This window comes from Camelina sativa, chromosome 18, assembly GCF_030686135.1.
Source record: "Camelina sativa cultivar CO46 ecotype springtype chromosome 18, ASM3068613v1".
Taxonomy (NCBI): domain Eukaryota; kingdom Viridiplantae; phylum Streptophyta; class Magnoliopsida; order Brassicales; family Brassicaceae; genus Camelina; species Camelina sativa.
In genome coordinates, this window is record NC_141897.1 from 6312168 (window position 1) to 6377602 (window position 65435).

The 65435-nt window shown below is 36.2% G+C and overlaps 5 protein-coding genes and 2 long non-coding RNA genes across 24 annotated transcripts; 5 read left to right on the forward strand and 2 right to left on the reverse strand.

Annotated features, from left to right (window-relative positions):
• Positions 1 to 5390: 5390 nt before the first annotated feature.
• On the forward strand, positions 5391 to 12891 carry LOC104760732 (histone-lysine N-methyltransferase ATXR7). 16 transcript variants are annotated; one of them, XM_019240453.2, is made up of 20 exons: positions 5391 to 5645; positions 5939 to 6140; positions 6228 to 6837; positions 6939 to 7055; positions 7338 to 7634; positions 7761 to 8111; positions 8210 to 8488; positions 8620 to 9370; positions 9455 to 9589; positions 9686 to 9844; positions 9945 to 10124; positions 10199 to 10318; positions 10410 to 10559; positions 10664 to 11061; positions 11151 to 11273; positions 11403 to 11483; positions 11582 to 11635; positions 11718 to 11869; positions 12000 to 12539; positions 12651 to 12891. In XM_019240453.2, exons 2-19 carry the CDS (start codon positions 5971 to 5973, stop codon positions 12019 to 12021), a joined length of 4149 nt encoding a protein of 1382 aa, XP_019095998.1. In that variant the 5' UTR covers positions 5391 to 5645; positions 5939 to 5970; the 3' UTR covers positions 12022 to 12539; positions 12651 to 12891. The 16 variants fall into 16 exon arrangements, with proteins under 16 accessions (XP_019095998.1, XP_087355306.1, XP_087355312.1 ...); XM_087499180.1 differs by having other exon boundaries at positions 5395 to 5645; positions 6228 to 6854; XM_087499186.1 differs by having other exon boundaries at positions 5395 to 5645; positions 6228 to 6854; positions 10199 to 10312.
• Positions 12892 to 15798: 2907 nt separating this feature from the next.
• Positions 15799 to 16781, reverse strand: LOC147921605 (uncharacterized). The gene is made up of 2 exons (XR_015588825.1): positions 16421 to 16781; positions 15799 to 16169 (listed from the first exon to the last, which is right to left on the reverse strand). It is a non-coding gene; the product is annotated as an uncharacterized LOC147921605 (long non-coding RNA).
• A 6254-nt stretch (positions 16782 to 23035) lies between these two features.
• Positions 23036 to 31339, reverse strand: LOC104763196 (stromal processing peptidase, chloroplastic). Its single transcript, XM_087500295.1, has 24 exons — positions 30959 to 31339; positions 30393 to 30615; positions 30042 to 30286; positions 29593 to 29791; positions 29128 to 29175; positions 28879 to 28986; positions 28586 to 28774; positions 28182 to 28478; positions 27960 to 28061; positions 27474 to 27608; positions 27067 to 27291; positions 26662 to 26865; positions 26364 to 26531; positions 25946 to 26095; positions 25721 to 25858; positions 25341 to 25568; positions 25100 to 25252; positions 24872 to 24998; positions 24544 to 24670; positions 24132 to 24252; positions 23963 to 24043; positions 23773 to 23874; positions 23545 to 23695; positions 23036 to 23467 (listed from the first exon to the last, which is right to left on the reverse strand). The coding sequence occupies exons 1-24, from the start codon at positions 31144 to 31146 to the stop codon at positions 23376 to 23378; spliced, it is 3801 nt and encodes a 1266-aa protein (XP_087356421.1). The 5' UTR covers positions 31147 to 31339; the 3' UTR covers positions 23036 to 23375.
• A 6330-nt stretch (positions 31340 to 37669) lies between these two features.
• Positions 37670 to 39569, forward strand: LOC109130422 (uncharacterized). 3 transcript variants are annotated; one of them, XR_015589514.1, is made up of 2 exons: positions 37670 to 39105; positions 39205 to 39569. It is a non-coding gene; the product is annotated as an uncharacterized LOC109130422 (long non-coding RNA). The 3 variants fall into 3 exon arrangements; XR_015589512.1 differs by having other exon boundaries at positions 37685 to 39105; positions 39226 to 39569; XR_015589513.1 differs by having other exon boundaries at positions 37764 to 39105; positions 39196 to 39569.
• Positions 39570 to 43276: 3707 nt separating this feature from the next.
• On the forward strand, positions 43277 to 44345 carry LOC104760733 (calcium-binding protein CML37). Its single transcript, XM_010483690.3, has one exon. It carries the CDS (start codon positions 43631 to 43633, stop codon positions 44189 to 44191), a length of 561 nt encoding a protein of 186 aa, XP_010481992.1. The 5' UTR covers positions 43277 to 43630; the 3' UTR covers positions 44192 to 44345.
• Positions 44346 to 45075: 730 nt separating this feature from the next.
• On the forward strand, positions 45076 to 48089 carry LOC104760734 (uncharacterized). The gene is made up of 7 exons (XM_010483692.2): positions 45076 to 45620; positions 45747 to 46157; positions 46236 to 46376; positions 46471 to 46578; positions 46670 to 46898; positions 47370 to 47624; positions 47723 to 48089. The coding sequence occupies exons 1-7, from the start codon at positions 45459 to 45461 to the stop codon at positions 47803 to 47805; spliced, it is 1389 nt and encodes a 462-aa protein (XP_010481994.2). The 5' UTR covers positions 45076 to 45458; the 3' UTR covers positions 47806 to 48089.
• Positions 48090 to 52889: 4800 nt separating this feature from the next.
• LOC104760735 (F-box/kelch-repeat protein At5g42350) lies at positions 52890 to 55421 on the forward strand. Its single transcript, XM_010483693.2, has 2 exons — positions 52890 to 53290; positions 53528 to 55421. The coding sequence occupies exon 2, from the start codon at positions 53600 to 53602 to the stop codon at positions 55295 to 55297; it is 1698 nt and encodes a 565-aa protein (XP_010481995.2). The 5' UTR covers positions 52890 to 53290; positions 53528 to 53599; the 3' UTR covers positions 55298 to 55421.
• The last annotated feature ends 10014 nt before the right edge of the window (positions 55422 to 65435 follow it).

Below are 65435 nucleotides of genomic sequence, written 5' to 3' on the forward strand. Positions count from 1 at the left end.
AAGTATAATGCACTTGATTTTATCCTTAAGTGTCAAGCAAGATACAGGTACCATAGACGTGTATAATGGCGAGCGAGAGACCACATCCAAAAGGGTCTTAAATGTGGAGCAAACAGAGAAACTCAAAAGGCATGATAACATGGAAGCAAATCCAGAGCTTAAGTTGAGCAAGCTAGCCACTAAAGAAGATGAGGTTAAAACCAACATCTTGTTGCAAGAAGAACCACCAGATCGATCATTAAATCAACCAACGTTGTTGTTTTTGAATGATACACTCATCGATGAACTATGTCAAGTAAGTATCCCATTATTTCAATTAGTTTGAATGATGTGATTATAAACTTGTTATGACCTAAAGAGTGTGAGAAAAAACATAGGTTATTTAAATAAACCTATGAAACCAATTTCTTGTACAGTAATTGATACACTTTGCAATATACTTAGTACTAAACTTTCGTAGAAAAGAAATGGTTCAAACCAAAAATATTTTACATGTTTATATTGATCCCATGACTGTAATAACGCACTTGTTCTTCGCCAAACGTGTCAACAACATTGCAGGTACAAAAGAGGATCATAAAGTCGATTTACCGGAGATGAAGAGACCCATGAATATTTTAAATCAAAACCAGGGTAAACCAGAGCCATTGGTGGTCACACCATTCCTTAAGGAGACTAGAAGAGCCCCGAAATCTTTCTAAATTAAAGAGGAACCACCAGATCTCAAAGCTCAAGCGCAGATCCAAGGAGGAGCTAAGCACGCTACACAATCAACCATGATATCGGATCAAAACCAAGGCGTGATCCTATCTTTCCTGCTCAAAGGAGAGCAACTTGATGCACCACGCATTACAAAACAAAAACCATACCGAGGTAAGACCCTAAACTCCCAAAATCGAATGAAAGCTAACTTGCTTTCTCTTGGAGCAGATTGTATAGTTTCAAGGACGAAACTTTTTCAAGGGAGAGGGTATGATGCGGACATCAGAACTAAACCAAACCGGGAGCATGGCGAACCAACCGGGCCACACACCAAACCGGTCCACAAAGAGCATCTTGGAGAATCTTTTCCCAAATGGAGTTCTGATCAAGCACAAAGAGTAGGGTTGATTAATCATCATCAAATTAACCCTAAGGAGTCCAATGGTTCAAGAGGGATCAAGCATCATCAAGTCAAATCACCTCCTTGTTGGGATATGACTGTTGCACTCTTTTTCCCTTGTCTAGGGTTTTTCCCACTGGGTTTACCTAGAAAGGTTTTTAATGAGGAAACACCAAGTCATCAAGGAATCACTTACCATCCATCTGATTCAAAGATGACACAAAAAGTCATAGCTGAAGTACTTGTTGGACTACTCGCTGGAGATGCTGAACTACTCGCTGACAAACATGCTGAACTACTCGCTGACAGACATGTTGAACTACTCGCAGATGAATCAGACCTCATTGCACGCTATGAAGAGTTTCAGCCTTTTGACACTTGGACCAGCCCTAGAGGAAGCCCACACACCTATTTGATTCACCACAAGTCACCAGCCCATGGAGAACAACCTAAGAGAAGACCCAAGTCCAAACCACCCTTTGAATCATGTTCGTTGATTTATTTGGAGCCAGATATGGAAACTTCCATTTGCCTTCACTTGGACGTGCCCCAAATCTACATATGGAAACCAGGAGAGCCTCTACAACCACTAGAGAATATTTTGAGGATATTCACACACAATAATAGCCATTGGATCAGGCGGATTCAATTATATTATTACTTGCCTTTTTTGGACCCGATTGTCATCAAAGCACCACGACTACTTCCTATTTTATTTTTGTGCATATTCGAGATTTCACAAGTGCCTAAAAAGCTTCCAAGACGTCACCACTTCCTCCCCAAGTTAACGAGATACAAGGCACATCTTCTTGCCTTATTTGGACTGATTCTACACTTAATGGTCCAATGATCATATTTTCATTTATTGTTGCGATTTCTTTCTTGTTTTAGAACACTAGAACGTGTAGTTGAGCCTATATATGCTCTTTAGTTTGTTCATTGTAAATCACCCTTGATCATTTTTAAAGTAATAGAAACGTTTTCTTCTTTACAAAGTTTGAGTCTTTGTATTGCTTGTTCTTTAGTTCTTTGTGAGTGATTCACTTAGTGCTTTAGAATCATGCGGATTTAGTGTGTTGAGTGATTCAACATTCTTCCTTCGTTCATTGATCGAGTGAGTCGATTATCCCACCGATTGAGAGAGTCAATCATCCATCTATCCATTGTATCACCCCTTGATTCACGAGAGAGTGCTTCAGAGCCAGCTCGTGAATTCCACCTTCCGCAAGTTAAGCTTGGAATCTCTTGATCCTTGTGTGATCTTAAGTTGGAGTGATGCATCGATTGACACTATCATCTGCATCGACCGATGCATATCTCTGAACTCGTCTCCAAACTTCACATCTCTGCCGCATCCAAATCCTCATATTTAGCTTCATTATGCTCTCATCCATGATAGATCCTATAAAACCTGTAAAGACTCTCAAAGACTCTAAAAACACCAAAAAGACTCTATAAATAAGACTTATATCATGGTTAAAAACACCTAAAACCATGATATATCAATATTAAACGAGTTTATATGTCGGTTTGGGCTTAAAATGAGAATTAGGGTTTAGATTTTATAATATTAAACGAGTTTATATGTCGGTTTGAGTTTACAAATGAGAATTAGAATTTAAGTTTTTTAATAATACACGAGTTTATATATTGCTTTGGGCATACAAAGGAGAATTAAAGTTTGAATTTTATAATATTAAACGAGTTTATATGTCGGTTTAGGTTTAAAAATGATAATTAAGTTTTAGATTTTATAATAAACGAGATTTTGTGACGGTTTAGGTTCAACTAAATTAATATTATTAAATGATTTTCGTTTCAATATGTTTATTTATCTAATTTTTAATTTTTATTTAAATATAATATGACATAAATATTTATTTTGTTTAATGATTTTATTTTTTCTAATTTATCTTGTTTTATTATGATTTCGTTTGAAGTAAATATTTTGTTAATATTTAGTATTACTTGACATATTTTTATAAGTTTATGAAAGAGAAGGTGTATAAAAGGGTGAACCCAAGTATTGTCATTTTTTAATTTAACCAAAAATATGTCATTTGATAATATATTTGTAAACGTGTTTTAGAGATTGCTAAACTGATATACGTGAATACTATATGTTACGGCAGATTTGTTTACGTTACGACAGTTTTCTTTTGGCTTCCAAAAATCTGATGTTTGATAACTGATTTATTAAATGTAAATACAAAAACAAAAGATTTTTCTTATGTTATGATAGTTTTTTTTTGCTTCCAAAAATACCCTTTTAACTGTACCATTTTGCAAAAATGCCCTCTTTTGCTGTTTATATTCAAATATACCCTCTATTATGTATAAAATAATTAAATTATCCTCCTTTTAGTGATAGTCCATAACAAGAAAGTTAATTTTCTAGTCAAAAAATTTCCCACAAAAAAATTTCTTGTCAAAATTTTTTCCACCAAAATTTCCCGCTATTCCTTAAAAAAATCTTGGAATCCTTAAAAAATATTTTGTAAGTCCTTTAAAACTCTCTTAAGTCTTTTTCAATTATTGTAAATCATTTTAAAACCCTTTAAAAACTCTTGTAATCTTTTATAACCCTTGTAAATCCTTTTAAAACCTTTAAACCCCCTTATAAATCCTTTAAACACCATTTTAAATATTTTAAAATCATTTGTCAAATCCTGTAAAAGTCTTTGTAAATCTTTTAAAAACCCTTTAAAACACATAGTAAATCCTATTGAAACATTAAAAAGTCCTTGTAATTTTTCTTAAAACCCTTTAAAAAACGTTTGTAAATTTTTAAAATTTTGGGATCACAGTTTTCGTAAAAAAAAATTGGCGAAATAATTTTTGGCGGAAATTTTTTTTTCAAAGGAATTTTTTTCAATTTTTTTGGCGGTAAAAATTCAAATTTTTATCTAGTAGACTCAATATTTTCAAACTGTGGTCAAATGATAATTAAAAATTAAAAGAGAGTCAAATTGAAAATACCAAAAAAAGTATCTACAAAAGGGTATTTCTAACAATTTCTCTATTTTAGAAAAATAATAAGTATTCGTATCTATTTGTTGTATGTAAATTTCTATGGGTAAATTTTATAGATTGGTTATAATATTAACATATATCCGAAATAAGATCTCTTTTTGTAGATATAGTAATACCTTTCTAAATGCTATTACATTGAATGCTATTTAATGCTTATATTCATATCCAAACAAGTTTAGTTCATATATACATATATAGTAAATTTACTGTATATAGTAAATTATAAAATTTTAAAAAGTTTATAATTTATAACTAATATATCTAAACTTAATAAAAAGTTTAAAATTATTAATATTTAAACATATTAAATTTTTAAAATTACACAAACAAGTTTTATTACATGACTGGTTGTATGACATTACATGATTGAATTAATAATACTAAAAAATAAACTATCAGTAATATGATATTTCAATACGAGTTAAATCCTCATTTTAATGTTTTAACCACACCAATATAAAATATGTCGAATCAAACCGATTTAATTAAGATTGTAGTAAAGAAAAATTATTGTGTTGTATACCACAGTTTATATATTAAATCACTAAAATTAACAAAAAAATATATTAGCAAAACTAATATTAAAATAGTATATTAACAAAAAAAATTAAAAAAAAACTTACTCCACGGTGTACAGCGATAATCTATTACATAAGTTAAAAATTTCATAATAAAACGTTTTAAATACAAACAATATATATATATATATATATATATGCTGATTTTTAAAAGTAACTATAAATATAAAAAATTTGAAATATGTATGATTTGTCTTTTTAATAATGTGTCAGCTTTTTATAACATAAACGGAAAATGTGTCACAATTAATTGTGTAACGGATTATTTTGGTTTTATTGTATAAATTGATTCGGTAGACACTCAAATTAACTTTTTTACCCATAAAATAATCCGACCGTTTAACATTGTGTTCGCCAAAAAAAAACATAACATTAAATAATTGTAGTATATTGATGCTCGTAGTTTTTAATCACATTCTTAAATTAGTTTTCTATGTAAAACTTTTACACACAAGAATTTAATCATCCATATTGGTAAAAGAATAAGTGGCATTTGCAAAAAAAAAAAAAAAGAATTAGCAATAGTAAAATAAACTGAGAAATAAATTAGTAATTATATAAAATACTAGTTAGTAATTAATAAAAATAATAATCTATATGAAAATAAATTAGTAATTCAGAAAAAAAAAAAAGAATAATCATCAATTGTCATATAGGTTTTTTTTTGTCATAGAAATAAATAAATTAGTAATGAAATATAAAAATTAAAAAAAAAAAACTATAGAGATCATCCCAGCTTGTTTCAACGAACCCTAATTGTCATTTTTTTCTTATTTCCTATCTTTTTTTTTTTTTTTTTTTTGATAAATTATAGAGATAGATTCTCTGTCTTCGTGTTTTTTTTTCCTCTTCTCATCAAATTCACTTCAATTTGGTGACAGTCTCATCATCGCTGCCTTGATCTTGCTTCACTTTTCTACAACTTTTTAAAGGTTGGTGGCTCTTTTTTCCTAACCGTACTGTTTCTCGGGTTTGATGATTCTTCGTTCGATTCAATGTTGCAGCTTATGGGTATTATTCAAAGTTGTGTTTTTTAAGAACCTTTGCGATCGTTTTGTTTCTGCCTGTAGTCTGGTTTTTAGATTTCAGAAATTTGCTTTATAAATTTGTAGTCTTTGATAGCGTTTCTCTCTGTACTAATTTGGGTACGATTCCAATTTTGATGACATTGGATCAAGCTTGTATTTTTATTGATCTTCTGATTATATATTTTTTTTTCGTGTAGAGAAGATATCTTAATTTTTTTTTTGGGGGGCCATGGTTGCGGTTGAGTCCTCTTTGCCTAGCCATGGTAGTTCTTATTCTAGTAGAAGGAAGAAAGACTCTGCTTTGGAACCAAATCGTTTTGGTTCAATGTGTTTGGGAGTCTACAGTGACGATGTTTCAATCTCTGGAAGGGAATTAGCTCAAGATTACTCTTGTGACAGGTGCCACTTATTGCTTTTTTTTTCGTAGTTGTGAATTTGCTTACTTGGATGGTCAATCTAAAAAAAAGTGTACTTTTGGTTTTTCAGCTGTGGTGATTTGGCTACTGTATCTTCCACTTGTTGCGATTTTGATGAACTGTGTGGTCTGGATTCAGCCTTGGAGACGAGCTGTAGGTCCAATGGAGACTGCCGTGAGGGTCAAGAGGCTTCTGGTAGTGGTGGCACAGCTTCAAGTCTAGACAAGAGTCTTCCAGGATATACCATGTATGTGAGCGGTTGGATGTATGGTAATCAGCAAGGCCAGATGTGTGGCCCTTATACGCAACATCAGCTATGTGATGGGCTATCCACTGGTTTCTTACCTGAGGATCTTCTTGTATATCCAATTATCAATGGTTATACTGCAAGTTCTGTAGCACTTAAGTACTTCAAGCAGTTTCCAGATCATGTCGCCACTGGCTTTGCATATCTACAAAATGGAATGATTAATGTATCCCCACCTGTTAATTCAATTCCCCTTTCTAGTAGTAATGCCACAAATTTTCAAGATAAGACTCAAACAGAGCATGCAACTTCTGCTGCTCATTTGATCTCCCATCAGACGTTGCCTCCACAGAGCAGTTCTCCTGGTTCTGTCTCATATCAGCTAACTTTAACCCAGGAGGAATCAAATATGTTAGCTTCATTCCTCTCATTGGTAACTTCCTTTCAACGGTGAAAACTCAGTTCACAACTTAATCAGATATGATGGCTCGAGTTCACATAAGAATTTTCTTTGATTGTTTGGTTTTCTGTCAGGGAAACGAACATGCTTGCTGGTTTCTGGTGGATGATCAGGGTAGAAATCATGGACCACATTCTATTTTGGAGCTCTATAATTGGCAGCAGCATAGATATGTTTCAGATGCAGCCATGGTAAGCTGTATTACAATAGACTTTAAAAGATTGTGATTACTTAAATTTCGTGCAGTTACAATGATTTTTCTCCTGATGCCTCTTTGTGGCCTTGTGTCTAGCTTTGTTTTTCTCATGCATTCTCTTATGGGGGGAAACTTGTGTTATTTTTCTTCTTATTTCGGAAATTTTCTACCCCTTCTATTCAGTTGTGAAGCTCTTTACTTACTATTTTTGAATACTTGATTAACATATGTTTTCTCCTCCCCTTCTTCTCATGAATGCGTCAATTGTGATTTGCAGATACGTGATGGTGAAAATAAGTTTAGAGCAATCACATTAGCATCATTAATTGGTGTATGGAGGATGAAATGTAGTGGTACCAATTGTGATGAGTCAGTGTCTGGTGTGAGCATCATATCCGAAGTTTCTGAAGAACTCTCTGTTCAGCTTCAGACTAGAATTCTGAATACAGCTAGAAGAGCTCTGCTCGATGAAATCATCAGCAGTGTAATTTCAGACTTTCTTATGGCCAAGAAGAATGATGAGCATCTCAAATCTTACCCACCCAGTTCTGCTTCCCATGTTGAATCCATATTGGTAACACTTTTTATATATGCGCATTTATGTACACATGCACACTTTTCATGCACATATGTACTAATATAAAACTTCAGGGGCTATCATTAGACCATACACTAATATGGTAAAGTTTTGTTTGTGCAGTCTCGAGTTATTAATGCGGAGAAAAGTGTTGTCTCGACCATTGAAACAACAGGCTGTAAGAACATATTGAATGAGTGGGGTCATAATAGTATATCGGCAGACTCACGCAAATATACTAAATCTGTTGGTAGCATTGAGAACTACCAGACATCTTGCTCCGCTGTATGTACGATGCTTCACAAACATTGCATGCAAATCATGTGGAATGCTGTCTTTTATGATACTGTGTCAACTCATTCAGCGTCTTGGAGAAAGAACAAACTTTGGTTTCGGTCTCCTGTCCTTGCAACTGTTAATTATTTCAAGGGTACCCAGGCAAATTATTCAGACAAAGCTGAAGCAATTGAGAGTGTGAGCTTGCTTCAATTTTTCTACGACTTCTATTAAATAAGTGTCATTTTCTTTAATTACTCTCTAATGAAATGAGTGTCATTTTTAATGTTTTGCAGTGTACTCGTGGGATGGATTCCTCTTCTTGCAAAACTGCTTGCTTAAATGAACTTGACTTAGCTAACACTGCTGCCAGTGTTCGTGGAGTTTCAACTAGAAAAGTAACCTTATTAGATAGTGATGGAATGGAAAGCATCGTAGCAAGCATCTCAGAACATGTTGAAAGTGAACTCTTTCTGTCTCTTAAAACTCATCTGACTGATTATACTGGCGTTCTCATTGGAAATGAAGCAAATAATGCTGCTAGTACTGTACACGATGATGGCAAAATGAATGAGGTAAGTAGACAAAATCTCTGTGTGTAGATTTTTGAAGTTTTACAAGGGAAAATCTTTCCTTTCTCGTTCTATCTTGTTTCTGACATGCTAGCAAGTGGGTGCTGAATTGAAATTGTTGCAAATTGCTGCAGGAAAACTTGTCATCTCTTCAAGGTTCCTTCCGTTCCCAGGATAATCTGGAAGGGTCTGGTGGTAAAAAGAATGGTTTGAATGTGGTTCCTGCTAGGTTGCGCTCTTCCTATGATTTCAGTGATTCTCAGAGACTGTTGCAAGAGGGAGAATCCTTTGAGAAGATCACATCTGAAGATAGTATTGCTAATATCTTTCTTACAACGTTGGAGACATCGGGCAGTCCTGTTAATGATGAACTTGATACTCTGGATATTTATGAGCCACCACCACCTGGATGTGAAAGCAACATTAATATGCCATCTCTGTTCTGTAAGTTTCGGCCTGTAAGGTCCAAGGAAACCATTCCTGAGATTGAAGAATATGTTGCAACAGCTCTATGTAGACAGAAGTTGCACAATGATGTTATGAGAGATTGGAAATTAATGTTCATGAAGTTTTATCTGAACGAATTCCTTGCTTCACGGAAAGGAAGCCATCAACTTTCTCGTACAGAAACATTGGCACTGAAGAAGCTCAAAACTGTTACTCGGAACAAAAACCTAGTACATGCTAATATATCAAAGCAGGCCGCAGAAAAGCCAAGGAAACCATCTGTCAGATCGTCTGACAAAATTTTGGTTAAACGATCTAGGAAACTGTCAGATTCTCATTCCATGAAAGAAGCCCTTAAGGTCGATACACCCACTATAGATTTGTCAGTTCGGAAACCAAGTCAATCTAAGATGAGAGATACGGACCGGCGGGATCATTGTATGTACTTTTCAGCCTTTTTCATCTGAATTAGAGAAATTTTACTGGTTTACCTTATATATTGTTCTTTTTGTCATTATGCAGGTATTAAGGATGGTACAAAGTTTAGTAAAGAAAAGGCTGGTAAAGATGCTTTTAGTAACGTGATCTGTGATAAAAGCCAAGATCTTGAACTGGCAGATGAATTTGATGACGAACTCCTTATAACGAGACTTAGAAGTAAGATTTCTTTGTTCTTAATAGGTGTGATTCTTTGTTGAGATCAGGGTTTATCTCTCTTTCTTTTCATGTTCTTTCTGGTATATATTCTATCAGGGATATCGAGGAATAAAACAAAAGAGCTAAGAGAAGGTAAAAATTCTGCAAAATCCTGTGGGGAGATTTCAATGTCTGCTGAGGAATCTGAGGAAACTGTTGACGGCAAAAATCACGAGGAAACTCTTTCAAAGAAGTCTCCTCAGAAAGTGCAAAAAGGTAAAAGACTCCTTTATTTGTTTGTTTCCTACACATTCAAGTTCTTGAGCTTCTTTACCATGCAACCCGAGCCTACTGATATCATCCTTCTGAAAAGCAGCTTATATATCGAAGTTAAAGAGAAAGAATATGTCAGATGTCAGAGTCGAAGGTGCAAAATCTAGCAATGGAGCAGTCAAAGGTTTTACTGAGATTTCTGGGAAGGAAGGTGATACAGAAAGCCTTGGTTTTGCAACCAGTGAAAAGGTTTCCTCTCACCACCTCAGCAAAAGACGGAAAAGTAAGAACCCGTTGATTTAATTCCCAGGTTTTGAGAATGCCTCCCGCAATTTCTTTACTAAATTTTATCTCCAGAAGATGCTGCGAAGCACGTTGAGGATATATCAATCCCTACTGGTAATCCTGAAAGACTCGCGGAAGGAAAAAAGTTTGTGGAAAAGTCTGCACACAGCATCTCACAGAAAGCTCGTAAGTGTAAGTGTCTAGCGTTGTACTTTATTGATGTTTCATACTTACCAGAATGCATGGGCCCCAGATTTTGATAGTTCAGTATTTTTTTGTGAAGCATCGCAATCCTCAATTCTAAAAAGAAAGCACATGATGGGTGAAAAAGTTCCCGATGTACCTTCATGCCGGAGGTCATCTCTCTCTTCCAAGAATTCTGAGGATGCTGAAGAGAAGCTTCCCTGCAATACATCAGATAAGCTGCAAAAAGGCAATTATTTCCTACGAACTTTCAGTTCTTACCTTCCATGGGTTGTATTGTTTTTGTTATAAATTATTTACCTCAAACTACATGTGTTCGGTTGGTTTGTGTAGGAGGTTCGAAGAAATTGATGCTAACAAAACATACAACAGAGCGTTCTCCCATTAAGAATTTTTCATTGGATGATGGCAGGCCTAAGCCTATTGCATTAAAACCACTGGAAAAATTGAGTTCGAAACAAAGCAAAACAAAGGTGTTACTGTCAGTTCCGAATTCTGATGGATGTGCGCGCACATCTATTAATGGTTGGCATTGGCATGCATGGTCATTAAAGGCTAGTGCTGAAGAGAGAGCCCGTGTTAGGGGAAGTTCTTGCGTACATATACAACATTTTGGTTCCAAAAGTAAATTGACTCAGAACGTTCTTTCTGCAAGAACTAATAGGGCAAAAATGCGTAATCTTTTAGCTGCTGCAGATGGGGCTGATGTCTTGAAAATTTCTCAGTTGAAGGTGATTAAAACAAAAAATAGTTTTCTCTTTAAACAAAACATACGTACCTGCAGTGAGTTAATCCTTTTTTTTTGTCGTATTGGTGACAGGCTAGGAAAAAGCGTTTACGGTTTCAACAAAGCAAGATTCATGATTGGGGTCTTGTTGCACTTGAACCAATTGAAGCTGAGGACTTTTTGATCGAATATGTTGGAGAGTTGATACGTTCTTCTGTAAGTATTACTTGTTTGATTATTTGTTTCATAAGTGGTAGTAGTTCTGGACAGTATCTTAGCATCTTTGGTGAAGGACAGACTGATTAAATTTGGTCGTGACTTTGGTTCAATGTGCCAATGTCACAGATATCTGAGATACGTGAACGTCAATACGAAAAGATGGGAATCGGAAGCAGTTATCTTTTCAGGCTTGACGATGGCTATGTGGTTAGTCACCTGTGCAATACATTTAAATCTTGACTCGTTATGTTTCATTTTTTAATGAAGGACTGTTCTGATACACTTGTTGCTTACCATGCATCTAGGTTGATGCTACAAAGCGTGGTGGCATAGCAAGGTTTATAAACCATTCATGTGAGGTAATTGTATGCATAGTATTGGATCATTTGCTAGTTTGTTCTATGGATTTGGGGTCTTATGGAACACATTGTGCTTCTGCAGCCGAACTGTTACACCAAGATTATTAGTGTAGAGGGTAAGAAAAAGATATTCATTTATGCTAAGCGGCACATAGACACCGGTGAAGAAATAAGTTACAACTACAAGTTCCCACTGGAGGACGACAAAATCCCCTGTAACTGTGGAGCGCAAAAGTAAGTTGCATCAGTTTCATATTTATTTGCTGGAGCTTTGACGTGTATATTGTTCTCTTTTCTCCACTTGTATATTGAAGTTTGGAAGTGTTATTACCATTGTTTAAGTACGTATCGAATTTGTGACCAGGTGCCGTGGATCGCTGAACTAAGAGGGACATGGTTTTTTCAAGGAAACACAAACAGGTCTGTGGTTATTGGGTATTTAGGTTAGCGGAAAGAGAAGGATGAATCTCCCATTTGCAAATACATCTACTGCAGCAGATGAGTCTCCTCTCTTTGAATTCAAATCTGTAACTATCTTTTTCCAACATACTAACAGTTAGATATACAAAAGCTGCATTTTTCTTTTCTTTTTTCATATATAATTTTATTTTCCTTTTTGTTGTTGTGTCAACAAGAAGAGATAAACTCAAAGCCAAGTTAATAAATCTAATTTATGATAATATAAACAAAATACCTTCCTTGTGAATTTAGTAAAGAAAGGTGTGATAACTGTGATTGTGTCCTTGCACGAAACAAATTTGTTATTACTATTTAAGCACCCCTTTTTTTCTGTCCATTTAGAAAACAAAATACAACTTATACAAATCACGTCTTTGTTGGTTTTGAACAGAAATAAAGGATAGGGGAGATATGGTCATTGTTATGGCTCAGTGAAAGCAAAGAGGTTTTCTACTTCTAGCATTTAGAATTGTTTTTCTCTTTTTCTTTTGGGTTTGTGTTTATATGCCATGTTCGGTATTTATACCATATTTAAATATTTTGTGTTGATTTGCAGGAATTATAAAAATGATTAGCAATCTCACACTCACATTTCCTCACCCCCATTGTCCTTTGGTATGGTACGTGTAATGTTATTCTGTATTTATTCTCATATTTTGTTTCCTACTTACAATTCCAACTTATTGGACATTATGACACAGAGAGACGTCAAGTTTAGATCAGAAGATTTGGTGGTTTTAGTTTTCACTGAATTGAGATACCCAAAATTGCTTCAATAAAATCTAGATCTTAACTAATACATTAGAATAATTAGGAACATCTTGTGAAAAGCCACGAGTTGTTTTGCAATGCATGAGATTGTTAATAGTTTAAAACGTCTCTAATGTTTACAAGCCATTTTAGCTACCAAAAGACACTACAAGTCTCGAAGTCAAAATATTGTCTCTTCATGAATACTCTTGTTTATTTATTTAAAAAGATTTATTTTTGTCCAAAAAAAAAAAAGAAAACAGAAGATTTTATTGTCTCATTTATTTGATAATATTTGAGGCAATGCATGTCGCTTACGTTTGACGTGCTTCATCTTGGGGAAGTCTTTCCTATCCCCTGACGTTTTGGGTTTGCTGAAGTTGCTTAAAAGTTGTAGAAAATACAAGAGTATGGTAGTGTGAGACATTTTTTAAGTTAAGACTTGCAAATTGCCTTTGTTATTACAATGTTATGAATAAACATTTATACATAAAAGATGATTATTCTTTCGATCTTGCAAAATTACTTTTCACGAGTTTAGAGTAGTAGCCTTGAGTGATGCGTGTCTTGAATGTTTGAGGTAATAATATTGGCAGCATTACTCAATTGATCATCTTGCCGTATTGCTTCGAACATGTTTTTCAGTCTATTGTTGAGTGGTTTTTTTCTTAGTAGTAACCAAATGAGTGTTTCCCCTAAAATTTCTTCTTTCTTTTATAGAATTTTGTATTAATTCAGAATCATAATAGTCGTCCACCACATGACCGTAGATTTTGGTCTGAATAGGCAGTAGTGCACTGATTGCTTAAGTTGATGTTGAGTTCGTATCCACTTCTGTAAACTGGTAGCTAAGCTGTTACTCTGTATCTGAACCGTAAAATTTCTTCCATAAATTAATAAACATTATAAGATAATAAATCTTTTGATCAGCGTAAAAATGAACAAAATTCAAAAAATAAGAAGATAATAATTTTTTAAAAAATTGTGTAAATATTATATGGTCACATTATTAGCAAAAATTAATGATTGTGTAAATTTACACATTCTAATAAATCTATAAATATGTTATGGTAGGTTATATTTATTGTGCAAAATATGGTATAGTCATGATATGTAGAGTGAGAGAGATACATGAACAACATTTTTTTGTTACGTTGTTTTCATGTCTCCTCTACTGTATCGTTATGTTTACAAAAACAATTCTGCCATATTCAGTTGAATTCAGATTTACTCATTGTGTCTAGAATTTTCGAATAAGTTTTACACAATTCGGAAACAACTATTTAAGCAATCGTTATCACTAAAGCAACTCCCAAGATATTGTTCTTCATGCTTCGGTGGACATCGTCCAACACACGTCATATTTTGTAATTGTATATCTCTTGCATTTGATACTGACACACCTACACATATATACTTAAATCTAAATATATTAACTGTGAAAGATATTGTATAGTAATAATATGTAGAAAGAGAGCTAGAGAAACTAACATGAGAGAAACAAAGCGACGAGAAGAATGAACAACATTTTCTTTGTTGCTTTCATGCCATCCTAATATGATTCAATAAAGTTTTGAGTTCCACGGTATTTGAGTCATACTATGTTATAAAGTGTTGAGAGAAAGAGACTAATCAAGCAATCAAGCATACAAGTAATTGCATTAGATCTATATTTCTTATTAGGATTTAAATACAATGAAGGCATTATTAGCCATTTTTTGAATAATTCATTACCAAAGTAAGAAACTATTATTCTTTTGTGCAGCCTAAAATGATTAACATATAAAACATGAGATTAATTTGTTACTTTCTTCTAGTTGGAATGTTTTTTTATTATTATTATGAAATACCGTTGTGGGGGTTTGTAGCTACCAAATCTCTTTTCGTTTTTTTGTCTCTACGAGAATTCAATTTTTATCTCATTATATAAAGCTTTAGTTTCAAAATTAGTCATTAACATGAATGCGACATATGACAAGTTTATCAATGAGATTTTAATAAGTGTAAGAGTAAATTATATAAAAAAATTAAAAAATTATACAATAAGTTACAAATAATTAAAACAAATATTTTTTTATAAAAGTATATAAAATATATCATAAAAAGGAAAATATAATATAAACTACAAATCCTAAAAGTAAAAGGTATACTATTTTTTTTTTTTAAAAGAAAAAAATATAGTAATACTACTAATTCTAAATAAAAAAGTCACATTTAAATTTTTTTGAAAAATATATAAAAAGATAATTAGACATAAAAAAAAAATAGTGCCATTTTTGTAATGATGAGTTGTTACAAAAATCGATTAAGAGGGTATTGCCATTGACAAAAGGTTAGGGTGATCAAGTTTCAGGCATGATTGTCGAACCGACCTTCGGTAAGATTAGGTGTCAAAGTGGTTAATCCAAAACATCTTAACTTATTACCTAACTGGTTTAAAGTTAAATGAGCTCATGACTCATCTAAGTATTTAACAATTGAGTTGAATTAACTCATGAACTCGGTTGATCCATTAAAGTATTAATTAATTAATATTAGTATAAACAATTATAATTAATCTTAATTATAACTATCACCATAAATTGTGGATTTACGTTTTTTAGTGGAAAATTATAGATTCACATTTTGGCGAAAAATAAATAACCAAATTCATTTAACCTTCTTTTTTTGACAATTTTTATTAACTCATTTAATCGATCAACTAGTACAAAATTTCAAGTTGTTAAAATGTAGAACAACTTTGGTAGATAACCATGAATTTAAAAAGAATAGAGAGAATAGCCTTTTGTCAGAATTCATTGGTAAATAACGTTTTCTGGAGTGGGGGAAATACTAAAATATCCCTATGTTATTTTGTTTTTACAAAATGGAACACTTATCACTTACGAGATCTGGTGTTATAAACTCATATGATTCTACAAAAATAACATGATATATTGATATAATACATGTGATGGTTGTGTAAAATTATTAAAATTCATGTGTTTTTATGAAATAACATGATTTTTTTTTTGTCAACAAAATAAATCAGCTCAAACGAGCCAATTTGTGGGGAAGTTGTTTACAAATAAAATGGGATGCGGATTTGAACGCGCTTGGCGTGCCAAAAAATCCGCTCGTACATTAGCATTTCTAGAAACCTGAACCAATGAAAAAGAAGAAAACTCCTCCCTGTCAATCTTGATGTCGTCTAGCTATGTTGCAAAGGCTGGCCAATCCTGAGGCGAAGACACCATCTTCACCAAATCAGAGCAGTCCGTGAAGAAGATTACCTCTCGAAAATCATCTCCAATCATGCATCACATCGCCCAAATGAAAGCTTCAACTTCAGCATGTAACAGAATAACATGATATATGGACTAAATATGTGTGTTGTTAAGTAGAATCAAACTCATGTGATTATGTGAAATAACATGATAAATGGACAAAATATGTGTGTTGATTGTGTAGAATTGTTAAAACTCATGTGATTATGTGAAATAACATGATATATGGACAAAAACATCACGTGATTTTGTTTCATAGCATGAAATATTTATATGTGTTTTGAAAATCAGATCTAGTTTTAGATGTTACGTTGGTGAGTTGCGGAGAAATCCGACAAGAGGAAGAAACGGAGAATGTACTAGGATGAGAGAAGGATAGATTTTCGGAGAGAAAGAAAGAGAAAATTGGTGGTAAAGAGATCTGATAAAAAGGAGATAAGAGAAAAAAGAAAAAAAAATAAATCTGAGGGTGGTAACGACAGAAAAATTAAGAAGAATTGAAGAGATTATGGATATGGTGGTGGTGGCTGTCCGCTGGCGTGAGGAAGGTGGGTATGGAGGAGAGAAAGTAGTCGTGATTTTATAAAAATGGGAGAAATAAAGAGAAAAAGGAGGAGAGAGAAAGAGAAAAAAGGAAGAAGAAGAACAATGTAATTTTAATACGCATGACCGACAGACACACATGCCCCATAGTTAATTTATATATTTTTGTCAATTCTATGCTTATCTGTTATATATACTCTAAAATGTATGAGTTGTAATATGAATCTTACTGATTTTGACGTCCATAGATTTTCTTAAACACCATATTTGTTTTGATATGTATTTTCGACAATTTATTTATAAGTTTTGGTTTTGAGATTTTTTTACTTAAACAGTAAATTACATTTTTGTATGACAATTATATATATATATATATATATATATATTATTTTTACATGTGGTACTAAAACTCTTTGGCGTTATTAGATGAGTGTATATAGTTTGCATACTTGTGAATATTAGAGTTGGTTAAGGACTCTGAATGTCCGGTTTATAGGTTAAATTAAATGTATAGATCCGGTTTGTTCCGGTTTAATAATCTTTTTCTAGATAAGAACATTGTACACAAACTCTTTCTTCCTAAATGACAATCAGAGTTTAACAAACTTTTCTCTCTTGATTCTGATTCAACTAATGTGGTATCAGAGCAATTTTTCGCTCGTTTGATCCCTACTTCGTAATTTTTTCTACGATTTCTTCTCGATTCATCGTTGATTCACTGGATCGATTTCAAATCTCTGCAAAATTTGAGCTCAAGCGGAGGAGATTCACGTTTCAGCTTCGATCCCTACGATGGTGAAGTTACGCAAGAAGACAACTGCTCGGAACACTTCTATGGTCTCGGATTGTTCTCTCGGTGAAGACTCGAGCTGGATCCTCTCATCCAGCGGACGATGACACCGTTGCGACTCCGAATCCAAGGTTTCCGGCGATTGGCGATAGGTCTAACAGAGGTTCTAAAGAAATTGACTCATACAGCAACGCTCATAGTCCCTTCTTCCTTCACGCTTCGGATCACCTAGGTCTGTCGATCGTCTCTCATGTTCTTGATGGATCTAACTAAACAAATGGTCAATAGCTATGAGAATGAGCTTAGATGCTAAGAATAAGCTAAGCTTTGTAGATGGATCACTTCCTAGGCCAGAAATTGATAGTCCATTCAAGATTTGGAGTCGATGTAACAGTATGGTTAAGGCTTGGATATTGAATGTTGTGAGCAAGGAGATTTATGATAGCATACTTTACTATGATGATGTTGTTGAGATGTGGAATGACTTACTCCAGAGGTTTAGAGTAAGTAATCTTCCGAGGAAATATCAACTTGAACAAGCGATTATACACTCAAGCAGGGAAATATGGATTTGTCAGCTTACTACACCAAGGAGAAAACGTTGTGGGAACAGTTAGCAAATACCAAACTTACTGCTGTGAAAAGGTGTAACTGTGATCATGTCTAAAAGTTGATGGAAGAGGCTGAAACAAGTAGGATTATCCAATTCCTTATGGGATGATAACTTTGCCAACATTAGAGGAAACATTCTGAATATGAAACCAAGACCGAGTTTGACTGAGATTTATAATATGTTGGATCAAGATGAGAGTCAGCGGTTGGTTGGAGTCTCTACCCCAAATCAGTTTGCTAATCCAGCTGCCTTTCAAGTTCAAACAAGTCCTGTTTCTGAGCAATCGAAGTTGTTCTTGGCTCATAATGGTTTTCAAAAAACCTAAGTGTTCTCATTGTCATAAACTTGGTCACACGGCTGATAAGTGTTACAAGTTGCATGCATTCCCTCCTGGATTTGGTTCGAAGTGGAAGAAACCACAAACAATAGGAACTACGAACCTTGCAGCAACACAAACAACATCTCAACTTGATCAAAAGGAGAATATGGAGTTTACGTGTGAAGAAATGTCAAAGGATCAGATCCAAACTGTGATTTCGTATATGAGTTCCAAACTCCACATTGTTACTGCTGAAACTACCACACCAACTAATCCTTGTGCTTCGACTTCAACTTATGTTCCTGTAATCTCACAGATTTCAGGTACATTCCTGTCTCTTTACTCAAATGCCTATTATGACATGCTAATTTCTTCTATATCTAAAGAACCAGCTGTGTCTCCTAGGGCTTGGGTTATCGATTCAGGGGCTACTCATCATGTTACTCATAATAGAGACCTTTATGTAGAATATAGACCCTTGGAAAGAACCTTTGTTACTCTTCCTAATGGCTATACGGTTAAGATAGTAGGTATAGGACTCATTCAGCTAACCGAGACTATCATTCTGCATAATGTTCTTTACATTCCTGAATTTGAATTCAATTTGATCAGTGTTAGTGTTATAACAAAGACTTTGAAATCTAAAGTGAGTTTTACCTCTGATGAATGCTTTATTAAGGATCTTACACGGGAGTTGATGATTGGAAAAGGGATTGAACTTGGAAATTTATATGTCTTGCATTTTGATGAGTCTAATCGGTCAGTCTCTTTGAAAGGTACTGCTTTACTTTCTAATCATGTTCCAGTCTGTTCTAGTGTCATTGTTGATCTTGTTGTGTGGCATAGACGTCTAGGACATCCTTCTCAATCAAAAATAGATATACTATATGATGTATTGCGTTTAAAACATATCAAAGGAAATAAAGAGCAATTATCGGTTTGTCATGTTTGTCACTTGTCTAAACAAAAGCATCTTCCATTTAAATCAAGACAAAACATGTGCAATGCTCCTTTTGAATTGATTCATATTGATACATGAAGTCCTTTCTCTGTTGAAAGTAAAGATGGTTTTATATATTTTCTAACCATTGTAGATGACTTTAGTCGAACAACCTGGATTTTCTTGATGAAATTAAAATCTGATGTGTTACATATCTTTCCTAGCTTTATAAACATGGTTGAAACTCAATATAAAACCAAAGTAAAATCTGTTAGATCTGATAATGCTCATGAATTGAAATTTAATGCATTATTTTCTGAAAAAGGAATTATCTCTTATCATTCATGTCCTGAAACTTCTGAACAGAATTCTGTAGTGGAAAGAAAACATCAGCATATTTTGAATGTAGCTAGAGCTCTTCTATTTCAATCGAATGTTCCTTTAGAGTTCTGGGGAGATTGTATCTTAACAGCAGTGTTTCTAATCAATAGATTACCTACTCCAGATAATAAGTCTCCTTTTGAGAAACTAACTAGTATGTAACCTGAATATACTTCATTAAAAATCTTTGGTTGTCTATGCTATAGTTCTACCTCACCTAAGGCTAGAACTAAGTTAGAACCTAGAGCTAGAGCCTGTATTTTTCTAGGTTATCCTACTGGATATAAGGGGTACAAGTTATTAGATTTGGAGACACATGCCGTTTCTATTTCTAGACATGTCATTTTCTATGAGGATATTTTTCCTTTTGTATCATCCACTATCAAGGATAATACAGAGAAGTTCTTTCCTCATCTTCATTCACCTGCAACCCCTGATGATTTGCCTCTTGTGCAAACATATTCTGGTGCACATCCATCTCAAGATGTGACATCTTCTGAGATTTTGATTCCTTCTGAATCACTATCTCGCAGAAACAGAAAACCCCCTAAACACATGCAGGATTTTCATTACTATAATACTACTAGTACTATTAAATTTCCAATATCCGATTATATCACTTATTCATATCTATTTGAGCCTTTTCTTGCTTTCATTAATATCATCACAAATGACATTGTTCCACAAAGATATTCAGAAGCTAAGGATTATGTTGTGTGGTGTGATGCAATAAAAGAGGAGATTGGTGCTATGATTCGAACTAACACTTGGAGTGAGGATCAGTTGCCACCTAACAAAAAGGCAATTGGTTGTAAATGGGTGTTTACAATCAAATATCATGCAGATGGAAGTATAGAGAGATATAAGGCTAAATTAGTTGCAAAAGGTTTTACACAGGAAGAGGGTGTCGACTATGAAGAGACTTTTTCCTCTGTTGCAAATTTGCCATCTGTCAGATTGCTATTTTTGACTGCAGCTAAGAGAAATTGGATAGTTGATCAGATTGATATATCCAATGTTTTTCTAAATGGAGACTTGGATGAGGAGATTTATATGAAGATTCCACCTGGTTATGCAGATATACTTGGAGTGAAACTTCCGCCTAATGCTGTTCTCAGGTTGCATAAGTCTATTTATGGACTAAAGCAAGCTTCTCAGCAATGGTTCATCAAGTTATCTAATACTTTGCGTAAAATGGGATTTGCTAAATCTTCTGGTGAACATACTTTGTTTATCAAATCTCAGGGTGAAATCTGTCTTGCTGTTTTGGTGTATGTTGATGACATGTTGATTGTCAGTAATAGTACTGATGCAGTTGCAGATTTCAAGAATGAATTGAAGTCATATTTCAAGCTACGAGATTTAGGTCCTGCAAAGTACTTCCTCGGCATAGAGATTGCAAGATCTTCTGCAGACATCTCACTCTGTCAACGGAAATATACATTGGAGCTGTTATCTACTACAGGCTTTCTTGGCAGCAAACCTTGTGATTTTCCAATGAATCCCGATGTCAAGATCAGAAAAGATGCAGGCACTTTGTTACCTGATTCCACTCAGTACAGGAAGTTGGTTGGTAAACTCATGTACCTCCAAATAACAAGACCTGATATTTCTTTTGCGGTTAACAAGCTTTGTCAGTATTCTCATGCTCCTAGAGATACTCATTTGATTGTCGTACATCAATTCTTGAGATATTTGAAAGGAACGGTGGGTCAAGGACTGTTTTATGCATCTGATAATACGTTTGATCTGCGGGGATTTTCTGATGCCGGTTGGGGTTCTTGTACTGACGATAGAAGGCCTGTTACAGGTTTCTGCATATTCATTGGAGGTTCTTTGGTATCATGGCGATCAAAGAAGCAAGATACGGTTTCTCAAAGCTCTGCAGAATCAGAGTTTCGAGCTATGGCTTTGACAACCAAAGAACTCATTTGGCTTTCTCGGCTTATGTGGGATTTGCAGATTCCATTCACTCCTCCGGCTTATCTCTATGGTGATAATACGACAGCATTACATATCGCTAATAATGCAGTTTTTCACGAGAGAACTAAACATGTTGATATGGATTGCTACAAGATCATGAAGGAGGTAGATTATGGATTTCTTAAAACTATGCATGTTCGAACAGGGAATTAGTTAGCAGATGTTCTCACTAAAGCATTGCATTCGGCTCATTTCCAGGAGAAAATTTCCAAGATGGATGTATACAATTATCTTTGCACCTTCATCTTGAGGGGGGCTATTAGATGAGTGTATATAGTTTGCATACTTGTGAATATTAGAGTTGGTTAAGGACTCTGGAATATCCGGTTTATAGGTTAAATTAAATGTAAAGATCCGGTTTAATAATCTTGTTCTAGATAAGAACATTGTAAACAAACTCTTTCTTCTTTAATGAGAATCAGAGTTTAACAAACTTTTCTCTCTTGATTCTGATTCAACTAATAGGTGTAGCTCTGGTTACGACTATATTAGCAAAATAACCTCTATTAAAATGATTGTTTGAACCTACCACTTATCGAATCATTTGAAAACATATTGTACATGGGGAAAAATATCAAAAAAATCCTGAACTTTCAAATATAAGAGGAAAATAAAATAAACCAGGCCAATTTAGATATCACAATAAATTTCAATTAAAAATGATGTCAATAATCTACGTTAACTCGAATCATAAACGACGCCGGTTTAAAACACCAGGGAGGCAGGGACTCGATCATTAAATGAACAGCAACGTAACCGACTGAGCTATATTGGTTTATTAACATATTTTCTAACATGTCTTGTTATATTGTTTAATCAATAAGTCGAAACAAAAAAGACGAGATCGAGAACTCGGTTTTTTTCTCCACAAGAGCCGCAATACCATTGTCGAGGATACAAGCTTCGTTTAACAGGCTTCTTGGAAATAATGGACGAGGATACAAGCTTCGTTTCAATTTTCTCCGGTGCTTCAACGGCGGCGATGGGACGGAGGTTTTGCACAGTGGTTGAAGCACCTAGACGAAATGGGAATTTTGATTTCGGTGGGTTTGGAGGAGATCTCGTTTTTCTTAGTTCGAAGATATTTTGAAGAACATGTAATAGACCTAATTTTACCTATATTTTAATCATTTTTCTTAAAAAATTTTAGCAACCTATTGATCTTTTTTCAGTGATCACCACAACTATTTGGTTATTCTCACAAGTCACAACTCGTTTGATTGTGTTTCACTACTACAAAAAAATTGACACCCACATTAAAATATTATAAGCTCTAATCAATCTTCCAGCCACTAAATTATCATCCCAGACAGCCACATGAGCACCTCCCAATGATTTTACAGATAGATGAACATGGGTGCAAAAAGACTCCTCAAAATCACCATTTACAGCTGCATAAACTTTGCACCGAAGTAGTAACGATCAAGTCCAAAAAACAAAGGGTCTACATATGTCACTATCTTTCTTTCTTTTTTTCTTTTCTATAAATATGAAGGAGACAAGAGATAAGTAATACAGATAATTGGGTCACTTATTAGCCTTGATGGTGATCACAAAGAAGTATACAAACCTCTTATGCCAAAGCAAAGCCTCTGCTGTTTGTGACAACGAATCTGATGAACTTTATCTGGCTTATTCTCTGTCGTATATATGGCACATGTCTTCACCTACATTATCTTACAAGCCAAAATGTGGATCAGGTTGTTGGTCTTGTGGTCATCGATGAGCCTCGTCCCACAGGAAGAACTCCTGAAAAAGCATCTTCTGGTTCTTCTTCTTCTGATAGCACTGCACAGCAGAGTTTTCCTATTTTAATACCCAACTGATCTCAAACTGTTTTATTGCTCAAGAAACGTCACACTTACCAGTTGTCTCTTCACCAGCCTGCGCCCCAGCTATCCCAATGCAGGAGTACAGAGAATCCTCGTCCACTCTTAATTGATTATAAGCGAGGTATATGTCCTCGATCGAAGCAGCTTCATACAATGAAGTAAGTTCTTTAATGCATGACAGTTCCTAAAAAAACACAACCACCCAATCAGAAGAAGTCAAGTTAGAAACGAAACAGTTAAGAATTTGCAAGTCAGTATCACCTTCCTCGGAACAGAGGAGGCCTGCAAGTGAGCTAATAGATTAAGCCAATATGCATTGGATTTGAGTTCAGCTTCATGTCTCATAAGAAGAGTTCGCTTTGCCTGTTGATAGACAAACAACATCACTTTCCAATAACAACGAAAACGAGCTAAAAATAGCTAAGCTGATAAGGCAAAAGAGACAACTAACCCTATCCAACTCCCTAGGGGCAATTTGGTTGCTATGCAATCCTCTAAGAACGCTCTTACAGGCATCAACCGCTTTGTATACCTGGACAGAGTATTGAGAAAGTTGGTGAAGAAAACTGTTAACGAAAGAGTGGCTCATTTACTGTAAGCAAAATACAAAGACTGCATACCTTGCCGGGAGTTGAAGTCACAGATACTACATACCACCCGAGATTCAGCCTATCAAATAGGTTTAGCTCAAACGATACGTCATATGTCAGTCCAAGAGAATCTCTTACTGTGGTGAAAAGCCTGCAATGATTCAAAAAAGTTATCTTTCAGCTATGAGTGGAATAAAATGTATACGTAAAATAATAGGCACATAGAATGTAGAGACACTTCAGTCTGAAACAAAAAGACAATCAGATGCATAAAACTGCATTCTCTTAAACCCAAGTGTTTACTGACAGATCATTTTCTAAAAGTGCTTCATTCTGGCGGTTAGTTGCTGAGCAAATTTCGGACACGAACCAAACCAGAGTACAATAGCAGCAAAGAACTCAGCTTTCCAGTAATATGACACCATTCAACAATAAGAGGTACCTTGAGTTTATGATTTCTGCCAGAAGACCCATTGTAATTCCAAAGAAAAGAGGGTGGGCACGAAGCTTCTTTTGCAACTCCCTGTCTCCGCCTTCTAGCAACTGTTCCTCCGATTTCGAAAGTCCATCTGCCATTTCAATGTGCATGCATGAAATATGAAAAGCTATTTATCCAGATCTAACCACGAAATTCTCTAATACTACTGAAGATGGATTTCTGGTGTATGAGGCAAGCTCAGAAGTCAGAAGCAGACATATATACAAGGTTGCAAAATTATGACACCATATGACTCCTAATTTTATGTCGGTCCCATTAAGGTGTAACTTACCATGAGCAACAGTAAGTTTGCTAACAGACTGAAAAAGGTCATCCCCGTCAACTGTAAAGCCCCATCGATTTGGCGCTGGTCCAGCAATGTATGCACATGCTCTCTCATCAGTATCCTTCAAGAATACCTTTACAGAGATAAATATGTCAATTATCCTGCTAGAATCATATATCAAAGGGGATGGTGAAACCGAAGAGAAAGTCCATGAATTACTGTTTTTTTCCGAACCTGTTGAAATTGCAAGCCAGCTGTTGGTTGGCGAAACACAATAGGCTCTGATCCTGGTAGTTTTGCAGAATCATGGCTGGCTTTAACTGTACCGAGGTAATCAAGGATGCAACGCTCAATTTCCTCCTCTGAAAAGTCCCCCACAATGCTTACCTGAAGGAAACCACAGAAAATTTTATGAAAATAAAATAAAATAAATATTTGTGAAGCAAAATATCAGCTTTCAAGTTTGAGATATCACCTCCATATTTTCCCCAACAAAATGACTCATGACCGCTTCTTTCACAGTTTCTAGATTCAAGGTCTGTAATGACTTAGGTGTCGGCTCAACAAAACGCTCATCAGCATTCAGCATCGCAATCATGAGTTTATGAGCAGTCGCACGCTCCAAGCTTTTAGGAATTGATCGAAAATACGAAAGATATAGCTGCCGTGCTCGATCAAATGCATCTTCCAACCAGACACTACGCTGCATGCCAGAGAACCAACACTCTTTATCAGCAAAAGATTAGATAAAAACAGAGGAAAATGAACAAGCGGGTAAGAGAACACACTATTGACCGCTAATCAATAAAAACCAATGGTCAGATATGTTGCAAAGCATATTGCATTATCTAATACCTCAAGCACCATGTGAAGCAGCTGAAAAGCTGCTTGCATTCCATTGTCTCTCAGAGTAAATCGGAATTCCATGGCAATGAACTCCTCAGTTGACTCCAACGAGCAGTTTATCAAATGATTTACACAGAAAAGCTCCACCTATACAAAAATGGCTTTCAGCTTAGTTCATATCCTTTTTGTAGTTTAAAAACAAATCACAATGCAGTTTTCGACAACTTCACTTGCCTGCTCCCTTGAAAAGTCTCCAACTCGACCACCCTCACTGAGTGTACGAACACCAACAACCACAGCTCCTTTGGAATCAGAAGTTTCTGCAGCTCGTCCACCACCAACAATAAGCCGCATGACACCTGCCCGAGATTCGGTTGTTGATATCTACAATGAAAAGGGAAATGTCAAGGGAAGAGTCTTTACCTCTACATACAATATGCTGAAATAAAAGTATGGTATCAATCAACACCAAAAAATATTTTCTGCTAAAAACGAAGCATAATTTTTAAGATGTTAAGAACTTCAATTTGTTAAACAGACAGCACAAAACAACAATATAAAAACTGAAGAGAACGTCTCATAATGTAGAAAGAAAATCACCATGGACATGATGCTTAGATAGTAAGCAAAAGGAAAAGGATGTAAGATGTACCTTGTAATTTACAGGTATACCATTGGATAAGCGAAGCTGAGTGATCCCAGTCACTTTGTCATGCAACTTGGTTACGCTTGACCCAGGAATAGGGACAAAACATGGATTTCGTTGCAAGGTTAACTCTTCCAACTGTGATTGAGAGATCAATTCTTTTGGCACCTCGAGCTGCAAGGATGAAGGCAAAAAGCTGATTCAGAACTACCCTTTGGTCTATACTTGAATTAAGAGAGGATAAAAGTAATAATAAAAAAATAAAAAAAAATAAAAAAAACAAAAGTTACAAAAGAAGGAATACCTCAGGCTCAGCTTCAATGGGTGCTAATAATCCTGATTTGACAGAATCTATTATTTCAGCAGGAGTTATATTAAAATCACTCTCACCAACTCCATCAACGTGCACCTTTGTGGGAACACAAGCAACTATTGCTGCAGGAAGAGGTGCAGTGGGCCTTCCAAAATCAGAAATAAACTCTAGCACCTTGGCGCCAACAGTGTTTACCTGGACAAGAAACCATCAAAACAGAAGAAAAAAAAAAGAATTGAAACAAAAATATTTTAAATAGTATGATATGCAGGAAGTGTTAAATATCCAGTAGTTATTGATGTGTTAATTACCAGAAATTTTGAAATTAACAGTCATCTTTTGCGTCAGATATTACAAGAAAAGCTAATAAGAATAAAGCAGAACAGCCAAACCTACCTCTTCAAGCGTAACAGTTCCAGCTACAGCAACCAAGGTCTCATGTCCTTGCGTCTGATCCATAACAGTGTGGCCTAGTGCATCACTTTCCATGATAAAATCCAGGTTATCAACAGACGACACATTATCAATCATAGCCGCAAGATGTTCACTATCTTTTAGAAGAGCATCCATGTAACGTGTAAGTTCACCCCTGGTGACACCAAATTCTTTAAGTCTTCGAACCTGGAAGTAGAATGATACGTTAAACATAGCTAAATGAATTCTCATAAGCAAAAAAAGGTGACAATGGTTCTAACAGTCTTTCAGACTATCTCTTCAACCAATACATTATTCATCAAGTCCACATAAAACAATGAAAAATAGTAACCACAATGAAGATAAATTAGAACAAACAATAAGCAAACCTCTTGGACAGCAACTTTCACTGCATTTTGCCAATTTTTGGGCTCTGCGGTGACAGTAAGAGTGGTAACAGTGCATCCTTCCCTTCCCGAATCACTATGGTCCAATTCAACTGATGTAAATGGCGGGTTTGAACTCTGAAAGGTACAAAGATAAAATCACCAAAATTTACTGACAGTACTGAGTCTACTGGTAAGGCATAGAAATCCTAAAACCTTCAATAAAAAATATAGCTAGATCCATGGACTGGAAAAGAGTTTTTAGTTTTAATAGTGCACCTCCAGCTAATCGAAAACACACTTATATTGGTTGAACACCCCATCAGAGAGCTGATTTAATAAAATTTTAGTGGGATTTGAAGAGGTTCATTTTGATCAACAAAAATCTAAGCAAAATGTTCAGTGCAAGAAATGAGAACAACTATTCCTTTCCGAGCAAAACTTGAGAACAAATGTATTCAGAATAGCAACATCCTAACACCCTCATACCTTGTATCTCGTATTAATTCGAAAATGTAGAGCAGAGAGAAATATTCTTTTCATCAGAACATTTCGCAGGTCTCCAAATGTCTGAACCTTGCTAACAGGTATCTGCAGGAAGACCAAAAAAATTGTAACATTTCATGATACAATCTACCACCCTAAACTGGCTGTATCATGTTAAGCTAGCTGAAAAAAAAAAGGGAGAAATTAAAAGATTGTAACAGAAACCTTGCAGAACATATTGATTGCAAAATTTTGAAGAAGCTCATGCTTAAATATCTGCGGAGGCTTTAGATCAATACTGGTTCCAGGAAGCGACCAATTATGCTCAACCGGGGGACGAATTGCATGTCTTTCTCTTTTAATCATCTTAGATTGATCAGCAGTATTTGTTCTCTCATTTGAAAAGGTTCCACCAAGACCAGCTGGCAGCTTCGGAACGAGAAAATTAGCCATGGCACCGAAGGCACCAGGAGTAGGAGAGGGTGTTGATTCATTATCCAAACCAGTTTTTCCAAACACAGCCTGTGCAAGAGCGATTGTCTGGTCAAGATAGACTACGCAGTAGAAATTCCATATTTACTTATTAATGACAACCGGCAATGCAAGAAAAAGGTAATAGACTATCTTACTTCAATATTGTTGACTATCTGAGGTATGTTGTTGATGTCTCCCACAATATATAGAGTGGCATTGGCTGGGAAGTACCATCGCTCATGAAATTTCCTAATTTTGTCAACATCCCACTTCTTAATCTGCTCTTCCAATCCAATAGGGAACCTTCTACCCAGCTTGTTCTCAGAATGTAAATGTTGTAACAACTAGTCGCAAGAAATAAAACACAACGTGTCACTGATTATCCACCAGAAATTGGGTAAGACAACGAACTGCCGTGCTGACATAGAAAACTATTCTTAATAATTACCTGGCAGTCAACACGATACTCAATTGTATTCATCATCTGAAGTTCTGAAAGTATGGCCCGCCTTTCCTTCTCAACTCGAGAAGATAAGAATTTTGGGTGGAAAGCTATCTGTAATCATTAGAGAAATAAGATTTTATTTTCCAAATGAATCAAGATCCATGAAACATAGAGGGATTCTGATTCTTACAACAGAAAAAATGTTAGGACATATCCAATGGGAAGACATCATCTTAGATAGCAAAACTTTACCTCATTCAAGGCATCGAGCACAGACGGGAAAAGGTCGTCCTCAGAGTCCTGAAAAGGTTCAGCACTCTAATTAATATGAAGCTAGTATTCGATCTGTCGAACTCTATCAACATGATTAGCAAGCCAATACGTTCTCCAAATTATCACAATAACATCTAAAGAGAACTCAATCAAAGAAACAGACTTCAAGGTCAATATACAAATAAAGATCAACACCAAATACAGTATTCGTTGCTCATAAAAGAAATAGCATTCCATGTACAACATATAGGTATATGGAAATGTATGATTATAGAAATATAGTGGAGAAAACAAAAAAAAAAAGAGTGAAGAGAATGTGATAATTTGGTCAAACCGATGCTATAACTATAAGCACCATATTTGTTAAAGCAAATACAGAGGCAACAAAAACCTGTGAAATTGAACTAACCAAAAAAAAGCCAATAGGTGTAGAAAAAAACAAACCTTTGTGTGGGTGGGAGAGTGAATATGAAATACTGTATGGTGGAAATCTGTGTATGCATTAGAGCGGGCACCTGTACCAAGAAGTTTCTCACGTTTCTTGCTCCCAAGGAATGCAACATGTTCTATCATATGAGCAATCCCTTGCTCATCGTCTTCCTCATCAATCGATCCTACATGAACTTCCATGTGTGCCTCAAATCTAGCATTCGAAAACATTTCAGAACATATGTAAGAAATAAGAGAAAGAAGTTAGAAGGAATCCACCATATGCTTAAGCTATAATAGAAAAGGAGAACAAAATTGCCTTCCTTTATCCTTCTTCTTTGTTGTAATTGATATTCAATATATGTAATGTAAGGGAAAACATGTTAATTATCTATCTCTGATGCATAAAGCAACCATTAAAAGTATCACGAGTAGACCAACTTCAGGCATTTTTCCCAATTTACCTGTTTGGTGGAACTTTGTTCGGCAAAATAAGATAACGAAGTCCATTTTTCAATTGCCCCCGGTGCAACTTGGGATGAGAAGGAAGTTCACAACCAAGAAATGCTTCTAGCTCTGTAGTATCTATCTCAGGGGGCAATAAGTCTAGATCTTGTCTCTCCGCAACGATGCCATCTGGCCAGGCTGTTCCAGCAGCATGTGGCTCATCTGGTCCAACAGTTGCATTTAGAATCTGAGAATTTTTTCTCTGAAAAATTGACACATATTGAGTCTGTTAAACACAAACATAGTTCAAAAAAGAGTACATGACGCAAGACTAGAACATATAAGGAAAATAGTGTAGCTTTACGAACCAGAGAAGAGGTCAAACGAGACCTCAACAAACTAAATGAACTTCTGTCGACAAAGGCACTCGGTAATGATCTTCTGATTCCGGGTTGACTTCTTTTACAGGTAAAACAGAACTTGCGTCCCTGAGAAAGTGATGTCCCAGTAGCTTCTTTTCTGAAAATCGCGTTTCGTTGTCCCAGAACAATGCTCCTTTTCAAACGTCCCCTGTTCGCAGTTGGCTGTGCCCTTTGACATCAAAACATTCAAACCAAAAATTAACATCTGATTTCAAAAACCAAAATATTCAGTAAACGAGCAAATATAACTGTACTTCAACAACAACTAATTTTCACTTTCCACAAATTCAGAAAGAAACAACAACGAAATGAAACTTTAGTGATAAACATCTCCATCTCAAAATCAAAGGTTCCGTAAGCAGACCAAGATACCCTAGAACCATTATAAGTAAATGAAAAAAAAAAAAAGAACCAGTGGCTATGAACCAAGAATTAATTTCAATTTCAACGAATTCAGAAGTTTACTGATAAGCATATATATACATCTCAAAACCAAAAGACTAAAGACGTACCAAAGACCAGTATATGGAATCGAAGACTGAGCTTCGGCGCGAACACGATTGGGAGTGAGACGCGGCGACCCAGGATTAAACCTAACTTTATTTCTATCTTTTACACATCGAGAGCGGCGGCTATCTCCAGAATTAACGGGAGCTAAGATCGGAGAGAACTTAACACCGGAGAAAATGGAGGAGGCCATCGTCGCCTATTGAGGACAAAAGAGAGAAACTACAGGTGGAGGAAAAATAAATATAAAAGAAGAGGGAGATGAGGTAGCTACGTTTATTGTCTTCTCTTAGCTGACTGATTTTTTTTCTTTAATCTTTCTTTGGTTTGTGATAAGATATTGAGAAAAATATGTATGCCTCAAAAAGCCCTAACTTGCTTACCAAAAAAAAAAAAAACAAAAGGCCCTAAGCTACACATTGTATATGGAAATTGGGCTCCATGATAACTTTTTTGCCCCACAATTTGATTCAATACCAGCCCATTTTATAAAATAAAATAAATTATTTAAATTTGCAAATGACATAAAGAAATAAAACAAAGGGCATGAATGGTTGTTGAATCCAGAATGTCTAACCTTGGGCCGATTAGTCTTTGTGTTGTGATCTATAAGGTTGTTTGAACAATTCTGGTTAACAGATTGAAGAAACACTTACCTTCTATAGTTTTTCCAACTCAGGCTGCTTTTGTTTCAAAGATATTTATTTCTGATAGTTCATGAAGTTGTTCATAGTCTGCATACCCATCCAGAGTTCTCTCAGTCTGCTATGTTGTTTAAAATAGACATGTCTAAAGCGTCTGATAGACTCGAATGGAATTTTTTGCAGGACATGTTTCAAGCTTTAGGGTTTCAAAACCTTTGGATATCATGAGTAATGGGATTTGTTTCTTCGGTGAGTTATTTTGTGGTAATTAATGGGCACGTCTTTGAAGATTTCAAACTACAAAGAGACATTCGTCAAGGAGACCCTCTCTCTCCTTTTCTTTTTGTCATGTGCACGGAAGCTTTGATTCATCTCTTCAACTAAGCGGAATGCAAAGGTAAAATCTCTGGCATACAATTCCTTCCCTCTAGTCAAATAATAACTCATTTATTATTTGCTGATGATAGTCTTTTCATCTGTAAAATGAATAAAGAGCAGTGTGCTGAGGTGATGAATTGTTTAGAGATTTATGAATCTTTGTCTGGTCAAGTGATTAACAAACAGAAACCGACTATCAATTTTGGATCCAAAACAGACAAAAACCTATGGAACTGGATCAAGCGGAAAACAGGAGTTGAGTTGGAAGGAGGCACCGGAAAATACTAAGGGCTTCCAGAGTGTCTAAGGGGTTTGAAGCAATAATTATTAGGCTTCATAAAGGATAGATTACAGTCAAGATTTACAGGTTGGTATGCAAAAAAAACGTTCTCAGGGAGGTAAAGATGTTTTACTAAAATATGTAGCTATGGCCTTACATGTATATGTGATGTCTTGTTTCAAGCTTCCAAAAGGAACCATTACTAAGCTGATTTCAGTAATGATGGATTATTGGTGGAGTAACTCTCTGTTTCAGAATAAGATTCATTGGATAAGCTATGATAATTTAACTCTTCCCAAGGCTTTTGGAGGTTTAGGCTTCAAAGATTTATAAATTTTTAATCAGTCTCTTCTAGCGAAACAAGCGCCTTCTACATGATCAGGATTGTATTTTTTCAAGGTTATTTAAAAGCATATATTTTGATTCCTCCCCTTACTTATCAGCCCCAACAGGTAAACAACCATCATATGCTTGGAGAAGCCTGCAGTTTGGAAAAGCTTTGCTTAGCAAAGGTCTTAAGCGCATCATTGGAAATGGGTATAATACCTTTGTATGGATAAATAATTAGTTATATGAAGGTTGCCCAAGAAGACCGATTGGTATCATTCTCTCATGAACATAAATCTCAAAGGGGCTGATCTTTTTAACTGTTTTACTGGAGCTTGTGATGTCAATCTTTTAAGGTCCTTGTTTCACCACTCTGATAGTAGTATCATTAAAGCTATCAAGACAAGAATTGGTTTTCCGGATGCATATTGTTGGGGGAAAACAAACAATGGTTTCTACTCTACAAAATCTGGCTATGATCTGATGTATCAACATGTGTATAAAATTAGACTAACAGAAGAGAAAGCTTTGCTGTCAAGAAATCCAGTTTGTCAAGCTGTTTGGAATGTAAAAAGGTACCTAAAATTAAAAAATTTCTCTGGAAAGCTCTCAAAGGTGCTCTCAGAGCTTTTGATGGTTGTATGTTTTGCGATGAGGATTGTGGAATTAATCACATTTTGTTTCTCTGTCCTTTTGCAAGACAGGTTTGGGCATTATCTAATGTGCCATCGCCTTTGTTGGGTTTTGGAGATGCAATTTTTGAAAACTTGCATTATCTCTTCAGCTTAAAGCAATGTGTCCCACTCCCTGATGAGTTTAAGTCGGACTTTGCTTGGAACATGTGGTATTTGTGGGAAAATAGGAATTCATTTCTCTTTAATGGATATCATCAAGATCCTAATCTGTTAGTTCAGAAAGCTAGGGAAGCGGCCAATGATTGGAATGTAGCACAATTTTTTAAACCTGAATGACAACCCGAGCTCACCTTTCCAGTTAACAACTTGGCAACCTCCTTTCAAAAATAAAGTTAAATACAATATAGGCTTCTCTTGGTATAGAAAGTTGGCTCTCTCTGGTGCCTCTTGGGTTGTAAGAGACTCTTATGGGAACGTTCTCTTTCACAGTCGAAGATCTTTTGCTCAAGTAGGATCCGTTTTTGATGTTAAGATTAAAAGTTGGGATTGTGCATTGGAAAGTATAAGTGTCTGCATTACACAAACCTATTCAATGGCCAGCGATTGCAAGTCAGATCTCTCATCTCCTTACCTTAGCCACTGATAAACCTAATTGGTTTATTCTCTTTGAACCAAAGAGCTGCAACATTTGAGCCCTTTTGACTGTAGACAGTGTAACGGTAGACATAAGGTTGAATTCTTATGTTGCTACAGGCTCTCCTGTGGCTGAAAGGTCTCTTTACAATGGAGAAGAAGCTCATTTTAGACACCTTCACTTCTGGGTAGGTTTTTTGTTTCTCAACATTCCAGCCTTCTATATTCTTATTTTTACAGCTGGATAGGTAATATCTGATTTTTTTTTAGTTTTTTAAGATTAGAAAAAACAAAAGACTTTGTTTTTTGGGTTTTTTCTACGGTGATCATGCTCTATGATCATCGTATTCCTTGGGCTTTGTTTGCTCAGTTTTTTGGTTTCCATCAGAAGATCTTTCCTTTTCCTCTCTTCAAAATATTTTTCTTTCCTTTACTTGTTGCAAAGTAATTTATTTAAAATAACTATATTTTGACTTACGACAAAGTTTGATTGAACCTTACGCGGTGATTCCTTTTGATCATTGTATTTCTTGGTTTGCTCCCCTCTTTCGTCATCCTTAACTTTGGTTCTGAAAATATATACCTTATTTCCTCCATATATATATTAGCTCCTTTGCTCTCTTTATTTTCACCTTTGTTCTTTCCCTCTTTTCTTTAATCACCCTTTTTCTCCCATCATGGCTCATGAATGATGGGATGACCTCCGATACATGGTTTTGGGTCGGGATAACACTGAACTGTTCATACCCCTTACTGCTTATGTTGGCGTTTTGGCTAGGAACAATCTAAGACTAAGAGATGAAACGCTGAAGTATGTGATTCAGGAATTACCACGTCTCTAGGGTTTATCTTCGAAAGTTCATGGTCGTATCCTGGATGATAGCTATGTCCAATTTGGTTTTCAACTAGAAGCGGATTTGGTTTCAGTGCTGAGAACACAACCTTGGTTGTATAACGATTGGGTTGTGGCGCTACAAAGGTGGGAAGACTTCCCAGGTGAGGAATTTTTCACGTATATAGACCTTTGGGTTCAGTTACGTGGAATTCCTTTGTCGTATGTTTCTGAAAGGACTGTCAGTTTCATCGCTAACATTTAAGGGGATATTTTTGAACTTGATTTCAATGAAGACACTACAACTCAGATTGCTTTCCTTAGGGTAAAAGTTAGAATTGTCTTCACAGATAGGCTCCGTTTCTTTAGACGAGTTTGGTTTCAGTCCGGCGAGCGTGCTATGGTTGGCTTTAAATACGAAAAAAACTTACAAAAATCTGTAGTAATTGCAGCCGTATAAACCATCAAACCAAGTATTGTCCCTTTTTGGCTCCTCTAGTTATCCCTGTAGAGGACGATGATGAACTTTTGGTTCTTGTGTGGGAGGAAGGACAATATTCCCATAATCCTAGTCGTGAAACGGAAGAACAGAGTACATAGAGATCTGATATTTCAACGTACTCACCTATCTCTCAACCTCTTCGACACCCTTCTAGCTTTATGCTTTGCACAACAGTGTAGAAGTTGTTGCAGAGAACCCTATACACAACTTGTTTGCTACAAGTCCTAAATGTAACCAGGAGTCCACGGGATCCAACTCAGAAAGAGTTTTTTAAGCTAAACCCAAGTTTGATGTTGGAGAGAGTTCCAAAAGAAAGAAAGGCAAACAGCTCGCTTCGGACCAGGAGAGGATTACTCGCCCTTGTAGAAAGGATATTGGAGTCAAGTTTTACCCGGTACCTTCAACCCTCCTTGACTTTCTTTAGTTTGTTGATAACTATCAGAGACAGATGTTCTGGTCTCTGAAAAGGCCTTGCTTCCTTTTGGTTGTTTACAAAGCTAGAGAATAAAGATCTTCGTATGGATCTAGGGTCGTTTGTATTTTTTGATTGTAGCTTTTTTGGAAGATAGAAGATTTGAAAAAAAGGAAATATGCTGATCTTTTGCTGAATACTTTTTGAAGACATTCGGTTACTAATTCTCTGAAAGATGCAGCTGTGATGTGTAAGATCCTATCATACCCCAAGCAAATGATATAAGCTCTAAGCTCAACTCCAGTTTCAGATTGGAAGTTTGGTCTTATTGAGAGAGCTATGATGTTCTTGGTTCTTTCCATTTTGCATCGATTTGCATTGGTAGCTGAATGTGTTGGTACTAATGTTGTAACTTACAGTTTAGTGTTTGTTCATGTTTTAATTCGCAGAAGCTTGTTTGCTATATTTGTGGAGCTCTCCACTTTTGTTTATTGTGTAACTTTCTCCACACTTCAGTTTTATAAAAAATGAAAGTACTTGCAAAAAAAAAAAAAGTACTTCTTTTGTAGAAAAGGAAAAAAAAAAGAATGGTTGTTGAATTTTAAATAGATTTTGGATTATAGTTTTTGGTTTTTGGATTTTAGATTTTCTTTTTTAGTTTTTTGATTTTACAAAAATAAAAGAAATAATAAATAGAAGAATAAAAAAAAAATGTAACGTTAAACAATTTTTTAGGAAAAGTAAAAAACTAAAATAAGATGGTTTTCAGATTGGGCATTCTAAAAAATGTCCCTTTTTCCATACCCTTTTTTTAAAATGTCCTTCCATGTTGACTATTTTTAAAATTACCCCTCTTTATGTGCAAAATGACCAAATTATTATTTTTTTTAGTGACAGCAAAAATGTACGGTCATCAAAATCGAAAAAAATTCCCGCCAAAAAATGAAAAAATTTCCCGCCAAAAATATTGTTTTCCCGCCAAAATATTTTTTTCTCACCAAAAAAAGTAAAAAAACTCTCGCAAAAATTACAAAATTGGTTTTTTAAAAGGTTATTTAAAAGCGTTTACAAGGTTTTAAAAGATTTTTTTTTATAATAACCTTTTAAAAACCTTGTAAATGCTTTTAAAAATCTTTTAAAAATATTTTAATAACCTTTTAAAAACCTTGTAAAAGCGTTTACAAGGTTGTCAACCTTTTAAAAACTTTATAAAAGCCTTGTAAATTTTTTTTTGCGGGAAAAGTTTTGGCGGGAAATTTTTTTGTCAAACTATTTTTGACAAAAAAAAAAATTTTTGAAAGTTTTTTTGGTAGGAAATTTTTTTGGCTGGAAAATATATTGAAATTTTTTTTTTATTATTTTATTGATTAAATTAATTTTCATATAGGGGTAAAATGGTCATTAAAAAATAAAAGAGGGCAAAAATGAAAATGACCAAAAAAGAGGGTATTTTTGAAAATGGTATATCAAAAAGTGTATTTTTAACAAATTCCTTTTCAGATTCTCAATAAAAATTGTTAAAATCTTCTAAAAACCAGATTTTCTACATTTTAGGAAATATTTTTTACAAAATCTTGAATGGTAAAAAAATGAGTTTTTCAAAAACAAAAACCAAAAACCATTACAAAAACTAGTAAAAATTCAAGGCAAAAAATCAATTTGAAAAAGTTTTCATACGACATTTCTCTTAATACGTGATAGAGATTTCAGAAAAACGGCCAAAATCAACCCCAACTACTTGTCAAACGTTTTTTCATACCTAGACTTAGGACTGGGCAAATTATCCGAATCTAAAAATCTAACCCAAGCCCGATTTAAAATACCCATTCTGAATCCGAACTCGAACTTAAAAATATCTGATTAGATATTTTTAGTAAATGAATCTGATACCAGAACTTGATTGGGTATATCCGAACACCCGAACAAATATCTGAAACTATCTAAAATTGTATATCCCTAACAAAAGATTCAGTTAATTTACGAGTTTTTAAAATAATATTATAATCACTATTACAAAATAAATTAGTTATCATTTTCATATGTTAGTTGGGTGGATTAAATAATTCAAACTTTGAATTTAATGTCTTTGATGTTTTAGGAAGTCAAGAACTATCCGCATGTGAATTTGGTGTTTTGGTGTTTAGAGTATTTTTCTTTTCAAAAACTTAATTTTGTTTGATATAGTTATTTTTTCTTAATGATTATAATTGTTTTCAGTCTAGAGACTAGAGAGCATTGTAAAAAAGATACTCGACGACGGCGATGGCGATTGCGATGGTACTAGGGTTTTGATTTGTCTATGAACGGTTCTTTTTTGGGTTTTCTCTGGGTCCGTCGCGGTTGTTTCGGGATCGTAATTGTTTGCGATGGGATTGGATATAGATCACGGGATTTTGAATTATCTTTTGGGTGTGTTCAGATCCTACGGCGATTACGATGGATCTTTGATCTGCTTCGTGATCTCTATTTATGGTTTCTTATTGGATTCGTTTCCAAAAGAGGAAGAAGGAAGGATCGGAATCTGCTTCTGATTGAGGCTGTCGCGATATTTGGGGATAATCGTTATCATACGATTGTGCTTTGCCTTAATGAACAGATCCGGTGTTCTCTGTCTATTTTGTTTGCTACGTTTATTTGGAGATCCCATCAGTCGCGAGATATGATTGGGAGGATTTTCGTGGATTCCTTTGACGTTACTTGGAGGAGGAATTGTTCGATGGTTGAGTATAAAAGCATGGTTCTCGTTCAGCAGAAATCTCATCTCTCACAGTTCTATCTTTATCTGTTCGGGGCTTCTAGTTTTTTTCATAAGTCTTTTTGGTTATCGGTTTTCCCAAAAGTTTTTGAGATGTCGCAGAGTTTGGCTTTGGGTCAGGGATCGAATGCTTCAAGTTCGATGTCCTCTGTGATGAAGAAGAAGGTTAAGATCCCATATTTTGATAATATTGCCTTGATCGAAGGCTATTCCAAGACTGTAGTGGGGCGATGTATGAATCCAAGGAGGCAGGATATGAAGTCGCTTCTTCATATGTTTCCACAGATTTGGCATTTGGAGGGTAGAGTGGTTGGTGCAGATCTTGGGATGGGGAAGTTCCAATTTGATTTTGATGAAGAATCAGACGGAGCCAGAGCTATAAGGGAGCGGTCAGGTCAGAGAGGCAGCAGGATTCTGGGTGGGATGGTGGTGCTAAAGGGGCATATCGGGGAAAACATGGTGCTGGGGGGATTCACGCTGATGGGAAGAGACCTTTTGAGGGAAAGGTTGAGCGAAGTTTGAAGGGTCGATCTGACCTCCCAGGTGGAGAACCAGTGTCAAAGCAACGTCGGTATCAGACGTATGTGCAGTACAATGATCTCAGGCACCTTCGAGAAGCTGCGAAGGGGTCCAAAGATCAGCTAGAGAACACGGTGACGGAGGTTGTACCGGTGGAGATTTTGTTCTAGGAACAAATGAGGAGCCTTCTAAAGATTGGATTCGTCTGTTTGGGTCAGAAACTTCCTGAAAAGAGGTGAGTGAATGACCATGGCTCATCTAAGCCTTAGATTTCCTTTGTCTTGCTTGTTCTTTGTTGTTTGTGGTGTTTTCTTGCTTTTTTTAGTTGATATAGGGTTCCTACGGGTTCATGTAGCTTTTGGGCGTGTTTTGGAAGAATCGGAGGTGAACAGAAGCAAGAATTCGACTCTCGGCTTCGAACATATCGCGTCTGCAAAGTCAGTGTCGATCGACACCACGTGGGTTTCGGTCGACACCAAAAAGCAGTATCGATCAACACTGAGGGGCAGTATTTGACTATATGGATTCAACAACCATATAGCGACTTGCAATTGCAATTCTCAACAATTATAATTGATTCGTTGTTGTAATTGATCGATGAATCCAGCAACATGCAAACGAACATCACAACAATAAAAAAAAAATAGATAATCTAAAAATAAAGAAATTAAAATAAAATAAATTAGATTAAATTCAAAATTACAATTTTTTTTAAAAAAAATGCAACTAATCGCAGCGACATGTGTATGGATAACACGACAATAGTAGCCAAATATAACATACAAACTAGATTCGGACCCGCATGTACGGCGGAGTTGATTTCAAAAATTAATGTTTTTATTAGGTTTGCAATATATTACATATGTGCGGGATAATGTTTATAAACATATTTTTAACGAATATTAGTAACATTTTACAATCTAAACTCGTATCAGTATAGCATTTGATATGTTTTTGTTTTTTTAGATGAAAAGAATGATTATACATGTTTTGTTTTTTTAGACGAAAAGTATAAACAACTACAATTAAAAAAGTAAGACGAATATAGAATGTTTATATATGGACAGAAAAACTCGTCATGTCCCATATATGTCATGTTTATTTTATTTCATAACTGTGATTTTAATAATACTTTATATATTATAGTTTAACAGATAATGAAATAGGTTGAAGATTTGGATGGGATATTCGTAATTCATGTACTTTTTGTTTGGATATTTAATTTTTACAAATTAGTGGACATTATACAATTTTTTTTATATTTCTCAAAATTATCTATCAAGTTTGATAAAATCTGCCATAATGATTGTAATTCCTAAACTTGATGACCTAAATTGTATAACGTGACAAACCCACTGGATAGACTTACTTTGTAATAGTTTTGCTATTTTTTTACTTGTCACCCAAAAACCACAGGAGCAATGTTTGCATTCGCCGTGTTGAATTTGCAAAACCCGTGGGTAACATGTATTTCAGTAAAAAACATTATCTATAAAATATGTCTTAAGAGATTGGATAAGAGATTATTTTATGTTTTGATAGACTAAAACTCAGTACGATTTTGAAAAAAACTCAAATTTATTCCATACCAAAGTTATATATTTATCCATTCAAAATTGCTCGTACTCAAGTTAGATTTTGAGAATAAAATATAGCTATTAAAAAAAAGGAATTTTAGCCTGTTACCCAAAATTTTATGTATTCATGTGTGAAAATAAGTGAAGTTATTCCCCTTTAAACTTGATATTTATATTCATTCGTATTTATTAACAAAACTTATCTTTATGCACTAACACAGTTACAGTAATTATGTTGGTATGATAAGTTTTTTAGTTTTAGTTGGTAAGATAGCTTCTTTTTGCCCCAAAAAAAATTGGTATGTTTAGTTCTATATTTATGCAATCAAATTAAAATTGATTTCTTTATGTTATTTAAAATTGATAATTATCTTTCCAAAATTTAATTATAGGTTATTGGTTTCGTATAAGTTTGGATATGCAATTCTAACCAGTACTCTAAAATATGTTTTGTTTGATTGCCGCAATTTAAATAACACAAATTAAATGAAAAAAAACAAAAAATTGAATTTATAATTTTAAAATAATTTTGTAAAATATATTATTTAACATTTTAATTTTTTTATACCACACATATATACACATATATACCTATGCTATATGTGTGGATGGTTACACAAATCTACTATACAATTATCTTAAGTAGAATCAATCACTTGAGAATTATATTTTTTGATAATTAAAGTCCTTTTGTCAATACTCCTTCACATTTCACCTTACATGTTTTTTTCTCCTTGACACCATATATAGTAACAACATTTGTTTTTTTACCGCCTTCAAACATATATATCCATATAAATATTAAAATCATTTATATATTGGTATTTTCACATATTTTTTATGGTAAGAAGTACCTCCAAGTATCTATATTGGTATCTTCATGTATCATTAATAATATATAAAATGAAAATATCAATTTAAAATTTGAAATCTTAATTAAATTTATAACTAATTTTCATAGTTATGACAGTCTTAAGATATAATTTCATTAAGATAAACAACACATTTTGTTGTTAAATAGTTAGGATTTTGTCAACAATGATGTAAATGAGAACCATTTTCAAGGATGAAAAATATTATAATACTAAAAGCATAAAACCTCAAAAGAGTAGTTCAAAATAGAACAAAAACGCCTCACATATATTTTCTTGAGTTAAACATGAATTTTTGAACTTTGTAAAAAAATAGAATTCAACATAAATTAGTTTCATATTAAAAAAAGACTTAGAAAAGAAGTATGCATATTAAATACTTTATAAATTCAAACATTGTTTATAAGTGATGATCTCTTCATTATTTTATTTGATAAAATGACCTTCAATGTATCCCCACTGGTTTGAAAAAGCTTGACATCATGATTCGGATCTGCCATCGTTGGTAGCCATTTTGATATACAAAATTAGGTATTTCAAGTAAGATCGGATACTATGCTCTTTGTCTAACGATGGTTATAAACTTATATATATAGTAGAGGTCAGCGGTTCCATTAATAGGATAAATGCAATTGATACCATATATTTTCATAACAAAATTGTTATTTTTGTTCTTATATTTACGATTTTTTGAATTGAAAATGTCTATGGTTTAGGTGATAGTAATTAATATTGTTTGCACATTTGGTAAGTAGATAATATATTTCTACAGATTTGAATTTGATCCTAATGACTCATACCCTAAACAATTCAAAATATAGTTAATATTAAAATTAGTAATTGTTAAGATTTGATTTTGGAAATTTTGAATACTAATTATTGTTGTTTACTTGTTTGAATGCTAATTATTTTTGTATGTTGTAAATGTTGTTTACTTGTTTCCCTTTTTGTGCTACTAATTATGATTGTGACTGCATAATATATTTTATATAAATCAACAATAACATAAATTTTAACTTCTAAAATCAACTTAACAAATTTTTTGTATGTCGTTGTCCTTTTTTTTTTGCAGATAATTCCAAATTAAGCTTGGAAATCTCGGCTGAGTTGAATGTGTTGAGATCGGATTTGATATTCGTAATTCTTGTTTCAAAATTTATTAAGATTAATTATAATATTCTTTATTCCTCAGTATTTAATTTGCTTACATGTGTGTTTGGATACACGTTTACCTTATACAGTTCTTCTATTAATTGTATATGTTTGGCTCTGAGTTATATATATCCTTATTCTGTTTTGAGTGGTATTTCATGTAATAATCTCTTAATCTATGTCTACTTATTAAAAATATTTCTCTTTTAATAGTATAGATACATAACACACGCTATAGCTAGAACTATCCCAAAAGAATACTCCTATTTTGAATAGTACTATAACGTAAAAATGAAACGTTGCATAAAAATATAAAGATGATTTTCTTATTAAGTAAGAAGAAAAAAAAACACGTTCAGCCCCAAAAAAAAAAAATACAACTTTTGTCTAGCTTGCAAAATCATATAATAGTATTTCGACGGTTACATTCATATGTATAAAGAACCTTCATGACGGTTAACACTTAACAACTTTGAAAGAAATCAAAATCAAAACATTCGAGAACTAAAAACACGTGTCCACACATTCTACACTCAATCAAAGTCAAGTACAAAGTTGCTTAGGGTATGAATGGTTACAGCGATCAGGGCGGACAAATATATCTGCGGACTAGACCGCTTTTTATTTACTATTCAGCAAATATAGTCTGCAGTGGTGCAATCTAAATAAAGCAGAGACAAGACCGCAATGGACCAACTACAGACCAATTTTGCATACAAATTGAGTTAGTCCGTAGTAATCTGTAGTTCGCCTTAAAAATGGAACGATCCAAACCGCAGATGGATTTGGCCGCCTTGAGTGCAGTTACCATTCAAACCCTTTATTTATATGTTGTCCATATTACATCACAATATACGTAACGTAGGGGAAGCTGTATATCATTATTACCAAACTACCCTTAGTCGTTGTCAACTTGACCTTTCCTCACCATCACTCATTGCGGAGGAAACTTCCCGGCCACCACCGCGCAACCGCCTCTACCTTTAAATAATTCTCCAAAGTTTTCAAAACCGTGTTTTAACCGTCGGACAATCAAGAATCTCCCCACCTATTTATACATACACGCATTCACATACTCATCTTTATATATAACCTACCATCTTTAAACGAATCTTTATCGAACCATTTAGTATTCAAGATTTATATTCAAATCAAGAAAATGAGTCTTTCTAAGAACCAGAAATCTCCATTGTCAAGATTGTACAAGAAATATTCCAAGAGGAAGTCAGAATCTTCAAGAACGCTTGAAGATGAAGCAAGAACCAGCAGCAGTAGCGGAAGCAGCTCGTTAAACGTGGACGAGCTGAGAACCGTGTTTGACTATATGGATTCAAACTCTGACGGTAAAATCTCCGGGGAGGAGCTACAGAGCTGCGTTAGTCTCTTAGGCGGCTCGTTGTCTTCACGTGAGGCAGAGGAGGTGGTTAAGATTTCTGACGTTGACGGAGACGGGTTTATTGACTTTGGTGAGTTTTTGAAGCTTATGGAAGGTGATGATGGTAGTGATGAAGAGAGGAGGAAGGAGCTGAGAGAGGCGTTTGGGATGTATGTGATGGAAGGGGAAGAGTTTATCACGGCTGCGAGTTTACGGAGGACGTTGAGTCGGCTCGGCGAGTCGTGTACCGTTGATGCTTGTAAGGGTATGATTCGTGGGTTTGATCAGAATGATGATGGAGTTCTCAGTTTCGACGAGTTTGTTCTGATGATGCGTTATGATTGATACATATATGGGGATTTGGCCTTTTTGTTTTCTTTTATCTAGAGAAATTGCTTACTTCAAATTCTTTTCATTTAATTATTATTATCCTTTTGAGTTCTTATTCCTTTGTTTACAGAAATTCCTTTAAATACCACTAAATTTTTTTTTCCAAAAATACCACATTTTAGTTTTTTTTTTCAAAAATATCACAAAAGTATTTTATTCCAAAATTACCACAAACACAAAAAATTGATTTTTAATGATGTAATTTTTTTTTTTATGTTTGGGTTGACACATTTAGTTTTAGGATATAGTTTTTAGCAATAAGGTTTAGTATTTAAAATTTAGGAATTAATTTTTAGTATTAGAATTTTAGTTCAATTATGTGGTATTTTTGAAAAAAAATTACATTTTAGTGGTATTTTTGGGAAAAAAACTAATTTGTGGTATTTTTGGAATAAAAACATATTTTAGTGGTATTTATGACAATTGCCCTTGTATATTTGTGTCTCATCTGATCCATATGTATTTAACACACTACAAATTAAACATGTTCTATATAGTATATTTCTTCCTTTTTTTTATGATAAGATTCTTTTGTTGTTATGTAGATTTTTTTTTTTTTTCTTAATTTCAAACATATATAATTCATTAAGATTACATACTTCAAAACATACACAAGTGTTTGTCCCTCATCATATATAACAGGAAATAAAGTCAATTAGAGGTACTACAATCATTTTTTATTATTCAAAATAATTTTTCATAAATGATTTCAAACAATTATTTATGCTAAACAACAAATGTTTTAACTGATTCTTTTTTTTTTAATAGCATTAAATACATACTATTTTAATTTTTTAATCTTGTAATATATATAGTAGATATTTGTTTATTTACTTTAAAAAATCTAAACTATTGCATATGTTAACTAGTCTACATTTTTATTTTGATAGGACTATGAGATTTTTTTCAAATTTTTATTTATTTATTGTTGCAAAGAGATTTATACAAAGATATATTATTTCCCATACTTAAAACCAACAGTGCCATAAAGAAGAGAGCCACATCACCCAGAAGATAGAAAATTCATAGGAAGCAAAAAAAAAAAAAAAAAAAATAATGGTATTTTAATGTAAAGCAAGCTACCAGAAGAAACTAGAAAAATTCTGTGAAAACCTAAAAAGAAAGTTTAATTTAGTATCAAAATTCCCAACGGTAACTGGAAAATCGCCGGAATTGAATCTGCGGCGAGGGCACAAAACTTGAAGATTCATTCCTCTTTTCCATGGTTGCTTTCTCCTTTATTCCCAAATCCCACCACGTCGTCATGAACCACCTCTCCTCCTTCTGGTTATTTTCGTTGCTCTTTACGACCGCCATTGCAGCACAAGAGTCTTCAATCACTCGTATTGCTTTCGGTTCATGTGCTAATCAAAGCGCTCCACAGGTAAACCAATCGTAACATTTCCCTCTTGGTTCGCAATTTTTATGTGTTAGGACTCGAATTGGATTCTCTTATATATGTTAGGACTCTGTAAGTGATTTTTTTTGTTTTTGTTTTTAATATGGTTAGCCAATATGGGATGCAATAAACAAGTTCGATCCACAACTGTTTATTTGGTTGGGTGATAACATCTATGGAGATATCAAAAGACCACTTAAAGTTATTGGGAAAGAGAGAACCTTTGGGCCGTGGAGGAACACACCGAGGTTTATACCTTCTTCAGAGGAAGAAATGAAATCAAGATACGCCATAGCCAAGGCTACTCCTGGCTATTCTCGTCTTCATAGAAATGCCAAGGTTATTGGAACTTGGGATGATCATGATTACGGCTTGAATGACGCTGGAAAAGAGTTTGATCATAAAGTCCGTAACCAAAAACTCATGCTTGATTTCTTAGATGAGCCTCTTGATAGTCCTAGGAGAAAGCAAGCTGGTGTTTATGCATCTTATACTTATGGTCCACCTAACCGTAAAGTCAAGGTTCCTGTCTTCTTTTGTGAAGATTTTAGTGAAGAAGAGTTTGTATGTAATTCTACTGAAAATTTTCCCTCTTTTCAGGTTATAGTTTTAGATACTAGATATCATAGAGACCCTTTGCGAAGTGACGGGAGTATCTTGGGTGATACACAGTGGGGATGGCTCGAAAATGAACTGAGAGGTCCGCTTAGCGAAATCACTATAATAGGATCTTCCGTTCAGGTATTTTGTGTTCTGTTTTACTTGATGAAGCTGAGTGTGTCTTAATTCCATCTAGAATTTATCATCCATTAAAATGGTTTCTTGATTTTTCAAGGTGATATCAAATATATCTGCTACCACTGGACCTCTCTTTTATATGGAATCATGGGGTCGTTTTCCAAAGGAAAGAAAACGTCTTTTCCAACTGATATCAGACACTAAGGTATGGGGATTGTTGATAGTACTTTTTTCCAACTGTCAGTTTTCGTCTTTCCTTGTTTGCGAGCTAATTCTTCGCTGCTTTGATGTTACAGAGAAATGGAGTTATATTCATTAGTGGAGATGTACATTTTGGAGAAATCACTAGATATGATTGTTCTGTTGGGTACCCGTTATATGATGTCACCTCTAGTGGTCTAGTACAATATGTTGAGAAAGTTATCCCTTACACCTTGCGCCCCATCATTAGGCTTCTTTTCTGGTATACACCAAGCACGATGAGAGTTATCAATGAAAAGTGCAAATTCAAATCATGTACATACGGTATTATTCTCAACTGATTCCGTTAATCTTTTTTTTTTTTTTTTTTTTTCTGAAGTATTTTACATTGCTATCCGTGTCTTTTTAACTTTCCAAAAGATCTATTTATAAGCAAAGACACAGTGAGTCTACTATAAAAAGCACAGCTGCTGAAACCTTAACTAGCCTAGGACTGAATATAGCAGATTGTAGCTGTTGTGAGTAGGTTTGAAAGCAGCTTCGTTAGCTGCTTTCATGGTTATTATCATCTATCCAGTCGAGAGTCTTTCATTTAGTTAGGTGTCTCTGGTTTGGGTGAATTGCAACGAGGATAGTGTTTTCATGTATTGGTTATTATCATCTATCCAGTCGATTTACGTTTAACTAATAACAGATAGAAAAGATTGCACATTATCATCTTGTTTATATAACAGAGTAGCAATGACACTCCCTTGGAGGCTTACATTGGTCACAATATCTTATAATTACATGCAGGGCAACAAAACTTCGGAGCAATATCGATAGATTGGAATGCAAATCCGGTTACCATAAGGCTCGAGGTCAGGGATGTCAACGGACACGCAGTACTAGGCACAAATGTTTCTCTACCTGAACTACAACCACGAGGGCCAAATATCTTGACAGATCCAACTGCAAAGGGAAAGTCCCAACGACATTGTACTCTCGAAATCGATTTACCAGGAACAACCAGATACCGATTGGCAGTTCTCATCTACTTCACCACTGCTGGTATGTCATTCTTCCTTACTGGTATTATTACTCTGGTTCGGGTGAAAGAAATGCTGCTGCAGAGTACTGACATAGACATTGTTTGGTTTTTTCAACAGTCTTGGCAATGGCGTTATTAGGATTGATCATTGGTGTTGTACTGACCATAACAGCTTGCGTCTACAAATGCAAGGTTGACTGATTGTTGATTTGTTTCGGTAAACCTTTTCTCATTTTTTTGTCACTGAGCTTTTAACACCTTTTGCTCCAACAAAACAGTCTCTACATCTTTATACCTTATAAACTGTATCAGTCTATGAAGCACGGGCTAGGCTATTTCGTGATTATTTTGCAAGTAGAATATAATGTTATAGTTGTGGGATGGTATGAAGACATTGGTTTTGATCAAACCCCACATAAAAGAAACGTTTATGTAAAAATGCAATTAGATCATGTCAATCTATGTCATGGCTCATGTTTCTTTTATGTTTGCGTTTGAATGTAACTGCTTTGTTTGCATTTTTCGCATATAAAATTGAAATGAGTATGTGAAATTTTAGCTGGTTTAGTTGTAAAATCAAAACCCTAATTTTAAAATTTTATTCCTCATTTATTAAACGAAACTGATATATAATTTTGTTTAATTGTTGTAAAATCTTCTTTTATAACATATAATCTTATTTATTTATAAAATTTAAGTTCTAAATCTTTTTTATAAATCCAAATTGACATATCATATCGTTTAATTATAAAATATAAATCTATTTATAAATCCAAACCAACATATAATCTTACATATTAGAATTTAATAATGAGGTGAACATAATTTGATTAAGCGAAAAAGATGAGGTGAACAAGTATTTTCCGGTATCAGATACATTTCTTTTTTTTTTTTTTTTTTTCAACCAAACATTAATCAAATTAAAAAATAACTCCAAGATTGGTTGCCCAAACCGGAGGAAAAGAGTTTACAAAGGAAATTTCAGAGGAAAGCAATCTTGAAGAACGGGCTAGACAATCTGCCCTTACATTGAGCTCTCTAGAGATCCTGATCAGGGAGAACGAGGAAAAGCATGGTCTGAGCACAAGAAACTCCTCTAACAGGTTCGAAAAAGATGGCCAATCGTCAGGCGTCTGCACCATCGCCACCAATTCTGCACAGTCTGTCTCAAAGCTTTGACATCCAACTCCAGCCGCCAAGAGTGACTCCATAGCCCAAATCAAGGCTTGTAGCTCTGCATGTAAGGATGTAGGACCGCATCTCTGACTCCGTGCTCCCAAAAGGAGAGTCGCATCATCATCACTACAACACCACCATCCTAGACCCTGCATAGCATCTGACCCTTTCCAAGAACCATCAATCTGACATCGAGGAAACGCTCCCCTATCCTCCACCAGAGGCGTAGTATGCAAATACCTATCCGAATAGGATTTTGCTTCTTCCCATAGTAATTTATCATTATTCGCCTGGTGTAGAATTTCCGTCGGCTCGGCCTGTAACCCCTGAAAAACTTTTTTATTCCTATCTTTCCATAATGTCCAAAGTATCCAAGGAAGACGATTAGCTACATCCGAATCCCCCGACTGAGAGGCTGCCCGCCAAAAAATAAAGTCTAAATTTGCATAAATTGAAGCAAATGGAAAGCCATCGGGGACTAACGAAACTAGGGACAACTCCCAAACATCGAGCGAGCGAGGGCACTCAAAGAGAGCATGATTGATAGTTTCTGGTGCAGCCCCACACCGTTTGCAGAGTGTATCACACCGGATACCCCTATACGCAAGTCGTTCGAGCACTGGGAGGGTGCCCGACGCAATCTGCCAGAAAAAATGTTGGACCTTTGGGGGAACATCCAGCTTCCACACCTGGGCCCTGAGGGCCATACATGTTGGTCCGTATTCGACTTCCGTCATCAGTTCTCTGGCTAATCTATAACCTGATTTAACCGTATACTTCCCTGACTTGGTAAAATGCCATACTAACCGATCCCGTTGCTGGACCTTACTGACCGACATACGCCGAATAATCGGTATATCCCCCGGATCCAGAAACTCTTCTAGAGTAGGCAAGTGCCAATCCTTCGTGACAGGATTAATTAAGTGGTTCACCATCAAGCTCGGTAACCAGAGTCGTCCCCGACCATTGGCAGGACGTGGTCTAATATCCGGAATCCATGGATCTCTCCAAACCGAAATAGAACTACCCGAACCTACCGCCCATCGCGCTCCATATTCCACTAAATCTTTCGTTGAAAAAATACTCCTCCAGGCAAAGGAGGGATTAGAGGGTTTTTTGGCCATAAGCGGGTGTTTATTGCTAAAATATCGGCCTTTCAAAACCCTCGCCATTAATGACGTCGGGTGTTGAATTAAACGCCAATACTGTTTTGCTAACATAGCATCATTAAATTGTTCCAAGGCTCTGAAACCTAGACCCCCATCACACTTATCCTTACATAGTTTATCCCAAGCCACCCAATGTAAACCATGAGCCTTATCGTTGGATTTCCACCAAAAAGTGGAAATAGCACTCGTTAATTTAGATGTCAACTCTTGCGGCAATTTGTAGCAGGACATCACATGCGTGGGAAGTGCCAAAGCCACCGATTTAATCATAATCTCCTTACCACCTTTTGATAAAAGCTTTGCATTCCAACCATTGACACGATCATCCAATCGATCCTTGACATATCCAAAAACCTTATTTTTTGAACCCTGGAGGCTTTCAGGAATGCCCAAATAAGATCCCATACCTCCCTCTTTGGTAATACCAATAACTGACTTCAACTGATCCCTTATCTCAGTAGGAACCTTCTTGCCAAACATTATAGATGATTTCTCTAAATTAACCTCTTGTCCTGAGGCTTTGCCGTAATTCCTGATAATTTCCATGACCGTCTGACATTCTGTCGCCTCTGCTTTACAGAAGAAAAGACTGTCATCAGCAAACAACAAATGCGAAATGGTAGGACTATCCCGGGCGATTGTGATACCCGTTACCTTTTTCTCCCGTTCTGCCTTTTTGATATTCGCTATCAGAACCTCTGTACAGAGTATAAACAAGTACGGTGACAACGGGTCCCCCTGACGAAGACCCCGCTGTGGTTTAATAAAACCCCGGGGTTGACCATTAAGAAGAACTTGATACGACACCGAAGATACACACCACATGATCCAAGAGATCCAATTCCGATCAAACCCTAACTTAACCATGACTGCCTCTAAAAAAGCCCATTCTACACGGTCATAAGCCTTACTCATATCCGTTTTGAAAGCCAGAAATTCCGACTTGCACCTATTATTAGTATTTAACCCATGAAACATCTCCTGCGCAACCAATATATTATCCGTTATTAAACGACCCGAAACAAAAGCCGACTGAGTTTCGGAAACCAAAGATGGGAGAAACCGCTTAAGCCGAAAACACAGGATCTTAGAAATAATTTTATAGCTCACATTACAAAGACTTATCGGCCTAAACTCCGCCATCCGCTGCGGACGATCAACTTTAGGAATAAGACAAATATTCGTCTCATTTAAACACGGGTCAAAACGTCCTGAACGGAAAAACTCTCTGACTAGAGCCACTAAATCCCCTTTTAAGGAAGACCAGAATCGTTGAAAAAACAAGGCCGTCATACCATCAGGTCCTGGTGTCTTCTCCGGGTGCATAGCAAACAGAGCTTTCCGAACTTCGGCTTCAGAAATATCCCGAATTAGATCTCTATTCATAGTATCCGATATTAAAGGGGTAACCTCCTGTAACATCTCTGACACACCTTGAGCATCTGAATTCCTAAAAAGGTCCTCAAAATATTTTGTAGCAATATTCTCCATACCTGAAGCCGATTCATTCCATACATTATCTGTATCAAAAAGACCAATGATCCTATTTCTTACCCGACGCTGTTTAGTAGAAGCTTGGAAAAATTTTGTATTCTTATCCCCAACCCTTAACCAGAACTTCCTACTCTTTTGTTGCCAATATAACTCCTCATCCCGATATGCTTCTTTTAATTTCCTCTCTATACCTCGAATTTCCTCCTGAGAAATTGAATCATCCATTTTCGCCTCCTGTAACGCCGCCTTTAAGGACGAAATGAGTCTTGGGCCAGAAAAAATATTATTCTTTCTCCACCAAGAAATCGAATTCCTGCAATTCTTTATTTTATCCACAAAGCCCGTAGGCCGGAAATTTATAGTACGATTCCAACCTGACTCAACTGCCCCGGATAATCCATCCTTCCCCAACCAGCATTTGTCAAAACGGAATTGCCGATTCCGTTTTATATGTGTCTTCAGACAAGTTGCCAAAATTGGACAATGATCAGAACCAATCATATCCAAATAGTCTACCTTGGAATTCGGGAAAAAACATTGCCAGTCCTCATTACCCAAAGCACGATCTAACCGGCACCGAACAACCTGGTTATTGCACCGATTACCCCTCCATGATAAATGCTCACCATAACAAGGAAACTCTAACATCCCACAATGTCGGATCATGGAATTAAAAGGCACAAAAGAAGAGGCTGGACGCAAAGCACCTCCCCTTTTCTCATGATTACCACTCAATTCATTGAAATCACCAATCATAAACCACGGATCAACACGGAAAGACCCGATATCCGATAATTTATCCCATACTTTTACTCGATTTTGGGGGACCGGATCCCCATAAATAAAAGACATATAAACTAATTGTTGGCCAAAGAAAGCTTGTACATCTATAATGCGATCACAATCATAAAGAACTGAGAGTTTTATTTCATCTTTGTAAAATAATGCTAAACCACCACTTGTCCCGCAGGGTTCAACAGTATACAAATTATTAAAACCAAACTTATTCTGAAACTTTTGCAAATAAGAAAAACATTTCTTAGTTTCTGATAAAAATAAAATGTCTGGTCGATGTTGCTTCCATAAATCACCCAAATACTTCTCTGTCAGATCAACCCCAATGCCCTGACAGTTCCAACTCAGGATCTTCACGTGTGCGCCGGTGGTTTCGGGAGAGCCACCGTCCCTTTCTTGACTTGACGACTACCATCCGCTGGTTTACCTCTCAAGGGAATATCTTGCCTCCCCTGACTCTTCTGTTTTTTTCCTGCACCTGCAGGTTTAGATAACGCCTTAGCCAATAACCGTTTCCCCGGAGAAGCCAAAGTCCTAACAACATTTTTAGCAACTATTCCTGAACCACTAACACCCTTTCTAACATTAGGCCTATTAAGTCTCACCCTATGTATTATCGGATCCACTAGCTTAACATCAGCCAAAGCGTTATTAACAAGACCCAAAACCGAATCCGGCAAGACTAAAACAGGAGGTTTACCTTGTGAATCACCAGTCAGATACATTTCTTTTCATTACATTTTATTATTTTTGTTGGTCAATCCTCTTTTTCTTTTCTTTTAAAATAAAATAAAAAAAAACGATAATTCAGTCTGATTGTAATTTTTTTTTTTGAAGTAGAGCTTTCCACTAAGCAGCATGACTTGTTTTTAAGAATAAAACGAAAAGGGAAAGGTAGAGAAATCGATGCGTCAATCTTAGGTCTTTCGAGTCTCAATTATTTCCTCTTCTTCGGTGACCTTCTCGGGGAAGAAGATGCTCTCTGGATCTGGGGAATATAACCATCTACATTGATGAATCTCGCTTCCAATTTCCTGAGTTTATAGCTCAATGTAAGTGAAATCATTCTTCAGTTCTTGCTCAAATCTGTATAATTTTCTTTCTGGGAAGCGTCTTGTAGTCTGATTGATTCTCTAGAGCTGAATTTGGATTTTAGGGTTTGCTTTTACATGTTTAATCTCTAATCGAGTAGTTGTGTTGGAGAATTAGGTGAAATCTCGCTACAAATGTGGATGATCTGATACAAATGCTTTGCTTATTTACATGGTTAGTAATTGTGATCTTCGCAGGTTGCTTTTGGATTATAGATACTGAGGAATTATATAGATGGTCTCCTTTGGTATGTGTTTGTTAGATGACGCATGATGATTTCTGGGAAACCATTGGGAGAGGAGTCCATCCGGCAGGATCTTGAGGTTTTAACTGTGTCAAAGCGGCTCGTGAAAAGTGTTAGCCAGAAGTTAAAGAAAAAGGTTCATAAATCTGAGGTGGTGGTGGTGGAAGATGAAGTGGATGCAAGGGGAGGTGTGAATTGTCTAAGCATCAGTGTTGGTTGCAGAGTTGCTGATACAGGTGAGGATTTTGAGGATCCTTGCAATAAGAGATGGTCCAGTGCTAGCGAGGACGGTAAGGGATTGATGACCATTTGTGGTACTGAAGAAACTAGGCTAGATTGTTTTTCTTATGGGGTGAAAGAGAGGTTCTGGAAGAAGAATAATAGAAGATATCTACTGGACACGGCCCAGGACAACCGCAAGAACATATTCCTTCCTGATGATATTCTGGAAATGTGCTTGATGAGGCTTCCTTTGACCAGCCTAATGAATGCGCATCTCGTTTGCAAGAAATGGCGATCCATGGCCACCACCCAGCGGTTCCTCCAGATGAGACGTGAAGGTTCCTTTCAGACCCCATGGTTGTTTCTGTTTGCTGCTCATAAAGATGGGTGCTCCTCTGGTGAAATTCATGGGTATGATGTTTCTCAAGACAAATGGCATAAGATTGACTCTGAGCTACTTAAAGGGCGGTATATGTACTCGGTGACGAGCATCCATGAGGAGATTTATATAATTGGAGGTCGTTCTATGGACAGAAACTCTTTCAAGTCCCACAGAGGGATCTTGGTATTCAGTCCTTCAACCAAATCATGGCGTAAAATTGCATCTATGAGACATGCTAGATCACTCCCCATTGTTGGTGCCTCTGAAGTTACTTCAGAGTTCTCGACCATACAGACCCAACAGAATCGCCAAGATAGACGGTTTCACCTGTCAAGAGTTGGTGGGGAATCAGACGTTTATGAAGACCCTCACAGGTTATCTGTAAGGCGACAACAGCACAGAAACTCAGCTGATCAAAACGGAACTAAATCCCTCAGATTAGCAAGACAAAAGCTTGATCGGCTAAACCAAAACAGCTCCAGGAGATTTGTGCTCATTTCCATCGGAGGCACAGGATTGTTTGATGAGCCACTGGATTCAGGTGAAATATACGACTCAGCAACAAACATATGGTCAGAAATCCAGAGACTCCCGATGGGTTTCGGGGTTGTATGTTGTGGGATCATATGCAATGGAATCTTCTATGCTTATTCTGAGAATGATAAGCTATCAGGGTATGACATAGAGAGAGGCTTCTGGATTGCGATCCAAACATCCCCAATCCCTCCTCGGGTTCATGAGTTCTATCCTAAACTCGTCTCCTGCAACCAACGGTTGTTCATGCTCTCTGTTTCATGGTGCGATGAAGGAGATGGACAGATTGGGAGGAGAAACAAAGCGGTGAGAAAGCTGTGGGAGTTGGATCTTGTGTACCTCACGTGGACCGAAGTTTCAGTACACCCGGACGCACCAATGGATTGGAACGCCACATATGCCTCAGACAAGAACATACTAATGGGAGTTGAGATGTTCAAGATCTTTGCGCAGGTATTAGGTTTCTTCACTGTCTGCGATACCTTAACGGAAGAAGCCTCTTGGAGACATGTTTCGAGAAACCAAAGGAGCCAAAAACTTAATCTATCTTGTATGAACAAAACCATTGCCTTGCTTCATCTCTGATCTTTTTCATTCTTTTTTTATAAGTATCAGGACTTATCAAATTGATCGATTCGTGTATTAAAAAGAAATGCAATGTGCCAGTCTCTAGAGATATATTTGAAATGTTATGTTCGTATTTACCGCTTTTGTTTCCCGATTCTATAAGGTTATAAGTTGAATATGGATCAGAAGACATGAAAGCACCAAATCGTACTCTCCTCCTCCTAATCGTCTTCACCCTCCACCAAAGCGAACCACCGCTGATGCCATCTCGTCCTCCCCTTTCCCTCAGCGTTGGAGTGACTTTATTCTAATGTTTTGCGGCATATATATCTTACTAAAATTACGGATCCGACTACCCTAAAAAACACTCCAGATATCTGGATCCGTAACAGGCAGAGTCATGTAAATCAAAAGTTAAGATTTAGATCAGATGGAGCTCAACCTACTATACATTTGGTTTATTGGAAAGAAAGAAAAATAAGAAAGAACGATCGAGAGTTGAAGTTTGTCAAACGTCAGTGCAATCAAAGAGACATATGGACTATGGAGTTCTTTATCTCTCGATAGATAAACATCTTAGGGCATCTCCAACGGAGACTTTTAGGTGGGACTATTATGCAAAAAATGATTAAAATTAAATTAAAAAAAAAATTTGAATACATACCCTAAACTTAATAGGAAATTTGAAATCCATACTAATTTTTTAGGTCTTTGAAATGTACCTTATATATTGAACTAAATGACTATTTTGTCCTCAATTACAAATTACTTAAAACTAAATATAATATAATTAAATTAACCCATTTGAAAAAATATTTAAAAAACATTGTGTAAACTAGATATTTGGGATTTTGCTAATTTTTTAAAAAAAAAATGATGAATTGATTTATTATATATAATATTAATCAATAACTAAAAGATTAAATTAAGATAAAATAAATAAAATATGCCCTTAATTAATAATTAATTAAACGTTAAAAAATAAACAAAAAATAACTAAATTAATTTCTGTTAAAAATTATTTTTAAAAATCACAGTTTATAAATTAGATATGGAAAAAATTTAGATAATGTTGAAGTAGTTTATTATGGAAAATATTAATCAATAAAGAAAATGAAAATTCAGATAAAGAAATAAAAATGTGCTTTTATAAAACACTAAATGAGGACCCGCCCGATGTGTGGGTTTAAAGTTTTATGAATGAAATTAAATTTATTAAAAATTTTTGTATGTTATATATAAATTTTATTTTTGTTATAATACAATGATTTATATCCATTTACAAATCTTTTATGTATGTTACTATTAAAAGTACATTTTTTATACCTAAATGTACTCTTGTATGTTACAAAAATATTTTTTATCACCATCGAGAAACTGTCTATATAAACACATTAAACCAAGTATATTACTTCACTTCTGCATAGTTTTTTAATTACTAAAATTGTTGGCTCAAAAAACATTTTGAATAAAAAATACATTACATAATATACTAATCAATGATGTATCATCACAATAATGTATGACCACCATGGAGAAAACATCGGCTCCGCCTTCATCCCTTATGCAGAGAACTTTGCATCCAACCTCCTCCACAATGGAGAGAACTTTGGCTCTGCTTTTCTCCCTTTGAGAGAGATAACCTTGCGTCCAATCTCCTCCACCTTCCTCCCTTGCGGAGATAAATTTGTGTCCAACCTTCTCTACCATAGGGAGAACCTCGACTCTGCCCTCCTCCCATGTGGAGAAAATATGTTCACGTCCTATTGCTATCTCAAAATGGCTTGTTCCGACAACCAATGAAAGTAAAAACAATTTTCTAACTTCACAAAAAAATCTTTTGATAGTCACTAATGTTAAATTTCTCAATGTATTCGTGATAGTAACTATGCCAAAGTGAAAGTAAAATAGTTGGCTTAATGTGTTTATAGATAACATAATATACTAATCAATGATGTATCATCACAATAATGTATGACCGCCATGGAAAAAACCTCGGCTCCGCCCTCATCCCTTATGGAGAGAACCTTGCGTCCAACTTCCTCCATCATGGAGAGAACCTTGGCTCTATCTTCCTCCCTTGGAGAGATAACCTTGCGTCCAACCTCCTCAACCTTCCTCTGTTGGGTAGATAACCTTGTGTCCAACCTTCTCCACCATAGAGAGAACCTCGGCTCTGCCCTCATCCTGTGTGAAGAGAAAATGTTCACGTCTTTTTGCTATCTCAGAATAGTTTGCTCCAACGACCAATAAACTTCAAAACCTTTTTCAATCGTCACAAAATCTTTTGATAGTAACTAGTGCTAAATTTCTCAAAGTATTCGTGGTAGTGTCTTTGACACATCATGATGTAGCCTCTGTCTCTGTAACGCTTCAACCGCCACATTGTTTAGTGAGCCCATGCCTACTCTCAGTCCATGAGCCCACCTTCCCAAGTGGGCCCTACATCTATTCTCGGGTTGTGGACCAACCCATATTCGATGGCCGGTTTGTTACGTCTGGAAGGCTTTAAAAACTTGATTACCTTCCCATTAAAATATATTCCCAATTAAACAAAGTTGAAAGCAATGTTTTTGTATAAATTATTTAATTATGAGGCGATCTTTGATTATATAGAAGTGAGTACAAAATTTAGAATTAATAATTAAAATTATATTTTCCTTAATCCTTTTTTCTATTTTTTTTAATAATTAATCACTTAAAATAAAAAACAAGTAAATAATATTATAATTTCAAAATTTATGATATATATATATATATAATCTCTTTATAATTATTTTTAAAAACTTTGTTTTTTTTCTAAATTCTGAAATTTTTTATAATTATATTTTTACTTTATTAATATTTTTTAAAACAAAATATTTTTTTTTGTTGTAATCAAATTCTTCCTATTAAATATTTACATGTCAAAATCTCAGATCGATAACTTGACACATGTCAAAATCTTGTTAATGACTAATTTTCAAAACCTAACTTTATATAATAAGATAAACAATACAAAAAAAGACAAAATCACAGTTATATTCTCCTCTCATGGTTTTGTATTTAAAGCATTGGGATTGTGTTGTGAATCAGGGTTTTAATTGGGATTGTGTTCTCAATCTGGGTTTTAATTGGGTATTTGTCCTCTACGTCATCGCCTACGTTTTCCACCGTGGTTAGTTTCATCTCATGTCAATTTTATGTATTTTCTTACTTTTATCATCTCTTTAAATATTTCCTCTTTTCAAATCTTTGTTGCAAACTCCAAACGACACAGTTGATAATAAATATATAATGCACTAATAACTTTTCAATTTTTTTCATTTAATAAAAAAGTTTTGAAAATAATTATCTATTTTAATTTATTTTGAAAATAATTAAGTTTGCTAAAATAATAAAAAATTGGGAACTTTTAGAAAATAAATCAACAATTCAAAAAAATCGACTATGTAACAAATCAATTAATAAAAAAATAAATCGACCTTTTCAATATAAGTCAACCAAAAAAAACATAAATCAGCAGGAATAAAATATAAGTCGACAGTTCAAAAATTCAATCATATAAATAAGTCAACTTAAAATGAAATAAGTCTACTAAGAGCAAACAAATCGATGGGAAAAAAATATAAATCAACAAACAAAACAAATAAGTCAAGACGAGGTGGTTGGTTGTGCAACTCTTGTCATAGTCAAGAAGGTTGAAAACTAAGTAGCAAGACGAGGTGGTGTTCGGGATATGAAGTTCTGTGAGCATGTGGTTAAAGGGGGAAAGGTTTCCTGAATTAGTAGTTGCTAAAAGAGGAAAGTTCTAAAAATGGAAAATTTTATGTGATTTAGGATTTGTCCATTTTTAGTGGTTGTGAGCCTTGGAGAGGCTGGTGTGGCCTTTATGGTGGGCTGTTTAGCCGTGTGTGGCCTTTGTGGCGGGCTGTGTAGCCATTGTGTGGCCTTTGTGGCGGGCTGATTAGCCAATTGTGTGGCCTTTGTGGCGGGCTGTATAGCCAATGTTGCCTGTTAGGCGGTACTTCGGGATGTATGGTCTTCATGACGGTCTTTCGGGAAAAGTGGTCTTCGTGACGTTCCTTGGGGACGAGTGGTCTTCGTGACGGTCTTTCGGGACAAGTGGTCTTCGTGACGATCCTTCGGGACAAGTGGTCTTTGTGATGGTCCAGTTTAGGACGATTGTTGGCCATGGTGGCGGTCTTGTTTAGGACATTTTTTTGGCCTTTGTGGCGGTCATGTTTAGGACATTTGTTTGGCCTTTGTGGCGGTCCTGTTTAGGACATTTGTTTGGCCTTTATGGCGGCCCGTGGGGCATTGAGATGATCCTTGTGTGGTCATGAGGTATTCCGGTGAAGGGAAATGTGGCTGGTGGGGCATTGCGTTTGTTCTACGCGAGTCATGGGAAGGAAACCTGGATAGGGATAAGGCACACACGTGTTCAGAATTATTTGCTCATGACTCTTGGGGGACTTCGGTTATCCTAGTAATGCCATATTCTAAGACTTTGTGGCTTGAGAGTATGGTTGGTATATCAACTTTGGATGACGATCCGGGGGCGCACTATAGAGTGGAAACCCGAGAGACGAGTATTGGATGCACGAGGGTCCTCGGTTGATGGTTGTTCGAGATTCGAGGACGAATCTATGTTGGTGGGGGAGAATTATAACATCCGCGAGCCAAAACGTGTATATTGGGGATGGGTGTCGATCGACACCAAGGTGGTGTCGGTCGACACCAACATTTCTGGTTCGACCAGTTTGATTTAATAATCGATTTTAGTCGGTTTGGTTTAAGGAAAACTAAGGAACTGTGATATTTAAGTGGGAAAACGACCTATGTCGTGTTTTTATTGTTTCTCGCCGCTTGAAACAGAGAGAAAAGGAGAGAAACTGTTTCGTAAGGTTTTGGTGAGAGTTGTGAGATTTGAAGGCGTTTTTGGTGAGATCTTTCTGTGGCAGTGAAGATCCAGGGCTAGAGACTTGTTAGAAGCTTGCTAGGAGGGTTGGATTCGTCGTGGTTGGTCAGAAACTTCCTGCAAAGAGGTGAGTGCATGACCATGGCTGATCTAAGCCTGAGATTCCTTTGTTTTTGCTTGTTTTTTGTTGTTTTCTGTGTTTTTCTTGTTGGGAATGGTTGCTATAGGTTCCTATCGAAGTATAAGGCTTTGGGTTTGAGTATTGGACGATTTGATGGAGATTGGATGCGAGATGCGACTCTCGGCTTCGAGCCGTTCGCGCATTCAGAGTCAGTGTCGACACCAGTGAAGCAGCAGTGATCGACATTGTGGGGTAGTGTCGGTCGATATCTAGAGCCAGTGTCGGTCGACACTTGGCTGGTGTCGGTCGACACCTCCCTTCCAACGAGACGATGTTTGTTTTTCTGGTTTGTATGTTTTTTTTGTTGATTTTTTGGACATTGGTATCTCAGTTGCTTGTGTGTATAGCCCATTAGATGGGAGGATTGCCACACTGAGTGTTTATCAAATACTCATGCATCTCAATTTGTGTTTGCGGTGTAGGTAAGGGCAAAGTGTGATCGTGGAATCAAGGCAATGAGGAGGAGGAAGTTCTGGAGACTCGATTGGTTGTTGTCTGGCATTGCTAGGTTGCTAGAGTTGGGTCATTAGAACATTGCTATGTTGTTGGTTCTATATTTTCTGTTATTTGGTTATTGGATATTTGCTATGCTTTAATTATTGATTATTAATTATTGGATATTTATTGGTTAATAGTATTGGTTTTATTCCGCTGTTTGGTTTAATTGTGGTTAGGTGACTAGTGGGTATGAGACATGTAGAGTATTTATTATTATTATTATTATTATTATTATTATTATTATTATTATTATTATTATTATTATTATTATTATTATTATTATTATTATTATTATTATTATTATTATTATTATTATTATTATTATTATTATTATTATTATTATTATTATTATTATTATTTATTATTTACTAAAAAAAAAACGGGTCGGGTCGTTTCAGTTATGTATCAGAGCCCTTACGGTTGTAGGTTTGAGTTCACTTGGTTTCCGTTGTGATGTTCGGATTTCATGCTTTGATTGATTATGTGAGTTAGTCAATTGTGTACGGCATGAAGTCCCAGAACATCCTCTTCGAGCCTTCAATGAGATTCCATGGTATGTTACGTTTCTTTGTGTGGTTTTGGTTTGTTTCTATGCTTGTTAGCCTCTATTCTTGGACGAGCAATGGTTAAAGGTAGTTGTTTTGTTGGTCGTGGACGTGGGCGTTGTCGTGGTCGTGGTCGGACGGATTCCTGAGGCCAGCGAGTGTGTGGTCCAGAGTTCCACGAGGAGGTATGTCAAAGGGTCGCAAGCGTATCAGGAAGGACCAGAGGGGGTTAGCCGGTGAGCGTGCTGGAAATGCTGGGAACCTAGGTGTGGGGTTGCAGCAGGTGGAGCCCAGGGTCGAGATGATCGCTTGGCAAATCTGTTGACGTGCTGTTGGAGCGGTTACTGAGAGGTGTACCAGTGCAGACTCCAGTTGTGCCGCATGTGACGGGGTGCAGCAGAGGGCTGCGGATGTTGAGGAGTTTCCATCTTATGTTAGGAGGATGGAGCAGTTGTAGATGACCGGTACGAGATTCTGCTCGATAGCCAGAGGTATCGAGCCTAGAGAGGCGGATAGGTGGACATAAGCAGTTGGAACACATATTTCTCTTTTTGGTGGGTAATCCAGTTGGATATTAGAAGTTGAGTGGGCAGGTCTAACATTGCAATGTTATACTCGGACCACGGGGGTACTTCTGGTCGAGAGATGTTTATAGACATTAAGCTTGTTGCTCGTGAGGAGATGGTGATTCCCCTGAATACTGATAGTTAGAGGGGCTAGGGGCTCCGATAGTGGCAGAGGGGATGCATAGTTCCCCTGATACTGATATCTTGAGGATTGCGGTCCAAGAGTGAGTCGGTATAACTCGAAGACGCTGGTCTGAGAGTGAGATCGGTATGGCTCGAAGGTTGCAACCTAAGAGTGGAAGATTTGGGAGTAAGCAATGCCTAGTACGTGAGTATAAACATAACGATAGAACGTAGACCTCGAGAGTTGAAGGTGGTTTAATCTTGGATTTTAGTTGTGTTGGTCAGTGGGCCTGGGTTTTATGACCGGTGCGGTCATGAATGTGTGGCTGATGCGCCAGGATTGTATGGCCGGTGGTGCTGGAGTCCTAGGAAGGGGAGCTGCAGCAGGTAGCCATGCACATAAGTTCATGAGAAGCCTTCATGGCGGGATAAAATCATTGTTGCGACGATGGTGGATGAAGTTCATTGGAGATGGACAGGGTTGCTAGATTAAGGGTTTTGGTAAGCTTGCTGGGGAAAATAAGTCAAGTGTGTTGAGTTTGCCGCTTGCAAAGCCTTTGATGCAGTGAATCAGAATATGCGAACGTATGGTACTTGTTTGTTTTATTACGCTCGTATTGATTATTTGCTGTGGAGAAATTGCCAAGCGGAAAAGCTATTTTTGGAATAAGCTATATTGTAGAAGTTTCTTTAAGAGACAAGTTACTAGAGGTTCTTGGATGGACAAGAAGTGTTGATATTCAGGTGGTGGTGAGTTGATGTCGACGTACTTAATTATTAGTCTAGTAGAGGTGAGGAAGTAACCAGAGGATTTGTTGAGCAAGGGATTCATTCGTCTTATCACTTCACCGTGGGGAGCACCGGTGTTATTCGTTAAGAAGAAGGACAAGAGTTTCCATTTGTGTATTGACTATCGGGATTTGAACCGGGTCACTATGAAGAACAAGTACCCTCTTCCTAGGATCGATGAGTTGTTGGATCAGTTGAGAGGTGATACTTGGTTCTCCAAGATAGATCTGGCGTCGGCTTATCATCAGATTCCGATAGATGAGGCATATGTGAGGAAGACTACATTCAAGACGAGGTATGGGCATTATGAGTTTGTGATGATGTCGTTTGGGTTGACTAACGCGGCAGCAGCGTTTATGAGATTGATGAACAGCGTGTTTCAGAAGTATCTGGACGTGTCTGTCATCATTTTCATCGATGATATCCTGGTTTATTCTAAGAGTTCTGAGGAGCATGCAATGCATTTGAGAGCAGTTCTGGAGAAGCTGCGGGAGTAGAAGTTGTTTGCTAAGTTTAGCAAGTGTAGTTTCTGGCAGCGGGAGATGGGTTTTCTGGGTCTCATTTTTTCTGGAGAGGGGGTTTCTGTAGATCTGAAGAAGATTTAGGCTATCAGAGATTGGCCTAGACCGCAAAATGCCACTGAGATCAGCAGATTCCTTGGGTTGGCAGGTTACTACATGAGGTTTGTGCAGGGCTTTGCGAGGAGAGCACGTCCTATGACTAAGTTGACAGGGAAGGATGTTCCTTTTGTTTGGTCACAGGAGTGTGAGAAGGGCGTTGCAAGTCTGAAAGAGATGTTGACTACCACGCCGGTGTTGGCTTTGCCAGAGTAGGGAGAACCCTATGTGATTTATACTGATGCATCCAAAGTTGGTTTGGGGTGTGTGCTGATGCAACATGGGAAGGTGATTGCCTACGCTTCACAGCAGTTGCGGAAGCATGAGGACAATTATCCTACTCATGAATTGGAGATGGTTGTTGTAGTTTTTGCTCTAAAGATTTGGAGATCTTACCTTTATGGAGAAAAGGTACATGTGTTTATAGATCATAAGAGCCTGAAGTACATATTCACTCAGCCCAAGCTGAACTTGAGGCAGAGGCGGTGGATGGAGCTGGTGGCAGATTATGATTTGGAGATAGTCTATCACCCTGGTAAGGCTAACATGGTTGCAAATGCTCTAAGTCGGAAGAGGGCAGCTTCAGCTTAGAAGCAGGATATGGAGTCTCTGGTAGGAGAGATTGGTGCGTTGAAATTGTGTGTTGTTACTCGGGAGCCGTTGGGTTTGGAGGCGGCTGATAGAGCAAGCCTTCTGAGCAGAGTGCGGTTGGCTCAGGAGAAGGATTCGGGGCTGGTGAATGTCTCTAATGCGATGGATTCAGAGTAATAGGTGTCAGCTAATGGTACAATCTTGGTGCATGGGCAGATTTGTGTGCCTAAGGATGAGGAGTTGAGGCAGGAGATCCTTAGAGAGGCTCATGCGAACATGTTCTCTATTCATCCATGAGCGAGTAAGATGTATCGTGATCTCAAGAGGTACTATCACTGGGTTGGGATGAAGAAGGATGTGGCTAGTTGTGTCGCGAGGTGCGATTTGTGTCAGCTAGTAAAGGATGAGCATCAGGTCCCAGGCAGGTTACTGAAGAGTCTTCCCCTTCCAGAGTGGAAGTGGGATATGATTACTATGGACTTCGTGGTAGGTTTGCCAGTGTCTCAAACTTTTGATGTCATTTGGGTCATTGTGGACCGGTTGACTAAGTCGGCATATTTTCTGGCCATTAAGAAGACTGATGGAGCAATGGTCTTGGCTAAGAAGTATGTGAAGGAGATATTGAAGTTGCATGGGATACCATCGAGCATCATGTCTGATAGGGATTTCAAGTTCACTTCGGTGTTCTGGAGGGCATTTCAGGTAGAGATGGGCACTAAGGTGCATATGAGTACAACTTATCATCCCCAGACAGATGGACAGTCAGAGAGGACTTCCAGACGTTGGAAGATTTGTTGAGGATGTGTGTGCTGGATTGGGGTGGCCATTGGGCAGATCACCTGAGCCTGGTGGAGTTTGCTTATAACAACAGTTACCAGGCGAGTATTGGGATGACTCCTTATGAGGCTTTGTATGGGAGGCCATGTTGTACACCGTTATGCAGGACTTAGGTGGGGGAGAGGAGCATGTACGGGGCAGATTTTGTTCAGGATACCTTAGAGAAGCTTCGGGTTCTCAAGCTGAACATGAAGGAAGCTTAGGATCGGCGTAGGAGTTATGGGATAGGAGGAGGAGAGATCTTGAATTTCAGGTGGGAGATAGAGTGTACGCCATGCTGCGGGGTTCGAACAGGTCATTGACCGAGACTAAGTTGAGTCCGAGGTATATGGGTCTGTTCAGAGTGATTGAGTGGGTGGGACCGGTAGCGTATAGGCTGGAGTTACCTGAGGTTATGTGTGCGTTCCACAACATTTTCTATGTGTCTATGTTGCGGAAATGTCTCCGTGAGGATAATCGGTTGTTGACTATGATTCCTGATGATCTTCAGCATGACTTTGGAGGCGAGA

Coding starts and splice junctions, on each gene's coding strand:
- LOC104760732 (XM_019240453.2), top strand. CDS start 5,971: ATGGTTGCGGTTGAGTCCTCTTTGCCTAGCCATGGTAGTTCTTATTCT. Junction 6,141..6,227: donor CAAGATTACTCTTGTGACAG/GTGCCACTTATT, acceptor TTGGTTTTTCAG/CTGTGGTGATTTGGCTACTG. Junction 11,062..11,150: donor TGAAAATTTCTCAGTTGAAG/GTGATTAAAACA, acceptor TATTGGTGACAG/GCTAGGAAAAAGCGTTTACG.
- LOC104763196 (XM_087500295.1), bottom strand. CDS start 31,146: ATGGCCTCCTCCATTTTCTCCGGTGTTAAGTTCTCTCCGATCTTAGCT. Junction 24,044..24,131: donor TGACTTCAACTCCCGGCAAG/GTATGCAGTCTT, acceptor TACTCTGTCCAG/GTATACAAAGCGGTTGATGC. Junction 23,468..23,544: donor GGCTGGTGAAGAGACAACTG/GTAAGTGTGACG, acceptor TCTGCTGTGCAG/TGCTATCAGAAGAAGAAGAA.
- LOC104760733 (XM_010483690.3), top strand. CDS start 43,631: ATGAGTCTTTCTAAGAACCAGAAATCTCCATTGTCAAGATTGTACAAG.
- LOC104760734 (XM_010483692.2), top strand. CDS start 45,459: ATGGTTGCTTTCTCCTTTATTCCCAAATCCCACCACGTCGTCATGAAC. Junction 45,621..45,746: donor CTAATCAAAGCGCTCCACAG/GTAAACCAATCG, acceptor TAATATGGTTAG/CCAATATGGGATGCAATAAA. Junction 46,377..46,470: donor TAATAGGATCTTCCGTTCAG/GTATTTTGTGTT, acceptor TGATTTTTCAAG/GTGATATCAAATATATCTGC.
- LOC104760735 (XM_010483693.2), top strand. CDS start 53,600: ATGATGATTTCTGGGAAACCATTGGGAGAGGAGTCCATCCGGCAGGAT.